General features: G+C 39.8%; 1 pseudogene; it reads right to left on the reverse strand.

The window, feature by feature from the left end:
- Window positions 1-26,905: 26,905 nt before the first annotated feature.
- On the reverse strand, window positions 26,906-27,051 carry LOC149122240 (U2 spliceosomal RNA; annotated as a pseudogene).
- Window positions 27,052-72,089: the final 45,038 nt, after the last annotated feature.

Raw genomic sequence — 72,089 nt, forward strand, 5'->3', positions numbered from 1 at the left:
GGCATGGTCAGGCTTGCTGAGAAGCACATATTGCTGCACCAGTGTACAGCCCTCTTCTATTGCTATCATGGACACACTCAAGTGCCCCTTGTGCAAACATTAGTGTGTCCTTCTAGCTTGCAAGAACACACCTTCAATGTGCAGTAACACAATCACAGGATCTGCCTCTACCACATCCAGGTCCATAGATTGATCCACACGTCCCTCCTTCAAACTTCCCTGGATCTGATTTTGTTCCCCTAGGGTCCATAAGCTAGCAATTTACTCTGATGCAGGAATCTGAGAAGTCTGCATTTTAATAAATAATTTAATAATATAATTAATATATTTTAATTAATTTAATAAACAAAAATATTTGTTTATTTGAAAGACAGAGTAAGAGAGAGAGGGCAAGGCAGAGAGAGAAATCATCTAGCCACTGGTTCATCCCCCAAAATGGCTGCCACAGCCAGGGCTGGACAAGGCTGAAGCCAAGAGTCTAAACTAAATGCAGGTTTCCCACATGAGTGGCATGGACTCAACTGTCTGAGTCATCATCTGCTGCTTCCCTGGTGCATCAACAGGAGCTGGATTACAGGTGGGGCAGCCAGGACTGGAATCAGGCACTTGGATATGCCATGTGGGTGTCCCAAGTGGCATATATATATATATATATATATATATCCCACTGTGCCACAATACTCCCATTCCCCCAGTTCCCTATTGCTCCATACAACATTAATAACCAAGTTTCTGCTCACAGCTACAGGCAGTGGATTTCTTTCTTTCTTTCTTGGTAATGTTAATTGAGGTCAAATGTTATAGCCATCCAGTTTGGGCTAGTACTTTGCACTTCAGTTTAATACCAATATACTGAAGAATTAATGAAGGAAAGTGTATAACCAATTAGTCTTAAAATCATCAGATAAAGAAAATGTGGCATATATTCACAAAGGAATATTATCTAGCTATAAAAAGAATGGAATTCTGACATTTGTAACAAAATGGAAGGAACTAGAGACTGTTATGTTGAGTGAAATGAGCTAAACACAGAAAGACAAGCATCTAATCTTATATTAGTGATTATTAGAGAGTAGAAAGCATGGAAGAGGAAGGAATAGGGGGAGGTTAGCTATACAGTACCAAAACACAGTCAAAGAGAAGTGAACATTCTAATATTCCACAGAACAGTGGGGGTGAGTATAGTTCATAATACTGCATTATAAACTGTGTAAAGAACTGAAAAAGTGGAGCTAGTAAGCTTCAAATACAAAGAAAAGATAAGGGAAAGGCTGGTTGTCTGGTCTGATTAGTTTATGCTGTGTATGCATGTTGCAGTATTGCGTAGGACCTTATAAAAATATACAAGAAAGAAAGAGAGAAAGAGAGAAAGAGAGAGAGAGAAAGAGAGAGAAGGAAGGAAGGAAGGAAGGAAGGAAGGAAGGAAGGAAGGAAGGAAGGAGGGAGGGAAGTATTATCATATTTTTAGAATTGTGTCTATGAACTATTCTCTTTGTATTACTATCAATATCACATTAACATGAGAATTATGTTGTATAAATTATCAGGCATTTGCTGTGACTCTGAGAATCTAATGTATAAATCAATTACTTAAAACTAATAAATATTAAAAATTTTTTAAAATTGAAAAAAATTTTAAAAATAAAATATTTAGTGAGATGAGAGAAGGGTAGCTAGTAGCTGGACACGTATATATAAAACAATTGAGTTGATAATTCTTAAAAGTGACAAGTAGCTATAAAAATGTGCTGTATACCATTCTGCTTTCATATGTATTTTTATTTCATAATTAAATATTTTTCAAAAATTACACTACTTTCTGTCGCTCCCCCTCTTGTGGAGGAACGACACAGGACCCTGCGCTGTTCTTTTGTCTGCTCGGCCCTCCCCAGGTTTGCTGCTGGTTCTTCCCGGGTTGGCTGCCGACCCCTCCACCTCCATGGATGGGCGGCCCCCCCTGCCACATTCCCCACTTCTGCGGGGGAGCAGCACACTGCCGGCCAGCTCTCTCGGGGGCTGCTCAGATGTTCCTCAGGTGTTCCCCTTAGATGTTCCTGGTGCATGTTGTCTCTCTCCTCCTTTATAGTCCTCTTCCACCAATCCCAACTCTGCTACCCACACGCCGAGTACGCTGCTCTCCTCCAATCAGGAGCAGGATCAGCTCCTGCAGGTTACTGGTCGAACTGGAGGCAGCTGTGTAAAAGTTGTTTACTCCTCTCCCAGTGCCATATTGTGGGAGAGCAGATGCATAGAATAAGTCTTAATTCCAGTAACTTAGTCTAGTCCGAGTTGCTCCCCACACTTTCGGCAAGCATGTGGTGAAATTGCTATATTCATATGAACTCATGGAAAATATCACTGTCTTAGCAATTGGTACAAAAAGTCCTTTGTAGGGGCCAGTGTTGTGGTGTATTAAGTTAAGCTTCTGCCTGTGACATTACATCTCATATGAGTATGATTTTGAGTCCCAGCTGCTCTGCTTCTGATCCAGCTCCCTGCTGATGTGCCTGGGAAAGTAGAAGATGACTCAAGTACTTGGGCCCTGGCCACCCATGTGTGAGATCCAGATAGAGTTTTTGGTACCTGGCTTCCATTCAGCCCAGTCCTAGACATTGTAGTCATTTGGGAAATGAACCAGTGGTTGGAAAACCTCTTTCTCTCTCTTTACTTCTCTCTGTAATTCTGCCTTTCAAATAAATAAATAAATCTCTTAAAAAGGAATTTCTTTATAGGGAAAGATTTATTCTGTAGAAAAATAGCAATCATTTAAATAAAATGGTATATACCTAGTGATAGGGTCACTTATTTTTTTCACTTTTGCTTGGAAGGCAGCGAAAGAGAGAGAGAGGAGGGGGAGAAAGAGAGGGAGGAGGATGAGGGAGAGGAGGATGAGGGGGAGGAGGAGGGGAATGAGGAGGTGGAGGAGAGGGAGAAAAGAAGAAGAGATTCTTCATCCATTTTTTCACTTCCTAAAAGTCCACAACAGCTAAGGTGGGGTCAGGTAGAAGCCAAGAGCCTGGATCTCAATCCAAGTATTCCATACGGGAGCAGAGACTCAAGTGTTTGAGCCATGATTTGCTGCCCCTCGGCGTGCAGATTAGCAGGAAGCTGGATCAGAAGCAGAGCAGGTGGGACAAAGCCTGGAACTCTGATATGCGATACAAGCTTCCCAAGCAGGCTCAGAACCACTGCACCAGGGTCACTTCTTTCTGTCACCACAAGCCTATAATAAAACTCTAAAAATGTTCCAAAACATGCACGGTATTTCCTGTTTTCTAAGATTTATGATGAATGGACTCAATTTTGAAATTAGGTTAGGGAGGTAGTAAAATATACTCAGGGCAGAAGAGGATGGTAGCTTCCAGAAGGATTGGAGTGTGTGTTGAGTGGTCTCAAAGATGGACGCCATGGATTCCTTCTCCCTCTGTGTGTGTACTTGCATCTGGAACACGGAGACAGGAAGTTCCTTTTCCTTCTCCTTGAATTTACCCTGGCCTATCATTTGCTTGGCTAACTGGATGTGGGAGAACTGGCCCTCTACCAAAGCTAGTTCTAGCCTCTGAGATGTGTGGCAACTTCTGCTGTCTTTGTGAGAGAAAGCCAGCCACATATTAGGAAATCTGAAACACTGAGAGTACCATGGTATAAGAAAACTCAAGCTAACTGGGTGGAGAGGCCACAGAGGGGACAGTCAGTCAAACACCTGGACCAGCTCTCCGCCATTTGAGTAATACCCCAGAAAGTCCTACATGCTATGAAGCAGAGAAAAGATGATCCTGCTGCATCCTATCTGAAGTCCTGATGCATAGAAATAGGATAAAATAAAATAATTGCATCCTAAGCTATTATTTTTAGGTATAAGCTTCTATTAAAAACAGGTAATTGAATGTCTGGAAACAAGAAATGTCAATAATGGTACATGTGTTAGAATTTTGTGACTCCTATTTGAGTGACGGTAGTGAAAACAACAAAGGCTTTTGAAGTAACACTACATGACAAATTGGTAAGCAAAATGATGTATACACTCTGATTAAAATCAGATAGGGACTTCTTTACAAAAATAATCGAAAGAGAAATAGGAACATTCTATCAGTGACCTAATAATTCTCAGTATGGTGACATCGACTCAGTGTAATAAATACATAATAATATGAAAAATATTTTTATTCTGTGAATGTGACATTTGAAACACTATGATCACTTCCTTTTTATACATTCAGAGTTTGGCAAATGCTTTGAGATTGTATGTTACTACAATAAGATATAAAAAAAAACCCTGAGTAGGAAAATCAGCAGAAAAAGGATTTGCATTTCCTTTCAGATTTGTGCCTGGAGTGTGTGACATCTATAACATTGAGTCTCGCCTAGGGTGGAATTTAACTAATTATTGATTGGAAAGAAGAGAGAAGAGCAAAAGTGTGTGTATGTGTTGGAGGAAGAGGTGGGAGGGAATCAGAAATTTTAGTCCTTTCAAGGAGAAGTATGTACCTCAAGTATATATATAAGACCATTTTTAAATTCATTCATAGTTTTCTAATAATATGGATTTCTATGAACTTTTTTAAGATCTCATATATGCACAGATATCAAAATTTTTTTGCACCAAAACAAGCACCCTTTAATCACATTTTCCTCAAGCCTTTGAGGTGCCCTTGTTCAACATGGCTAATGCAAATTTATTGAGTGTTAGTTGATATAAGATATTCTCCCTTTATGGTGGTATTATCACCAGTATTTGCTTCAAACTTAGTTGGTCAAACTGTAGAGCACTTTTTCCAGAGAAATGACCAAGAAATGGAACTATACCAGAATGAGGTTTAGCCATGAGATTTGCTATCAGTGACAAAATGTGCAGAGAGCCAAATAGTCAGAAAATCAAACTAACCACAGGGATTTGAGTTTAATTTTTGGTTTTATGATGAGATTAGATTTGGACATCTGTTGGAGGTATGGAAGTATGTAACTCCAGAAACAGTTTGACACTGCCAGGATCTCACAGATTTATAATTTTATTAGCTGACAAGTGATAATTGTACAAGGCAGTTTCATTATTGATAGATGTAGGAAGGGACTGTTCTTTGGAAAGTAACAGAGTGCATAACATTTAATTTTCATTTGATCATTCAAAAACTTTACAAACGACATTTCACCACCATGACTTTTTAATCAAGAATTTATTAGATATGAGTGGTCATCAGGGAGATCTATGTTTATAGCTCGGAAAAAAATATAGTAAAAGTAAAATAAACTCAAGATATGTAAATTAAATAGGTTAAAAACATCCCCAAAGTGACAAATGTACCACTGTATGAAACTCACATTCATTACACACCTCTTTTGTTTTGTTTATGAACACACGGCCAACATAACTTGGGATCACAGAGAGAACAGAGAATTTCAATGTAGGCTTTTCACTGGTCCTATCTTGGCTCTACTACTTACTTATACCAGCTGTACAAACTTTAGCAATTAGACTTCTCTGAGCCTGTTTTCTCATTTTGTTACATAGAAAGTATTAACTTTTTCCTATACTTGTCTACAGCATGAAAAAAAAAATCCCGTGTGAGATTATTAGAATGGGAGGGGACTTCAAAAAGTTCATGGAAAAAAAAACCAACAGAACTTAAAGATATGTTCATTTTAGCACCCCAGTTTTTGAAACCTATGAATACTTTTTTCATAATATGCTTTTTCCATAAACTTCTAGAATCCCCTTTGTAGTCACCAGGAGGAACTGTGTACTCCAAAGATATGAGACTTGAGAATGTTATTTCCCAAATAATTCCTGCTTATTCTCAGTGCTAAGGAAAAAACATTATAGATTCACTCTTGGGTCATTTATGTCCTCAGTGGTCTCAAATGTTTGCATGGTGCTTCAGGAACATTCATATAGACGTGAACACAAATCATGTACAAATATCTTTTCATAGAGAATCAACATTTGCCCATGCCATATGCGCCACATTGGGTTACTGTATATTAAAGAGATCATATCTGGGTTGTGTGGGCAAAATGACCTTCCTAATTCTTTTTTAACTTTTATTTAATGAATATAAATTTCCAAAGTACGGCTTATGGATTACAATGGCTTCCCCCCGCAACGTCCCTCCCACCCGCAACCCTCCCCTTTCCCACTCCCTCTCCCCTTCCATTCACATCAAGATTCATTTTTGATTCTCTTTATATACAGAAGATCAGTTTAGCATACATTAAGTAAAGATTTCAACAGTTTGCTCCCACACAGAAACATAAAGTGAAAAATACTGTTTGAGTACTAGTTATAGCATTAAATCACGATGTACAGCACATTAAGGACAGAGATCCTACATGAGGAGTAAGTGCACAGTGACTCCTGTTGTTGACTTAACAAATTGACACTCTTGTTTATGGCATCAGTAATCACCCTAGGCTCTTGTCATGAGCTGCCAAGGCTATGGAAGCCTTTTGAGTTCACTGACTCTGATCATATTTAGACAAGGCCATGGTCAAAGTGGAAGTGCTCTCCTCCCTTCAGAGAAAGGTACCTCCTTCTTTGATGGCCCGTTCTTTCCACTGGGATCTCACTCACGGAGATCTTTCATTTAGTTGGTTTTTTTTTTTTTTCCCCAGAGTGTCTTGGCTTTCCATGATTTAAATACTCTCATGGGCTTTTCAGCTGGATCCGCATGCCTTAAGGGGTGATTCTGAGGCCAGAGTGCTGTTTAGGACATCTGCCATTCTATGAGTCTGCTGTGTATCTCACTTCCCATGTTGGATCGTTCTCTCCCTTTTTTATTCTATCAGCTAGTATTTGCAGACACTATTCTTGTTTATGTGATCCCTTTGGTTCTTAGTCCTATCATTATGATCAATTGTGCACAGAAATTGATCACTGGGACTAGTGAGATGGCATTGGTACATGCCACCTCGATGGGAGTGAACTGGAATCCCCTGGTATGATTCTAACTCTACCGTTTGAGGTAAGTCAGCTTGAGCATGTCCCGAATTGCACATCTCTTCCCTCTCTTATTCCCACTGTTATATTTAACAGCGATCACTTTTCAGTTAAGTTTCAGCACTTAAGAATAATTGTGTAGACCTTCCTAATTCTTTAATAAAAATAACTCTTACTGATCCCATTGTTGGGCAGGGAGAAAAGAAAAACCACCTGGACTGCTACTTAAAATCTAGGCATTACCTATTATTCCTGCTTTTCTTTCTCCATCCCTTTATAACTCCTCCCTCTATGCAATTACAACCTTCATATATTTTAAACAATAATAAAGGATTATAACTTGTGATACATTCAATGAGTTGAATTGAATTAGTCTTTGGTTTTACAATGTAATCACTATTGTAAGACCCTCAAAGTCTCCTTCCTATCTCCTGTGCTGTCCCTTTTCCTAAAAATAGCTCATAGGATATTTGCATCAATTTTTTTTTATTTGACAGGCAGAGTGGACAGCGAGAGAGAGAGAGAGAGAGAGAAAAAAGGTCCTCTTTTACCGTTGGTTTACCCTCCAATGGCCGCTGCGGCCGGCACACAGTACTGATCCGAAGCCAGGAGCCAGGTGTCCCTTCTGGTCTCCCATGCAGGTGCAGGGCCCAAGGACCCAGGCCATCCTCCACTGCACTCCCGGGCCACAGCAGAGAGCTGGACTGGAAGAGGGGCAACCGGGACAGAATCCAGCGCCCCGCATCAAGTTTTTTAAACACAAAATAATCAGGAAATGACATCTCACCATGAAAATGTTCATATCCTGTCTGCAACCATACCCAGTGAAATATGTAAAAATTCTTTCTAAATTCCCTAGAGCAATTTATCCATTTACATGCTCAATCACTTACTAACTAATTCAGAAAACATTAACTCAGGAATATGAAAAATGCTTGTGATAAAAGGTTAAGAACAATCCCTGCCATGGAGAAGGTAGTTGTTTTAGTAATTTACCTTTAACACGTACTTTTTCTATTTCAGTGAACAGTCCGTATATATGTATGTCAGGGGTATTTTTAATGTGAGTCTCTAAACTCATATGGACTCTGGGTCCTAGATTTCGCATCTTATCTGGTTCCATGTTGAGCTGTCATTACTATCTGCATGACTATGAGGGAGTTGGATAATCCTCTATGGTCAATTTTCTCTTTTTAAATACAAGCCACTTTTTATGGCCTTCTCATTTATACATCACAAGCCATGACTCTGTTACAGTTGATATGTATAAGACATTTCTAAATGTGTTGGTTAACGTCTGGCTCCCTCTTAGGATGTAGAAAGCAGGAAAAGCCCATTGCTTCCTAACAACAAGACAGAAACATATACCTTTTAAAAAGATAACTTTGCTGAAGCCCAACAAGTTGGTGAGATTGGTTAGCAACCAACTAGCCTGAAATGTGAGGAGAGACATTGCTAATGTGTGGGCTCACCAGACAAGAGAACCCTGGGATTCTGAAGTACAAGGGAGCCTCCATCCTCTCACAGAGTCCTCTGATCCATTCATAGGTTCTTCTCCACAGATCTCCACTAAATGAGCATGTGGAAGCTTCCAGACAGAGAAGGAGAATGAAGTCAGGCTACTCAGGTTGAAGACCTGATATAGATAGGGCCCTCACTACGAAAATCCAGAGACCCTGTCCAGACACTTCTTCTTTATGGAACCAGATCCTAGAGCTGTGAGAAAGACAATGACCCTTGTAACTCCAGGATGTGGGCATAAACCACTGCAGTGGGGGGAGAAAGAAAATATCATCTTCCGCTCCCCCTGCCCAGACTACTGGAGCAGAGTCCACAATAGATGTGAGAGGGTCAGATCATCAGAGATATCTGAAGGAAAGGCAGAATTCCTGAACGACTTCATGCTAGGTTAGAGAGACGAATGGAATATTCCACACCCACACACACAAACCCAGCATCCTACCAGTAGGATATCAAGCACAGAGTGGCAAGAAACATCAGTGTACCTCTTTGGCAGACACCCTCTGAGGTATAGGCTTAGTGGGGAGGGCTACTGTGATGCTGAAGTGCAAATGAGCAGAGGCTCCATCAACCCAGCCCCACCCAGGAGCATGATTATCCCAGAGAAATCTGAAGTCAGGAATACGCTGAAGGAAATCAAAGCAATGATGAAAGATAATCCCATCTAACCTGGTCCGATGGACTCACACACTAACATGGATAGTCCAGGAGAAGAAAGTACCTGTTTTTTATTACAGGCATAAATGCTTTATATGAATAAAACGAAGTATGTTCTATAACAAAATTAAACTGGGAACCAGGAACAAACGTAAGCCTGCAATTTGAGAATTAAACAATATACTTCCACATACACTGAATGAACTAAAGAAGAATTTAGAATATATTGCAAATTGAATGGAAAGGGAAGTATAGCATATCAAAATTTGTTGGAAGGGAACTAACAGTATTTGGAAATATAGAGGATTAAATACTTACTTTAGAAAAGAGCAAAAGTCCAAAATCAAAGCTGCCATATTAATAAACCAGAAAAATGACAAAATAAGTGTAACAGAAGGAAGGAAATAATAATTTGAGGGGGGGAGAAACAAAACAATGATATTACAAAAAAAAAAGAGATCTGTGGAGAAAGAGGTACTTGAAGTCTTAAGGGTAGTAGAATCATTGGATTTTTAGTTAAAATCCCTCCACAAGGAAAATCCCAGTTAGGTTCACTATATGGCTTCACTAAAACATTCTATCAATCATTTAAGGAAGAATAATACCAATTCAATGAGAAATTGTCCAGAAAATATGAAAGGAGAGAATGCTTTCTTACATATTTTATGTGTGGCATTACCAAAAGCAGAATCAGTAAAAGAAAACAAACTTACAGACCAATATGTCTCATGAATATAAAGGTAAATGTGCTCAACAAAATTCAATCCAGCAATACATCCAAATGTTAATATGTCATGAGCAATCAATGCAATTCCACCATACCCACAGACTAAAGAGAAGGAAAAAAGGGATCATCCCAATCAATGCAGCAGAATCATTTCACAAAATACAATACCTGTTTATGGTAAGAAGTCTCAGCACATTAGGAGTAGAAGGAAACATTCTCAATGTATTAAAGGACAACCAACAAATAAAACAGCCAACATCACATTTAATATTGAAAGACCATTAAATATGAAAAAGAAGCATAAAGTTGGTCAGCTGATACTATCTGACTTTAAGAGATACTTTAAAACTAAACTGGTCAAGATAGTGTTATATTGGAGAAAGAATAGAAACATAAATCAATTGTGAAGAAAAGAGATTCCAGAAATAGACTCACACGTATATTGATTTTTGGCAAAGTTACAAAGACTATGGAGAATGGATGGTCTTTTCAACAAGTGATGCTGGAACTATTGGACACTAGGAACCAAAATAATTAACCTCAATTTACACTCTGCACTTTAAGCAAAATTAACTAAAAATAAACTATAGACCTAAATGCAAAATCTAAAACCAGAACACTTCTCAAGGAAGAAAATGAGACTCTCCTTATAAACCTGGGTTAGGCAAATATTTCTTAAATATAATATAACAAGCATGAACCAATATGATGAAATGGACTTCACTAAAATTAAAAACTTTGCCCTTTAAAAGATAATGTTAAGAAAATGAAAAGACAAGGCACAGATGGGAGAATATATTTATAAAACACATATCTGATAAAAAATTTGTGTCCATAATGAGTAAAGAACTCTCTAACTGAATAAGAGAACAGCTCCTTAAAAAGTGGGCAAAAAATTTTAACAGACACTTCACTGAAGAAGAAAGACAGTTGGCAAGCAAGATCATTAAAAGATGCTCGGTAGCATTAGTCATTAGGGAAATGCAAAGTGAAATAAAAAAGCGCTTTGTGGCAGGGTGTATTCTAACATGACCCCCAGTGACTCCTTCCCTTGCATATTCCCTTCATGAGCGTGGGGGCTGAGACTGTGACTATGGTGTTCTAGACACTCAAGATGATGTTATTTTATAAGTCAAAGGCAAAGGAATTTTGCCATAGATGTAAGATCCCTCTTTATTTATTTATTTTATTTATTTATTTTTTTTGACAGGCAGAGTGAACAGTGAGAGAGAGAGACAGAGAGAAAGGTCTTCCTTTTGCAGTTGGTTCACCCTCCAATGGCCGCCGCGGCCAGCGTGCTGCGGCCGGCGCACCGCGCTGATCTGATGGCAGGAGCCAGGTGCTTCTCCTGGTCTCCCATGGGGTGCAGGGCCCAAGCACTTGCACTCCCTGGCCACAGCAGAGAGTTGGCCTGGAAGAGGAGCAACCGGGACAGAATCCGGTGCCCCGACCGGGACTAGAGTGCCGGCGCCGCAAGGCGGAGGATTAGCCTAGTGAGCCGCTGCGCCGGCCAAGATCCCTCTTTAATTGACTGTGAGCTACTCCAAATGGAGATGACCTGGATGGGAATAATTGAAATTGGTGAGCTCTTAAAAGAGTGTTTATTGGTTGGATTGGGAGGGGAATAATGGAGATGCTATTATTGGCTTCACAGAAGTAAACTACTGTACTGTGAGAAGGCGTAGGAACCAGAGACTATCAGCTGAGAGTGACCTCAGGCCAATAGCAAGCAAGAAAAAGTACCCAGTCCTAAAATCTGAAGAGTGAATTTTGCCCACACCCTGAATGTATTAAATAGTCTTCTGTTACTAATTAAAATACATGAGAGAAAGTTCTTAGGTCATAAGAAGATTCACTTCAGCTTATAATTTGGAAAATCACAGTCCAAGAGCATGTGGCCCCCATTGGTTCAAGACATTTGGCGAGTCCAGAGGATGGTGGAGGAACCATCTACATAGTGAGATGGGAAACAGACAGAGGAGCATGGTCTTCATCCACCCTCTATGTGATCTCTCCCTATGAAGACAGCACGACTGAAGCACAGGACACCACCCTAGCAACCTAAGCCAATCCAGTCACTTCCCAAAGACTTCACCCCTTCATGTATCATAATTGGATCAGATCTCCACCCTTAATCCATCAACCATTCATGTAAGACTTCAGGGTTTAAATGACCGCAAGAGTTTGGGAAGCCAAATCCTGCTGAAATCACAACAGTAAATGAGCTTGGAAGAGGATCCTGAGCCTCAGATGAGACGGTAGCCCTTTGGACACCTCTGCTGCAGTCTAGTGAGACTGAGCGGAGGATCTAGTTAAACCATGCCAAGCCTTCTTACTCACAGGAAATTTGGAAGAAGTTTATGTTAACTTAAGATGATACATTTGTAATGATTTGTTCTGTAGTGATAGAAACTAATACAAAATACCACTACATACTTATGAGACTAGTCAGCCAAAAACTGACAATAGCAAGTACTGTTTGCAAAACTACGGGATGAATGGCACACACACATTACTGATGAAAATGCAAAATTATACAATAACTTCACAGGGTAATTTGTAATATTATTCTCAAAATATTTTAAAATTCATTTGAAAGGCAGAGAGACAGAGACAGAGACAGAGAGAGAAAGAGAGAGAATCCTCCATAAGTTGCTTCATTCTCCAATTGCCTGCAACATTCAGGATTAGGATAGGTCAAAGCCAGTAGCCAGGAACCATACCTAGGTCTTCCACAGGGGTGGCAGGGATCCGTCACTTGGTGAAGAACATTTGTAGGAAACCTGTCCCCTAACCTAGCGGATTCCTATAAATATGTGTATAAATCCACAATAGCATAAATTCTAAACTTGAGTATTTATTTAGGAGATATGGAAAAGCATGCTTACAGAAAAACTTGTACATGAATATTTAGTATTGTTTTATACATAAATTCAAGAACCTAGAAGGAACCCAAATATTCTACAGAGTATACAAAGTTAAATTGTGGTACAACCATTCAATGGAATACTATTCACTAATAAAAAGGGAATAAATGATTTATACATGCAATGACATTAATGGATATCACATACATATATGTGAGTGTGTATATATAGGTGAGTTTATGCTAAGCAACTCAAAAAATCTGAATTATATATTCGCATGGTAGAAGAAATAAAATCATAGAGAAATAAAACAGATTAGTCATGGCTGGCGATTATGATGATCAGACATATCCTCTGCAACAGGGCATTAAGAACTTCTTAGGATAACAGAACAGTTATATATATTGATAAGGTGGTAGTAACTACATTAATTTAACAAAACTATAAACTATACACAAAGTATTATCTTTGCTGAATATAATTTATACCTCATTGAAGAAAATCGGCTGGCAAACAAAATGTTGACGTGGGATTAAAATCTCTGTGAGCTAATACAGTTAGAACTTATCTCTTGTTCCAGAAAGCTCAAAATAGATGCTTATCATTCATGTTTAGCTGTCAACATTGGTAACGTTTGTTAACTGGTCAGGACCATGACTGCCACCCAAGAGACAAGAAAGAAACAAAGCAGATACCAGACATATTGAAACTAGGTGGAAGAATTGATTAATCAGTATGAGTCCCTATGTAAGCTCCCAACACCCAGACCTGGATGGAGCCCTCCTCTTGGCCCCCTCCTGGTAATCAGGAGTCTCTGTTTCTCAGTAAAATAGAGGTTCACTTGCTTTGCTCATCCCCTTTTTTTGTCTGCATCATAATTTGTCATTGTAGTGAGACCAAGAACCAACTCCGAATTCCTGTAACTCTATACTATAGTTTGGATAAACATTGAATATTCTCTAAGGCTTCTTATGTTGAAAATTTAATACCATTTGTGAGGTATACTAAGGGTGGAAACTTAATGCAGCTATGTTTAGTACTGGGGCCTTTGGCAAGGGATTTGGGTTAGAGATTTGGCTCCAACCCAATGGAATCCTGGTGAATCCTGGTGGCTTTGTAAGAAGAAGTTGAGAAACAAAATACAGACGTGCCCACCTGCTCTTTCTCAACATGTGATCCTCTATGCCAGCAATAAGGCCATCACCAGAGGAAGTCTTGTCCTTCCAGAACCATGAGCAACATAAACCTCTTTATAAAGCATCCTGCCTCAGGTGTTTTGTTTTAGTAATGAAACCGATTAATACATCTTGGCTCTTGAAACTCATGTTAGGCAGCAGACTCATAGAATGGCAGATGTCCTAAACAGCACTCTGGCCTCAGAATCAGCCATTAAGGCATTCGGATCTGGCTGAAGAGCCCATGAGAGTATTTTAGGTATGGAAAGCCAAGACACTCTGGCAAAAACAAACAAACAAAAACAACAACAACAACAACAAACACCTAAATGAAAGATCTCTGAGTGAGATCCCAGTAGAAAGCACGGGCCATCAAAGAAGGAGGTACCTTTCTCTGAAGGTGAACCTCCACTTCGACTATGACCTTCTCTAAATAAGATCGAACTTGGTGAACTCAAAAGGCTTCTATAGCCTTGGCAACTCATGACAAGAGCCTAGGGAGATTACTGATGCCATAAACAAGAGTGTCAAGTTTTTAAGTCAACAACAGGAGTCACTGTACACTTACTCCTCATGTAGGATCTCTGTCCTTAATGTGTTGTTCAATGTGAATTAATGCTATAACTAATACTCAAACAGAATTTTACACTTTATGTTCTGTGTGGGTGCAACTGTTGAAATCTTTACTTAATATATACTAAATTTATCTTCTGTATATAAAGATAATTGAAAATGAATCTTGATGTGAATGGAATGGGAGAGGGAACGGGAGTTGGGGGAGTTGCGAGCGGGAGGGAAGTTATGGGGGGGAAATGCCACTGAAATCCATAAGCTCTTCTTTGGATATTTATATTTGCTAACTGAAAGTTAAAAAAAAAGAAACTCAAGTTAGGAATGTATACATTGTAACAAAGACAATCTCCCAAAGAAAATCTTCACAAGTTACCTTTATTTAATATGGATAATCTTTAAATAAGACTTTACGCCATTTGTTCACATTAGTGTTAGATTCTGCTCTATGAAGATTTCCTTTCCTGGTACAAGATGCACAGGGATAACTAAAATTATTTTGTTCTAGGATTCAGCTTTTGGAAGACACTAAAAATGAAGGGACTCTTCAAAATAGTATTTAGTGATTTGGATTGGAAACTGGTAATGAAAAAATATAATTTGTCTTATGTTAATATTTTGATTGCTAGATAACAGGGCACATGACACCACTCACATGAAATGTTGACTGTTATCTATTTTTCTAAATGTGAACTCTTCCATTAGGGTTGGCTAGTGTGTAGCATTACCAGGTTTTATAATCCACAGTGATTTTTGTTTACAATTCATGAAATTTTTAACATTTTTTTCTAAATATTGGGTTCTTCAGTCAATCCCACAACACTCTGGTGGTGAATAAGAGACCTTTCATAGGGAATCAGAATCAAACAAAATAATTATCTCATCTCATGAATATCATGTAATTATTATTTCAATGAACTTCTAGAAAAAAAGTATTAAAAAGGATATTGTGGTTCCTGTTGAAGGACAGGGAAAGTAAATGGCATGATTTTCCATGGACGTCTATGTACATAACAAATCAGGGCATTATAGACTCTCATCATCTCTGTGTAAGTGCAGAAATGGTTCTGTACATCTAAATTTTATTACTCAAATGATTTTCTGATCTCTAAACTGATTTTGCTTTAAGATTGTAATCTTGTGAACTTCCATCAGTCATCAGTTGCGGTTATTAATGCAAGGGATGTGGCATGTTTGTGTTAAATTGGCACAGAATGAAGCGTGAATTTTATGATATATTTTAAACTCCATGTTCATGAATTGTTTTCTTCTGAGTGGGTGGATCGTAGCTATATAAAGACACGTTATGTTTCAAGGTCTGTCTCCATTTGAAGTATATATACTTATTTACAGAGTATAAATAAGAAACAAAATGAGGAAAATTAAATTTGAAGAACCCAATATTTCAAAGCTTTGAGCGTTATTTTTGAAATTAGTTTTGAGGAGAGAGTAATCAGTGGAACAAAGATTAAAGGAGAATATCAGCCTGATTCTAATGAAAATGAACAGTGTCAAAGCAAAATGTGATGAAGCAAAGCCAAATAAAACTACCACCAAGCCCTGGGAGGAGGATGCTCTTGAGTGAGCCTCCTGTGGTTTCCAGGGATATCAATGCTCCTTACATTTTGCAATACATGGATTTGTAAAGTATATTAGTCACTAATCAATCTGGACCAAATAAGTAATTTAATTTGCTTTTTCCAATGGATTAATGGACTTCATAAAAGTTGGTCAGAATAACCCAACCCAGAAATCTAACATGTCATATACTAATATTCTTCCTTTTTTGTTTTAAATATCATGCAACATATTATTGGGGCTGCATAGGTCCAGAAAAATACTTTTTATATGTAAGTATAAACATGGGACGCTTTCAAAATTTACTGTCTCAGTTTTGTTTTTCCCTCTTGTCTGTGTTACAGTTATATTGAATGAAAAATATGACTAAAATGCTACTGCGTTTATTTTTTAATAATAGTATAATTTACTACAAAGAATAGTTGAGTACTGTCTAGTTCATCATTTATTCACAAGCACTTATCATGTACCTGCTATTGCTAGGAATTATGAAACAATAGTGAGAAAAAATACATAAATTACATAAACCTCTTTGTAAAGCATCCTGCCTCAGGTGTTTTGTTTTAGTAATGAAACAGATTAATACATCTTGGCTCTTGAATCTCATGTTAGGAATGTATACATTGTAACAAAGATAATCTCCTGAAGAAAATCTTCACAAGTTATCTTTATTGAATATGGATAATCTTTAAATAAGACTTTATGCCATTTGTTGGGAGCTTGTAATCTACTACTAGAAATCTAAATTTCAATAATTTCATCAAAAGAGCTTGACATTGTGGTTGGGGATACATGTGGTGAAAGAGAGTGTTATGAGAATATGTGAACACAGAGAATGAGATCAACGTGTATTAGGATAGAAGTTAAGGTACCTGTGTTCCACATCAGACAGCCTAGACAGGCTCCTGACGCCAGCTTCCTCAAAATGCACACTCCGGGGGACTGCAGTTATGGCTCGAGTAATCATGTTCCTGCCACCATGTGGAAGACTTGGATTGAGTTCCTGGCTCCTGGCATTGGCCCTTGCTCAACCCTGTCATTTGGGTGTCTTTGGAAAGAAAACTGATAGATGAGATCTCTTTCTCTTTCTCATTCAATTGCTCTCTCCATCTATCTTCCTCTCTATATCTGTCTTTCAAATAAAAAAAAGTGATCATGGAGAAATTGATTGAAGAAGATCTGAGTGATATGTTGGGGTCTGAAAGATGAACATCCTCAATAAGAATATTCCTGGAAGAGGAAACCAGATGGAAGTAGGATATGTAAAAGGGAGTGCAGATGAGCAGCTGTCAGGGGCACGGCATAAATGCTAAGAACAGTATGGACCAGAGGGACCTTGCAGGGCTTGGTAGGTAAGAATAGGTCTTCTACAATTTGCCAGAGATCACCGAGAATGTCTTAACATGTTTAAAGTTTGTGTAGTGGAGAAGAGGAAGGGGTGATGGATTATAGGGTAGAAATGAGAATAAGAGCTGCATTTCAGAAAGATCTTCCTGTGTTGCCAGGGAAAAACAGGCTCACTTGGGAGACAAGTGAGGTGCTATTATGGGCATCAGGATAAGACAGTTTGGAGGATAACCTTTTACTCTGACTTCATTAACTAGACAAATTGTTTTCCAAGACTTTGAGTCTTGATGCTACAAGGAAGAATCTATTAGTATTTTTTGTAATATATTGTTGGTTTTTTTAATGTTTATTTTTTGGTGATTTTCATTTAACTTAGAATGCAGAGTGACCCGGGGCTGTGGTTGGGGCTAGAGGTTGGTAGGGCTTTAAGAAGAAGGAGATTTTGCATACACTGGTTTACTCCCCAAATGCCAGCAACAGCCAGGGCTAAGCCAGGCCAAAGCCGGGAGTTTTTTTGCCAGGTAAAGTTAGACAGTGAGAGAGAGAGAGAGAGACAAAGAGCCATAGACAGTGAGAGAGAGATAGAGAGAAAGGTCATCCTTCCATTTGTTCACTCCCCTAATGGCCACCACAGCCATTGCTGCACCAATCCGAAGTCAGAAGCCGGGTACTTCCTCCTGGTCTCCCATGCAGGTGCAGGGACCCAAGCACTTGGGCCATCCTCCGCTGCCCTCCAGGACCACAGCAGAGAAATGGACTGGAAGAGGAGCAACCAGCACCAGTACGCAGCGCCCCAATGGGGACTAGAACCCTAGGTGCCACTGCCATAGGCGGAAGATTAGCCAAGTGAGCCACGGCGCTGGCCCCAAAACTGGGAGTCTTGAGCTTCCACATGGGTAGCAGGAGCTCAAGAACTTTAGTAATCATCCACTGCTTCCCAGGATCCATTAGCAGGAAGCTGGCTTGGAAGTGGAGTAGCTGAAGTTGAACCAGCACTCTCATACATAATTGTGTGTGTGTGTGTGTGTGTGTGTGTGTGTGTAGGTGAGAAAATGTCTGCAAAGAAATTAAGCTCAAAAGAGCAGATATTAAATCTAGCTTATGGCAAATCCAACCTGTGCCAGGCTATGTATAACCAAAGTCCTCAGAATACAGTGTTTATTAGCTCACCATTTCTGTGGGTCAGGAACCTGGGTACCTAATAGCTGGATCCTCCTTTCCAGGGTCTTTCACAAGCCTTGGTCATGGTTGGTGTTCATGTCCGAGGCAACCTCATCAGGAAGCCCTATTGGGAAATGGTTCACATCCAGGCTCACTTAACGTGGTTGCTGGCAGGATTCCATTACTTTCTTGCTATCAAATAGAGTTTCTCAGTTTCTTGCTGACTGTTGTCCCAAAGTCATCCTCAGTGCCCTGTCACATGTACCACGCCATGGAGCAGCTCTCAAGGCATTTCTGTTCATCAAAGCAAGTACGTGAGCTAAAGCAGCTGATGTGTATGGCAGAAGTCAGTCTCTTATAACCAAATCTGGGAAATGGCATTCTATTCCTTTGCCATGTTCAGTTTGTTATAAGAAATTTAGCAGCTCCAGTGTACACAGGTGCAGGAGCTTATCCAGAAGAATGAATCTCAAGGAGATGTTGCATCATGGGAAGCCAGGTTAGAAGCAACCTACCACAGAGAGGAAGCTTTAAAATGTACAGGAAGCATGAGCAGGGGACAAAATGGTCATGATTTTGAAGTCGCCAGTTATAAGTATAACCTAAATGTATTCTGGAACATTCCAGAAAGAATATGAAAGATAGACAAAGGGAGCAAATAGATTCACACTCCTAGGAAATAATGCTGTAAAGCAGACAACGGGTTCCTGGCAAACTAGGATATGTTGCACACTGTGAGATAATTGCCTGTTTATTTTTCTGCATCTCATACTAGACTACAAGCTCCAAGTGGACCCTGTGCTATGTAGCACAGTGCAGGGACATTTTAGGTACTCTATAAATATTACAGAAAGAACAAAGGACTTTGACCTCTGCACCATATTTTAAAGGTTTTATCCAATTAAAAGTGAGCTGTTATTCCCAAGAGAAGTTGAACCTTTCAAGGCCAGTGACTTTTAATTTCTCAACATTTATTTGTTTTTTTTTTTTTTTTTTTTGACAGGCAGAGTGGACAGTGAGAGAGAGAGACAGAGAGAGAAAGGTCTTCCTTTGCCGTTGGTTCACCCTCCAATGGCCGCCGCTGCAGCCGGCGCACCGCGCTGATCCTGGCAGGAGCCAGGAGCCAGGTGCTTTTCCTGGTCTCCCATGGGGTGCAGGGCCCAAGCACCTGGGCCATCCTCCACTGCACTCCCTGGCCATAGCAGAGAGCTGGCCTGGAAGAGGGGCAACCGGGACAGAATCCGGCGCCCCAACCGGGACTAGAACCCGGTGTGCCGGCGCCGCAAGGTGGAGGATTAGCCTATTGAGCCACGGCGCCGGCTTTCTCAACATTTATTTGTAACACATGATAGCAGAGGAGAAATGGGTTGTATTTTAAAAGTCATTTGCATATCACTGTTACTAAGATCATAGTCCCCATTTTTTATATGACACAGAGATGTTGGAATTTGGGCAAAGAGATGTGGAAGTAGGAATAAAATAACTATATGGACCAATCCTCTCTGCTTTTTGGAAGTTTGAAATTTAAGTGGAAAGTCCTGGTACATAGTGGAAACTATGAAAATTCAAGGAAATCTGTAATAAGCATCAAGTAAATTATTATAATCTAAAACCTATGGTCACTTAAAGAAAATTTACTAGGAAAGGGATGTCCAGGAACATTTTATAGAATATGCAGGAATTCAAAGTATTAGACTCTGAAGAGAGGAAGAGACTAAATAAGCAAAGAGGTGTGAGGATATTCAGGGAACAGCAGAGTGGATGCACAGCCCCAGTGTAAGGAGTACTTGCTTTCTTCTGATCAGCTCCATGATTCACATATGCTTTTTGGTAGTGTACGAAACTTAAAATAAGAAGCAAATTGAGTTGAAGAAAGTTTTGTCTCCTTGCTTTTAGGTTTACTTAGCCTACCTGAATCTCACTTTTTAAATTTACAAAACTGGGAATAGTAACAACCTGACCTCGGCTAACCTGAAGTCATGTCCTGAGCAGATTTCCTGCTCATGGTGTTGTGACATCATAAGTTGACCTCCATGGTGTCACAAAGGTCACCTTTCTAAAATGCAAAGCTGCTGATCACTTCTCAGATGAAAAGCCTCTTCAAAACACATACAAGAAGTAAATGCTTCCTAGCACGGGGAGTGGGGCATAGTCCTATTGTGCCTTACTTATAGGTTCCAGCCATACCATAGGACTTGCCCACCTGCAAATACTGGGTAAACTCATGCTTTTTTGTTAGGCTTTTAGCCATCTGATCTGCCTCCTCCTTCTAATTGATGATTTCTGTGAATTGCTTGTAATTCTTCATAAGTAGTAGAATACACAATTGTGTTTAAATTGATATTAATACACTAAGGGTGAAACTAATGGACGTTCAACTACGTGGGTATTCTTGGTAATTTTTCCTGCTCCAATTAGAAAGCCCCTTTGGTTTCCTCTATGCACTCTGTAGCTGTCTCCTGCACACTCATTGTAACTCAAGTCTTTAAAATCCATGACCAGTCTGTATTGGCACTAATGTGCTCATCCTTTGAGCCCTCACCTCCTTGTTGTTTCAGTGTCCAAGAGGGTCAAAGCTTGCAGTGAATGGTGGTTGAATTCTTTTACACACAGAGCTGGTTTGTGTCCTCACTGGACAAGTCCCTGTTGCAGGGCATAGAGCACATTTAGCTTACAAGGTCCCCTAAGAGTGACTGTGGTTATACCATTTGTTTACTTTTTCCCTTCCCTTTTTTTTAATGGATTCATTGCATCATATGCCTAAAAATATTAAGACCCTTTTTAATAATTTAGCACCTAATACTTACAAGTCATTCTGTTTGCAAATGTATTTTAATAGCTGTGGCAAAATTTAAGTGACTGTTGTGCACCACCAACCCATGACCTAAAATCTTCATTTGTATCAAAGCATTTACTCCACATAGCAAGTCTATTCAGTGCATAATATTGATGTCTCCATTGGACAGATGTAGACTTTCAGGACAGAGAGATTGGGTAACATGACCAAGAACAGAAGACTAGCACATTGCAAAACTGTAGCTTGAACTTGTCAGTTTGAGCTGGACTCCAAAGCCTGGGCTCTTTTCTGAGTAAACATATCCAAACTAGCTTTGCTTTTCAGGGCAGTGCCCTAGGGAGGCCTACACTCATTCAGATGATGCTCTGTCTTCCTGTAATGGTAAATGAATGTGTCCTCCGGAATCAGCTGCAAAAGTGGTTTGCTGGTCCCCTCAACATAACAGGTAGACTGCCGTGTGTTCCAACACTCACTCTCTGCTTTTCCAGTCTATCTTTGCTGCTTTTCTCAGTTGGACCCTGCTCCCTTCCTTAACTTCTTTGTTTGGGGGGTGGGGGGGCAAGGGAGATAAAAATGTGGCTGTGCTGTAACTTGGGATGAGTAGCCTCCCTCCCTCCTAATCCCTCTTACCCCAGAGTTGGTGATGAAGGGCCTCGCTGGGAGCTGTGAATTGCATTGAATGTACCTGACTCTCCAAAATTCACACTTTGGAACTTACGCCTTAAGGGGTTGGTATAAAGAGCCAAGTCCTTTTCAGAAGTGATTAAACCATGAGGGCTCCATACGCATGAATGGATTTGTACTCTTTCAGAAGAGATAAGGGATACCCTAGTGTTTTTTACCTTTTTGCTTCTTTTACCATGTGAAGATTAAACAGAAAGGCCCTCACCTAACACCAGATGTTGGCACCTTTATCTTGGGTTTCTCAGGTACTATAAGAAGTTAATTTCTGGGGCCAGTGTCATGGCACAGTGAGCTAAACTGCCACCTGCAATACTGACATCCCATATCAGACTGCTGGTTCAAGTCCTGGCTGCTCCACTTCTGATCCAGCTCCATGCGATATGGGATTCATCACTCTCTCTTTCAAATAAATAACTAAATCATTTTTTTTAAAAAAATGGAAGGTCATTTTAAAATGGGAGAAATTAATTTCTGGGATAAATTTTTATCTTAGTGATTGAGACACTAGTTAAGATGCTTACATTCCATGTCAGTATGCCTGGGTTCAATTCTTGGTTCTGCTGTTGACGCCAGCTTTCTGCTAATACACACCCTGGGAGGCAGCAGTGATGGTTCAGATAATTGGGCTCCTGCCACCCATGTGGGAGGCTTGGATTGAATTTCTGGCTCCAAGTTTTGGCACCAGCCCAGGCCCAGTCATTGTAGGCATTTGGGGAGTGAATCATTGGATAAGAACACTTTCTTCACTGTCTTTTCTCTCTGTCTCCCTCCCTCCCTGCCTCAAATTAGTTAATTATTAATTAATTTAAAAAGAAAGTTTCTGTTCTTTATAAATAACTCAGTCTAAACTTTCATTATAGCAGTAGGAACAGAGTGAGGTAGGATGGTTGAGCCAATTCCTTCAGAAAAGTGAGCGGAGTCCAGGTTGCATACTGCTCCTTCTCTAAGTATCGTAAATTCACTGCAAGTCATCGAGTCAAGCACTTCATATTGGGGAGATTCTATTGATAGCTTCAGTGGATGGGTAACTGTGGCATTACCTGCTCACCTTCTTACTATAGTAATAACATAGTGATTTCCTTTTTGAAAGCACATTTCATTCACTTTTCAATCCTGGGTAGTGATGGTCTGACTTTCATAGGTCAGGGGTGCACATGTGCTCCTGTCTATAACAGCTATTTCTGGGACTTGTGCTGCAACTACTGGGAAAGAGACTACCTGAAAACAAAGCCAATGCAGTGTCCAGAGATGGAAACAGGCAGATTACTGACATCATCATTTGTACTCAGAAATTCATACATGCACAAGGCCAGCTCATTCCCATGGACTTTTCAAAACAAAATTTCAAATAAATAAATGCCCTGATGCATCAATAAGGCTCAACAGACTACTTCTTACACACCAAAATAGTTTGGAATAATAAATAATAGAATGCACACAGATGTGAATCAGACATGTTCGCTAAAATTGATCATCAACTTGGCTGACCAACCCCGGGTTAACACAATTTTTCAACATATCGGCCAAGCATGCAGCATGCCTCAAGCATTAAAGGACCATTCTCATTTTCAGAATATTGTTATCAAGTGAGAAAGTTTTCATTCATCCATGCATTCATTCATTGTTTTTATTTATTTATTTATTTATTTTTTTATTTTTTGACAGGCAGAGTGGACAGTGAGAGAGAGAGACAGAGAGAAAGGTCTTCCTTTGCCGCTGGTTCACCCTCCAATGGCCACCGCGGCCGGCGCGCTGCGGCTGGCGCACCGCACTGATCTGATGGCAGGAGCCAAGTACTTATCCTGGTCTCCCATGGGGTGCAGGGCCCAAGTACTTGGGCCATCCTCCACTGCACTCTCTTGGCCATAGCAGAGAGCTGGCTTGGAAGAGGGGCAACCGGGACAGAATCCGGCGCCCCGACCAGGACTAGAACCTGGTGTGCCGGCGCCGCAAGGCGGAGGATTAGCCTAGTGAGCCGCGGCGCCGACCTGCATTCATTCATTGCAATCATGTCGTAGCTGCTATAGTGAGCCAGCCAATATATTCCTCAGGAGAATATAATAATGGAGATAATGAAACTGGTTTTCTGAATTCATTGAGGTCATAGACTTGTAGCAAGATGGGCATCAATTACATAATCCCACAAAGACGTGTAAAATCACAACTGTTCAAAGATTGCTATCTGAGGGCCTTTAATAAAAAGGAGGCATTTGGACTTATCAGGGAGCTAGGGAAAGACTCAAGGCCACTGCTTTTAGGCACCAGGCAAGAGTTCCATAGAGGCCACTGGGAAACAACACATTGCTCCTCTTTGGCTTCCCAGATCATCTTCATCGCTCCGTTGACACAACCTCTGCCTCCTCTGCTCCTGGGAAAAGCACACCGATCGCCACTGGAGGAGAAGTACTACTGGAGCAAAACCTTCTGGGTCCAAAGGAGCTAGGATGTGGGATAGGGGTTTCAACAAGACCTGAGCAGGCCCTAAGGACCCTGCCAGCCAGTGGAAGGACAGTCGCTGCAGGGGTCATCACACTTAGGGACTCAGTCAGGAGCCAAGTCTGACCAAGTCTGGGGGCAGAAGGCAGTGACATTGAGATGAGTTCTGAAAGGCAAAGCCTGTCTGTGGTACGGAAGCACAAAGGCTGTGGCTAGGATCAGAGGGCAAAGATCAGCATGGACCAGAGTTTTAGTGCAAAACTTCATTAGAAAGCAAGCCTGCACTTCATTACTGGTTATTTTCTTAATGTATGAAACATGAATAACACAAAAAATTATAACAAATGCCATGGAATATGAATGGACTAAAATTGCTATGTGGTGCAATGTTCACATCAATCTATTGTCTCAGAAAACCCAGCCACACAATTACATACTGAGAAAGAGAAAGGGAGAGAGACAAACAATAAATACAAAGCCTCTTCTCTGTCCCCCTCCCAAAAATCTTATATTGTTTTTGGAAAAAAAAAAGATATATTCTTATAGCCTGCAGCTATCCACTCACTGGGGGACTGTTCAGCTGAATGACAGTCACTAAATATGTCCACAGCCTGTATAGGGACAGGAGCAATTTACCTGCACTTAACTTATTTAGTTAAATAGTAATCAAGTGGTTGTAATGCAGACCCCCCCATGCAGATATATGAGAAAGTATGACAGCATTATTTGCCAGACTCTGTGTTAATCATATTCAATGTACTAGCTACATTACTAGGTTTCAAGGTGCTCACTTTAGGCCACTCTTGAGCTTGAAGGAAATTATAGCTCTAAGGCAAGCATAGATTCATCAAAGGGTACATGTTAAACCCACAGACGTGGTGGTCATTCTGTAGAGAAAGGGCACTTTTTTGTGGAAACTGTAATACTATTTCTCTGTATTCTGCTTTGACGATGGATACTACAATGATGCCATTTGGCTGTGAAATGATCTGCCCCTGTAACCAGTTTCACGAGCTGATGTTATGAAGAATAAGTATCTTTCATTAAAAAAGGGTTGAGACTAGGCCGGCGCCGTGGCTCAATAGGCTAATCCTCCACCTGGAGGCGGCGGCACACCGGGTTCTAGTCCCGGTCGGGGCGCCGGATTCTGTCCCGGTTGCCCCTCTTCCAGGCCAGCCCTCTGCTGTGGCCAGGAAGTGCAGTGGAGGATGGCCCAGGTGCTTGGGCCCTGCACCCCATGGGAGACCAGGAAAAGCACCTGGCTCCTGGCTCCTGCCATCGGATCAGCGCGGTGCGCCGGCCGCGGTGCGCCGGCCGCAGCGAGCCGGCCGCGGCGGCCATTGGAGGGTGAACCAACGGCAAAGGAAGACCTTTCTCTCTGTCTCTCTCTCTCACTGTCCACTCTGCCTGTCAAAAAAAAATAAAAAAATAAAAAAAAAAAAAAAAGGGTTGAGACTTCACAGCCTAAAAGACACTTCTGAAATAATACCTTCAGATAAGTCTGTTTTCACTGTAAGCTAGATAAGAGTTTTTACTGGACGATATTTTATCTGATTTTCTTTAGAAACATGTATGTTCATCAGACAGCATCAAAACATGCAATTTAATATATGTTGCTATTTAAATAATTTCAATTATAAATTTCAATTTCTCCCTTTTACATAAATAGGCTCAAAATTGCTTTGGCGCATCTCAGCCTAGGGGTGATTTCTTTTTCTTTAGGGAATTTTTTTTCCTTAGTAATATTAACTCCCAATGTAAAAACCCACAAAACATAGAAAGGAGAATCGGAGGAATTCTTTCAATTTGATAAATTCAAAATGTTGGAACTTTCAAGTTTAAAAATTTTCCCCCAGGGCACTGCAAGAAAACTGTCAGGAGATAAGTTGGAAAAGAATGTTATAACATTTAGAAGTTATAAATAAATTAAACAACATAGGTCACTGCATAAATGAGTATTAACTATTTCTATCAGGCTTGAAATTTTCATGACCTACATTTCTTTGTATCATGAGGTCTTAATTCATTCCCAGGCCTTGCTATTAATTTTTTTTATTTTTATTTGTCGTTTTTACTTTAGCTGTGTGAAATAGAAGTGGGATGGCTATGAAGAGGAGAGCGGAGGGCATCACTCGAGCCACCTCTCAGCCCCTGCCCAGTTCAAAATAGGGACCTCCTCTTCCCAGGACTGACATCACTCACAAATGAAGTCATGTGTGATTAAAGCAAGAAGCAGACACTTTACAGATGGCCAAGGGGTCCAAACTGTTTGAGGTATTTCTCCATCCTAAGTGAGAGTAGGAGGCTGTTTCCAGCCATCAACTCACCACAAACTGCACTATTGCCATTTATTGTTATAAAGGCCATCTAAAGTATGCTTTTCATCAGCAAAATTGTTCCATGGGACTCTCCTTCAATTGTATTTTGTAAATATTTCAAGTTAATCCATGTGTGCTATGCTTAACTAGGACATTCCAAGGTAAGGGTATCTTTACACTAGGAAAGCTACAAAAGTAATGATTATTTATAAATATAAAATTATATATTTTATAAATATAAAATAACACTTGATCTTAGCCAAAAGGCTGAGAAGCGATAATAAATATAAAATAAATAAAATAAAAAACTCTTTCCTTGGAGTGAGCTGGGGCTGAAACATTGTGGGTGCTTATTAGCTGAACGGACAATGTATTATTCTGGGGGGATTCTCAAGGACTGCAAGTAACAAACTCTATGGAAGAAGAGCTAAGCAGAAGCCATAGGATGCAGAGCGTAAATGTCCAGTGAGTTCCAAACTTACTGAAACTTCCCAGAGCCTGTGGTTCCCTCTGTTCTCGACAACTCCCTAGTCCATATCGTTTGCAGATTCAGTTAGCCTGCTCTTACTCTTGTCACACAACCCATTTGACCTCCTTGGTCTTTCTGCTCCATTTCACCCTTCTCTCCCACAGGCTCTCACAGGAAGAGAGGAATCCGTTCTGTCATCACATCCACCTTTGCTTCCTGTTTCTCAGCTGAGCTTTAAGGAGGAGTATTATGAGCGGAGCCAAGATGGCGGAATAGTGAGGGCGCGCACCGATAGTCCGGGAAAATTTAGTTTAATAAAAGGGGAGTTACGGTAGCCGCAGAAAAAAGAACCAGGAAAAAATTGCACGGGAATCGTGAATCGGAGGACCTACTGGGAGAACAAGGTCGCCCACCGCGCGGAAGCCAAGTCGCGGGACGGAGCCGCAGAAGCCCCAGTGCTCCAAGGGGAGTGCATGCCACACAGACAACAGTGGGGAGACTTGGGACGCTCCACACATCGGCGCTGGAAGGGGAGGTGAGCTCAATAACCCGAGACATTGGTGGGGAAACGGGGGTCAGAATCTAGAGGGGGGCCGGAAAGTGCAGCAAACTCACTACCGGAAAGAAGGAAAAAAAAAAGCTTCGGGGTTTCTCTTCCCCCTAACCTTGCAAAGGTTACAAGGCTGCAAGGCTAGAATTCCCAAGAGACAAAGAGCAGGCCTGCGCTCTGGATTTACATATCAATGGGGGAGAGCTAAGCAACTGAGTCACTACAATTCAGTAGCCTAGGCAACCCAGTGGGAGTCCAGAGGAGCCAAAGACTGGAAGCTAAATACCATCAATTCTGCACAGCCTTGCCCTGCGGTGTTACTTACCCCCTGAATAAATAAAATAAATAAATAAATAAAAAGAGAGAGATTTACCACGCATAACCTGAGGGTGTCACCTTTGCACACCCTTAACCTGGAAGAACCAGGCAGAGCTCTCAGGCCGCACCCATCTCAAGCCTCCAAGGCTCCTCCAACAGCAGGCAGTCCACTTAACACGGACACAGTATAAATAAAAAAAAAAAAAAAGAAAGAAAAAAAAAAAACGCACAGTGACGCAAGAAGAATTAACTATGCCGAGTAACAAACACAGAAATAGAGGGAGCAAGATCAACGATGACACTATGATGCCTCCAAATAAGCAAAACACCCCAAGCCAAGAGTATGAAGATGATGAGATAGAAGAAATGCAAGATACGGATTTCAAAAAATTTATGATAAGAACATTTAGAAGTTTTCAAAAGCAAATCCTTGAACTACAGAAATCCTTAATGGACAAGATTGAAAATCTCTCTCGTGAAAACGAAATTTTAAGGAAGAGTCAAAATGAAACTCAGAAACTAGTAGAACAGGAAAGTGTTATAGTGAAGAGAAATCAAAATGAAATGAAGAGCTCAATAGATCAAATGACAAACACATTAGAAAGCCTTAAAAACAGAATGGGTGAAGCAGAAGAGAGAATATCGGACTTAGAAGATAGAGCACAGGAAAACATACAGTCAAACCAAAGAAAAGAAGAGGAAATTAGAAACCTAAAAAATATTGTTGGGAATCTACAGGATACTATCAAAAAAACCAACATTCGAGTTCTAGGAGTTCCTGAAGGCATGGAGAGAGAGAAAGGATTGGAAGGCCTTTTTAGTGAGATACTAGCAGAGAACTTTCCAGGTTTGGAGAAGGACAGAGATATCCTAGTACAGGAAGCTCATAGAACCCCCAATAAACATGACCAAAAGAGATCCTCACCACGACACGTGGTAATTAAACTTACCACAGTGAAACATAAAGAAAAGATCCTAAAATGTGCAAGAGAGAAACGTCAGATTACTCTCAGAGGATCTCCAATCAGACTCACAGCTGACTTCTCATCAGAAACCCTACAAGCTAGGAGGGAATGGCGAGACATAGCACAGGTGCTAAGAGAGAAAAATTGCCAGCCCAGAATATTATATCCTGCCAAGCTCTCATTTGTGAATGAAGGTGAAATAAAGACCTTTCATAGCAAACAGAAATTGAAAGACTTTGTGGCCACTCGTCCGGCCCTGCAAAAGATACTTAAAGATGTGCTACACTCAGAAACACAGAAACACGGCCATCAATATGAAAGAAGGGAAAGGAAGAACACCTACCAGTAAAAGAGCATGGGAAGCTCAAAGCATATACTAGAAAATATTTCCGGGAAAATGGCAGGGCAAAGTCACTACGTATCAATAGTCACATTGAACATTAATGGTCTGAATTCTTCAGTTAAAAGACACCGTTTAGCTGACTGGCTCACAGAACACAACCCAACTATTTGTTGCCTACAAGAAACACATCTCTCTAACAAAGAGGCATGCAGACTGAAAGTGAAAGGTTGGAAAAAGATATTCCATGCCAACAGAAACCAAAAAAAAGCAGGTGTAGCCATATTAATATCAGACAAAATAAACTTTAATACAAAAACTATTAAGAGAGACAAAGAGGGACACTATATAATGATTAAGGGTTCAATTCAACAGGAAGATGTAACTATTATAAATGTATATGCACCTAATTACAGGGCACCGGTCTATTTAAAAGATATGTTAAGGGACTTAAAGGGAGACTTAGACCCCAATACAATAGTACTGGGGGACTTCAATACTCCACTCTCAGAAATAGACAGATCATCCGGACAGAAGATCAACAAGGAAACAGCAGATTTAAATGACACTATAGCCCAAATGGATCTAACAGATATATACAGAACTTTCAACCCTACATCTACAGACTTCACATTCTTCTCAGCAGCGCATGGAACCTTCTCTAGGATTGACCACATACTAGGTCATAAAGCAAGTCTCAGCAAATTTAAAAGAATTAGAATCATACCATGCAGCTTCTCAGACCACAGCGGGATGAAGCTGGAAATTAGCAACTCAGGAAACCCCAGAAAGTATGCAAACACATGGAGACTGAACAACATGCTCCTGAATGAACACTGGGTCATTCAAGAAATCAAAAGAGAAATCAAAAACTTTCTGGAAGTAAATGAAGACAACAACACAACATATCAAAACTTATGGGATACAGCAAAAGCAGTATTGAGAGGCAAATTTATAGCAATAGGTGCCTATACCAAGAAATTGGAAAGGTACCAAATAAATGAGCTTTCAGCGCACCTCAAGGACCTAGAAAAACTGCAGCAAACCAAACCCAAATCTAGTAGGAGAAGAGAAATAATTAAAACCAGAGAAGAAATTAATAGGATTGAATCCAAAAAAACATTACAAAAAATCAGCCAAGCGAGAAGCTGGTTTTTTGAAAAAATAAACAAAATTGACACCCCATTGGCCCAACTAACTAAAAAAAAGAAGAGAAAAGACCCAAATCAATAAAATCAGAGATGAAAAAGGAAACGTAACAACAGACACTACAGAAATAAAAAGAATCATCAGAAATTACTACAAGGACCTGTACGCCAGCAAACAGGAAAACCTATCAGAAATGGATAGATTCCTGGACACATGCAACCTACCTGAATTGAACCATGAAGACATCGAAAACCTAAATAGACCCATAACTGAAACAGAAATTGAAACAGTAATAAAGGCCCTCCCAACAAAGAAAAGCCCAGGACCAGATGGATTCACCGCTGAATTCTACCAGACATTTAAAGAAGAACTAATCCCATTTCTTCTCAAACTATTCAGAACAATCGAAAAAGAGGGAATCCTCCCAAATTCTTTCTATGAAGCCAGCATCACCTTAATCCCTAAGCCAGAGAAAGATGCAGCACTGAAAGAAAATTACAGACCAATATCCCTGATGAACATAGACGCAAAAATCCTCAATAAAATTCTGGCCAATAGAATACAACAACACATCAGGAAAATCATCCACCCAGACCAAGTGGGATTCATCCCTGGTATGCAGGGATGGTTCAACATTCGCAAATCAATCAATGTGATTCACCACATTAACAGACTGCAGAAGAAAAACCATATGATTATCTCAATTGATGAAGAGAAAGCATTTGATAAAATTCAACACCCTTTCATGATGAAAACTCTAAGCAAATTGGGTATAGAAGGAACATTCCTCAATATAATCAAAGCAATTTATAAAAAACCCACAGCCAGCATCCTATTGAATGGGGAAAAGTTGGAAGCATTTCCACTGAAATCTGGCACCAGGCAGGGATGCCCACTCTCACCACTGCTATTTAACATAGTTCTGGAAGTTTTAGCCAGAGCCATCAGACAAGAAAAAGAAATCAAAGGAATACAAATCAAGAAGGAAGAAGTCAAACTATCCCTCTTTGCAGACGATATGATTCTGTACTTAGAGGATCCAAAGAACTCTACTAAGAGACTATTGGAACTCATAGAGGAGTTTGGCAAAGTGGCAGGATATAAAATCAATGCACAAAAATCAACAGCCTTTGTATACACAAGCAATGCCATGACTGAGAAAGAGCTGCTAAGGTCAATCCCATTCACAATAGCTACAAAAACAATCAAATACCTTGGAATAAACTTAACCAAGGACGTTAAAGATCTCTACGATGAAAATTACAAAACCTTAAAGAAAGAAATAGAAGAGGATACCAAAAAATGGAAAAATCTTCCATGCTCATGGATTGGAAGAATCAACATCATCAAAATGTCCATTCTCCCAAAAGCAATTTATAGATTCAATGCAATCCCAATCAAGATACCAAAGACATTCTTCGCAGATCTAGAAAAAATGATGCTGAAATTCATATGGAGGCACAAGAGACCTCGAATAGCTAAAGCAATCTTGTACAACAAAAACAAAGCCGGAGGCATCACAATACCAGACTTCAGGACATACTACAGGGCAGTTGTAATCAAAACAGCATGGTACTGGTACAGAAACAGATGGATAGACCAATGGAACAGAATTGAAACACCAGAAATCAACCCAAACATCTACAGCCAACTTATATTTGATCAAGGATCTAAAACTAATTCCTGGAGCAAGGACAGTCTATTCAACAAATGGTGCTGGGAAAACTGGATTTCCACATGCAGAATCATGAAGCAAGACCCCTACCTTACACCTTACACAAAAATCCACTCAACGTGGATTAAAGACCTAAATCTTCGTCCTGACACCATTAAGTTATTAGAGAACATTGGAGAAACCCTTCAAGATATTGGCACAGGCAAAGAATTTCTGGAAAAGACCCGGGAGGCACAGACAGTCAAAGCCAAAATCAACTATTGGGATTGCATCAAATTGAGAAGTTTCTGTACTGCAAAAGAAACAGTCAGGAGAGTGAAGAGACAACCGACAGAATGGGAAAAAATATTTGCAAACTATGCAACAGATAAAGGGTTAATAACCAGAATCTACAAAGAGATCAAGAAACTCCACAAAAACAAAACCAACAACCCACTTAAGAGATGGGCCAAGGACTTCAATAGACATTTTTCAAAAGAGGAAATCCAAATGGCCAACAGGCACATGAAAAAATGTTCAAGGTCACTAGCAATCAGGGAAATGCAAATCAAAACCACAATGAGGTTTCACCTCACCCCGGTTAGAATGGCTCACATACAGAAATCTACCAACAACAGATGCTGGCGAGGATGTGGGGAAAAAGGGACACTAACCCACTGTTGGTGGGAATGCAAACTGGTCAAGCCACTATGGAAATCAGTCTGGAGATTCCTCAGAAACCTGAAGATAACCCTACCATTCGACCCAGCCATCCCACTCCTTGGAATTTACCCAAAGGAGTTTAAATTGATAAACAAAAAAGCGGTCTGCACCCTAATGTTTATTGCAGCACAATTCACAATAGCCAAGACCTGGAACCAACCTAAATGCCCATCAACGGTAGACTGGATAAAGAAATTATGGGATATGTATTCTTTAGAGTACTATACCGCAGTAAGAAACAACGAAATCCAGTCATTTGCAACAAAATGGAGGAATCTGGAACACATCATGCTGAGTGAAGTAAGCCAGTCCCAAAGGGACAAATACCATATGTTCTCCCTGATCGGTGACAACTGACTCAACACCAAAAAGGAAACCTCCTGAAGTGAAATGGACACTATGAGAAATGGTGACTTGATCAGCATAGCTCTGACTGCTAATGGACAACTTAATACATTATCCCTCATAGTATTTTTTTTTGTCTGTTCTACTTAATATGACTGGTTTAATTCTGTAATTATCACACAGTTATTCTTAAGTGTTGAAAATTAACTGAAATGTGGTCCCTGTTAAACATAAGAGTGGGAATAAGAGAGGGAAGAGATGTATAATTTGGGACATGCTCGGGCTGACTTGCCCCAATTGGTAGAGTTGGAAACATACCAGGGGATTCCAATTCAATCCCATCAAGGTGGCATGTGCCAATGCCATCTCACTACTCCAAGTGATCAATTTCAGTTCACAATTGATCATAATGAAAGGACTAAGAGTCAAAGGGAGCACATAAACAAGTCTAGTATCTGCTAACACCAACCGATAGAATAAATAAAGGGGAGAGTGATCCAACATGGGAAGTGAGATACTCAGCAGACTCATAGAATGGCGGATGTCCTAAATAGCACTCTGGCCTCAGAATCAGCCCTAAAGGCACTCGGATCTGGCTGAAAAGCCCATGAGAGTATTTCAGGCATGGAAAGCCAAGATACTCTGGCAAAAAGATCTCTGTGAGTGAGATCCCAGTGGAAAGAACAGGTCTTCAAAGAGGGAGGTGCCTTTCTCTGAAGGGAGGAGAGAACCTCCACTTTGACTATGACCTTGTCTAAACAAGATAAGAGTCGGAGAACTCAGAGGGCTTCCATAGCCTTGGAAACTCATAACTGGTGCATAGGGAGATTACTGATGCCATAAACAGGAGTGTCAATTGGTAAAGTCAACAACAGGAGTCACTGTGCACTTACTCCTCATGTAGGATCTCGGTCCTTAACGTGCTGTACACTGAGGCTTAATGCTATAACGAGTACTCAAACAGTATATTTCACTTTGTGTTTCTATGGGGGTGCAAACGACTGAAATCTTTACTTAATGTATACTAAACTGATCTTCTGTAAAAAAAAAAAAAAAAAAAAAAAAAGAAAGAAATTTTCAATTCCCAACTTGACTCTCACTGGGATTAAACATGACAATAGGTCTGCTCTGATTTCATCATCATTTAAAAAAAATCATCTATTATTTTTCACTTTATGTTTCTGTGTGGGAGCAAACTGTTGAAATCCATACTTAATGTATACTAAGCTGATCTTCTGTATATTAAGATAATCGAAAATGAATCTTGATGTGAATGGAAGGGGAGAGGGAGTGGGAAAGGGGAGGGTTGTTGGTGGGAGGGACGGTATGGGGGGGGAAGCCATTGTAACCCATGAGTCGTACTTTGGAAATTTATATTCATTAAATAAAAGATAAAAAAAAAATAAAAAAAAAAAATAAAAAAAAAAAAAGGAGGAGTATTATGAAAACAAACAGTACATACACTTTAGGGCCTGGATATACAATATCTGTGATCATTTTGTCTCGCTTGTGATTACCTGATCTGTGCATACATTTGATACATTTATACACGATTGATAATCTTTACTGGCAATATTTCTGTCTGCATTTATACATATTATTATCCACAAACGCCACATGAGGAGTGGGTGTTTCATCCCATTGACATCCAGTTCATATTCAGCATCTCAGTGTGCATAGCAAAATTAAAATTTGTCTTGCATACTGAGCTACCTGTGTGGTTGAGGGACAAATATTATCATTAAATAAAAAGTATTTATGTGTTGGTGTTGACCTTTTAATTAAATGGAAATGGCCGGAGTCAATCATCTATTGACAGGTATTTACAGAGTGAGTAATTACAGGGTACAGAGAGTATTTCAGTTATAAAATCAAAAGGCAAGCCATACAAACTTTAGAAATAAGTCACCAAGTGATCTGTAAGAACGTGTAATTGCTATGTTTTTAGCTGGCATTTTCCAGGAAGCATGAAATTCTTACAGTAAGTAATAGTGTGAAGTGACGTATAATTGAAGGCATTCGTGTGATTTTTATTTTCTTAGTGATTGGGAGTCTGAAATCTCCAGTACTATTTACATCTCTGCTAATCGTGTGGAGGAATTCCACAGCATCTCTGCAGAGAACTCTTCGTACAAGTGTGAGGCTCTGTTGTCAGGAGGCTGGAGCAATTGGAGGATGTCTGAGAGATGTCTCAGCTCATCAATTTTAGCCCCAAAGGCAGTACTTCATTCTGTTCAGCACCTTAGAAACAGTACTTCCTGAAAATGCAGTGTCCAGTACTCAGAAATGCAATGGTGAAACCATGGCAAATCATTGCAGTAGAATTTCTAGCAGCTTGACAATCTGGTGAATATATCTTTAAACATATTGCACCTTCATATAAAAGTTTTAACCCCAGATATTCCTTCACATCTCAAAAGACAACACCCTTCATCTCCCTCCCCCGTAACTAAACTCACCAGAATAGTTACAAATGTCTGTTCAGCCTTTCTATTCTTTATATGTTCAAACTTTTATGCCAAAAAGAATATCAATTAGGACTGACTGCTAGGGGTGTGATGATTTAAAAAAAAATTCAAGTAACACATTTGCTCTGGCCCTGTACACAAGTTTGCCTCTCAGATGGCTATTTTTGTTGTTCCACCATTAATTCAAGAGTCTCAGTGGGCTGTGTAGGACTGGTGTAGGAATAGAACACTGAAGGTTTATGGCTCTCAATTAGAAACCAATGCTTCAGATTAACTCACTGTGCCAGATTGGTAGTCAGTGTGGTTTTGGCTTAGATGTTACTGAAATTTGAGGGGAGGTATCAGTAGACTGGGTACAAAATAAAGTTCAACCCAGCTGGATGGGATGAATAGTCCAGGAGATACGGAAGATATGAACAGGACAAGAGGAAATTAAAGGGAATCCTTAAACTCAAGACACATTTCTAGATGATTACCGAAGCACCTATGTACACAGTTGTTCAGATAATGCCAACTCTTGCCTGACATTTGGAGAGGAAGAAGACTTTTTAGCTATCATGAGTAAGAGAAATTCAAATAATTTGGATTAAGACAAAAACATGGTCAATGCGAATTTTATGGGGAAAACATACTAGCATTGATTTTTGATTACTGGTAATTCCAAGATCTAAACAATGACAGTCACAGGAGATAGAGCAAATAATTTTAGGCACTTGCCATGTGCTCAATGTCATTTAACTCATTAACCCCGATATAAACACATAGGAAGACTAAAGCCTAGAGAGAGAGTTCTTAAGCATCAGCACTGTCATAGGAGTGCCAAACTTCAGTCTGTTTCTCTGCCTAGTGTCGCTAGTTTCAAGAGGACCCATGGTTTTAGCTCCTGCTAAGTCTTTTTCTTTCCTTTCACTGTTTTTACCGTAAGGACCTAATTTCAGAAAATAAAGCTTGGTATGAATCTGGCTCCATACACTGAAGAAAGGCTGAGAAAAAATATTCATTTGGCTATAAACATACACACATACAATATGTTGTTAAAAGTAAGTGACCTCCCTTTTTTTCCATCTTCTTTGCTTAAATACTCCTCATAAAAATGGTATTTCTTGGCAAGAGAAACCGTTTTTCCTTTATGTCACAGTCGCTGCTGAGTTCACATTTATGTTTGCAAGTTTTGCCTCCAACTTTCCACTCCAGTTCTAGCTCCCACAGCAAGGAGAAAATCGTGGGATTTGCATATTGTGCTGATGAAATAGAGGTGCTGTCTTACCAGAGAAGTACCAAGGGGTTAGAAATCATGAACACACACTCGTGGCGGAACCCTAATCCAATATATGTGTACTCTACTTTTATGTATTTTTCCACTTTCAATTAAGATGCCTTATTAAATAGCGTTCAAACATGTGAAAGCAAAGACAGAGCCTGACAGAATTTCAACAGGTTCTGTGCATTCATACTGTATGTCACCTCTTAATTAGCAACCAAAATGCAATGAACAGATTGTACCGTTTACCGTCCTAGCCTAGCTCCTACACTTGCTATTTGTGCGCAGACAGCATATTTAAAGGGACCCCCATCAGCGGGATTTTCATGCTTCTCCAGCACTGGAACAGTACCACCATCAACTAAATGCCACTTCGTGGATGCCTTAGCCTGCAGCAGCAGCTGGCATTACCAAGCAGTTGAAAGGACATTTTAATCTCCTGTTTAATGCATTTTTCTCCACCTGGGATAAGAAGCCAAAATTGCTGTTAGCAAAAAATGCCTTAGTCATTAACTGAAAGTGCCTTTTTTAAAAGTGTTCCATTACTCCCCTACTGGGAAATTTCAGACTTTATTAGCATTTTTTGAATTTGTATTAGTAGTACCTGAGTGGTAAAACTAACGGATGAACACTTAGCTCTTTTCCACAGATTTTCCTTTTCGGCTCTTCTTGTGTAGAAGCAAAAAAAAAAAAAAATGAGCAAGATAGAGATTACACTTCTCCAGCTCTGAAGTCCATAGACAGAGGAATCCTCTTAATTTTCTATTATTTTAGCCCTGCAGAAGCACAACAGAATAGATTTAAGAACTCTTTTACTGAAGTCCAACTAAGAGGATATTGAATGTTCTCTCAATGAAAGTCTTGGGTATTTAAATCACATGCCTGCTGAGCTGGTCTGGTGGTCAGACTGCATTGAATTCAAACTGTAAGAAAATAGGAAATCTCTCACTGAAACACATGCTGTTAGTGAATGGGCTGCTCTGTCATTCCTCCAGAAGAGACCTCACCTTGGACAAGGAGAACCGTCCAGTGATTGGAATTATGTGTAATTTAGATTGGATTTGCTCACATTTTTGTTTGGTTGTTTGTTCTGTGTCTGCTTAACACCCACCTAAAATTTGGAGGTCTTCTGAAGTAATTGCATAAGGAGGAAAGAGCTGTGGTTTGCTTGGATGTAGCCTATAACAACCGCACTCATTAGTCATAGGCTAACTACGTGAATATATTAATGTAATATAGTTTCTTGGTTCTAAATTGAAAGTGTGTCGAAATCATCTACCAAAATACTTGTCTAGTGAAAACTGAGGAGAAAAAGAAGTTCAAAACACCTTTTGATAGCAGTGAAGGTAGAATTTATTCCTTGCTTTATTGCCACATTTAACCATTATCATTCTAACTGCCCAGAGACCCTCTTCTTGCTGGTTTTCTTCTGCTGTTTGAAGCAAACTCCCTTTGATGTGCACAAACTATGGTTTCTAGAAGATATAAATAAGAGCACAGCTTTTCCCTAATAAACAGTGGAGGAAGCAGAGATAAAGGATATCGGAGTTCTCAGGAACAATGTCTAAGAGCTGGTTGCAAGTTCCCGAGGAACTTTCTGTAGCAAAACAAGGCAGTGGGACCACAGGACTGAGTTAGAGAGCATGCAGTATATACAATACAGAGATAAGTGATGAGGCATTTTCTAAAATTGCTCATTATTATTTGAATGCTGAAAAATCATAATCAAAAAAGCATTGAAACCAGTCTTCCAGTTAGCTAGACCCTTGTTACAACCTTGTCTCTGAGCCTAACTAAAGATTTAAGCAGTTCTGAAGTGGTGGGCGACAGTAAGCGGACAGTTTTGTTGGCCTAATCGAATGCATAGGTATGTGGATACAGGATAGATTGATAGACAAATGACTGATAGAATAGATAAAATCAGGTTCTATAGCGGTATTAATCTTCCCAAATAGTCCTCTGAAGGAGTCATCAGCAACTTTGACTGCATCTGTTATGCAATATGGCTTCATTGTGCATTATTCAAAAGTGCAATAGAGATTTTTAGAATATCTATTGATGACTTTTCATTTGTTATGTAATTGAAAAGTTTCCATAGTTAGAAGACCACAAACACATTGGGGCCTTTGAGGTGGAAGTCACCAGGGTACTTTTGGTAGAATATAAGTGTACTTTCAAATTCTATACTCAACTACATGGATGTTTTCCAAGTTTTTAGCTGATGAATTGCTTTTACAGAAAGATGTAATTTTGAGGATCCCTCTTATTTTTTGAAACTTCCTTTATTTATTTAGTGTGTATATCAAATATGACAAAATTATTTTTAGGAAGACTTTCTAAATATTTACATGCACATTAAAATGATTGTAGGGGCTGGCACAGTGGCACAGCGACACAGAGGGTGAAAAACCCTGGCCTGCTCCGCCAGCATCTCATATGGGCGCTGGTTCAAATCCCGGCTGTTCCACTTCCAGTCCAGCTCTCTGCTATAGCCTGGGAAAGCAGTGGAAGATGGCCCAAGTCCTTGGGCCCCTGCATACACGTGGGAGACCTGGAGGAAGCTCCTGGCTCCTGGCTTTGGATCAGCTCAGCTCTGACCATTGCAACCACTCTGGGAGTGAACTAGCAGATAGAAGACTCTCTCTCTCTCTCTCTCTCTCTCGCTGGCTCCACCTCTCTCTGTAACTCCTTCAAATAAATAAAATAAATCTTTAAAAACAAAAAACAAATTATTGTATTATAAAATCAATTTTCATTTTCTAATACATTGTATAACATGTAAAGATAATTTTCAACTTTTCCTACATAACAAATGATCCATGATAATTAATGTACTTTGTTACTTATGTTATTTGTAAAAATCTTGGTTCTGAACAAATTTGTAGAATAGAATAGCACACTTGTATTGTGAGACTGAAAGTCTGGCAAGCATGTAGAATAAAAACTTACTTTGTAAATCAAACATAGACAAAAATGCATAGTGAAATGAACACATTAGATTTTCTTTAAATATAATTTTTGTGTGTTTGTTCTTCTCTCTGCAAGTGATGATTTAGAGTTAAGCTTGTTTGTAAGTATGTGCCCACAAATGCCAAATGGCAGGTATTGAAAACCTATGTCCCAATAGTTAGAATACAGATCAGACTCACTCGTCACCATATTGTTCCCTATTTCCACTGATTTTTCAGTGCTGAAGACAAATGCTGATGTACTACTTGGGATTCTGAGATGAGATGAGAGCAACTGAAGATCACCTGTAGACAACTTTATTTTTGTCTCATTCTGTTTGTTATGTTTCTGTCTTATCAATATTATATTATAGGTTTAAAAGAAGAAAGAAATAGTATATGACTAAGAATTGTTCAAGAACATACAAAAATTTGTGGAAAATGGAATTAAAAGGTAAATTTATTTAATATACAAAATATTTGAAATCCATGTAGTTTTTTTCATAATACACACATTCCATGTACTTTTTGAACATTCCTCATATAATTGCCAACCATCAGTTCTTAAGGGTTTTTGATTGATTGACAAACTGAATGGATCAGAACACCACTCACTGCTTAATTGTTATCTACTAGGAACTTCTTGGACTACTTCTTTTCAGAGGGAGAAAGCATTTTAACAAGAGTATTTAGCAACTTAAAACTTGGAATGGAAACAGACATCATTATCATGATTAAAAATATGACCCCAGACTTGCATTATGTTAAAATTCATGAAAAGCTTTGGGATCTTCTGTTTAAGAAACTTGAATTCCCTAAGACATGGTAATGACTGCTATGCTCTGTCACCTCCAGGGTCATATCCAGGAAAAACACGAGACTAGGTGAACCATGGAATTGTCTTTCATTTGTTTATTCAGCATGCATATTGAGTCGCACAGTCTATTAAACCAGGCAGTGTGCTAGAATTCAAGAAGAAGAAGGTGAAATCAGGATCCTCCTTTTTAAGCAACTCACTGGCTAATTGGGGTATCAGAAATTTAAAGAAACAAGAGTGATACTGTGTTTGCTCTGTGCTTGAAGGAAGTGCAAACTACTGGGTAAAGAGGATGGAGATAAAAGATAGAAAGAAAGAAATTGTAAAGTATGTAGGGAACAGTTAAGGAAATCCTCAGAAAAGATTTAACCCTTGACCAATGTCTGCAAATATAGCAAATATGGACAACACCAGATGGAAACAGGCATTTCAGCCCTGAGAACGGCATGTGCACAGCAATGCAGATACACTTGAGGAGTTATTTGAGTAAATCTGCAGTTAAAGCTTGCTTCTTTTTCTTTTTCTTTAAAAAAATCAAGAATTTAAGTTCACTTGTAAGAGTGAGAGTAAACAAGGTGGAAGAGGCCAGGAAGCACATGATCCGTCAGGCACAGAGTTTGGATATTTATAGACAAGCTACTGGGAAATATGGAAGGGATTTGAGCACTGGAATAAAGTGCCCACGTGTGCTTTGTAATGGTCACTTCTGACTATTGAGACTTTCCCTCCCCTTTTCACTGTCTTTGCCTCTGACCCTCCCATTATCAACACTTGAGAGAAGAGAAGAATTAGAGTATTGAGAGCATTCAATCTCATTTTGTTTTTAGTTATTTGGACAGATAACAAGAAGTGAAAATGAATTTGACTCCACTAGAGTTTAAAAAATATATTTATATGGCTGTTTAATGACTAGCAGGAGTGTTATTGCTAACATTTTTTTAAAATTACCAGTCAATATACTTTTAAATCATTTTATATGCTTTTAATCTAAACACATTTCATATCTATTAGCCAAGTCCCAAAGAGAGTTATTATGTTCAACAATATAATGTTAACTAATATTCACTATTTGTGGTTTCCTAAAAACCTATTTACTTGAAATTATAGCTTAAAAATGAATTTTCTGGTGAATCTATTACATTGAAGATTTAATTTTTGTTTATTATTTAAGTAATAGGATTTAAGTTTCTAAAAAACTTATTTTAATTATTTCAGAAGAAGAAAAACACAGGAAGAGAGCTCCCATCCACTAGTTCACTTTTCAAATGTCCACAACGACCTGGGCTGGGCCGGGCCGGGCCAAAGACAGGGCCAGACACTCAATCCATGTCTTACAAGTGGGTGACAGGAGCCCCGATTACTTGAGCCAGCACCTAGAGCCTCCTAGGGTCTGATTGGCAGGAAGCTGGAATCAGGAGCCAGAGCCCAGACTTGAACCCATGCATTCTAATATAGGATGTAGGGTATCCCAACTGGCACCTAGATTTAATTTAATAACTACACAGAAGAAACATAAAAAAGCATATACTCATTATGTATGTATATATACATCCCATTTAAAATTTTTCAAATTTTTTATTTATTCATGGAAACGTTGGCATTTGGGGTCTGGATGCCCATGGGATTGTGGAGGACACAGCACCTGGACAGGCAGGTTGGCCTGTGCTGACTGGAATGCTTGATGTTTGAGATACAGTGTTTTACAGAAAATCTTAAGCTGTGCAGTAAAGATCATAACCAAGTATTCGAATCTTTCCGGGGTTCTTTCCTGGAAGTGCTACTTCCTGAGTTGTTACCATGTGTTAGTAACTGTGTTGGATGCACTCCATGCAGTGGGTCTACTCTTCACAACTGTGGCCGTGAAAGTCACTATTTGAAGATCAGAAAACTGAAGGCTGGAAAGTTCTGTTCTTTTCCAAGAGCATTCGCTCTGCAGCTGTGCCTTCAAACAAGAACTGGATCTACAATATTTTCCCTTGTCTTGATTGAAATCACTGCTTTTTCTGATGTAGACAGACCTACTTCTGTCCTTTAGGTTTCTTCATTTCAACAGAACATCTCATTTCCACAACCTGATTCTAATCTTCGGGATTCTGATCTCAGTGGTGTCTTTGGTTCTAGGCAAGGTCTTACTCTCTGTGCTCCCCTTAAGTGGGATAATTTGACTCCAATTTGAATGTGCTTAATCAACAGAAATCTCTTTCTCCTAAAGCTTATTAGTTAGAATCAAGACATGCATCTTAACAAGCAATTCACAACATGGACTTTTTAAAAGAAAGCCCAACATTCAATTTTCTTCAATTGAAATAAGTATAGAAAGAAAAGAGAATATTTATGATGCAGATTACATCATAGAGAGCCTGGGTCTGGAATGCAGCAGGACCGGGTTTGGGTCTGATTCTCCCCAGTCACTGTGTGGCCTTGGGAGAGTTACTGAAACTTTCAAAGATACATTGCCTGTAACACAGGAGTAATAACCTTCACTCATGTGACTGTTGTAAGATTAAATGAGTTAATCTGTGAAAACTCCTAACCAAAGTAAGAATGAAGAGTAGACATAAAGACAGGAGAGGTTGTGAAGTATAAAGTAAACAACTCTTGGGTTCACCGTTTTTCTTTTTGGAGTAACACTCATTTTCATCATTACAAATTCCAAGTAATCTGGCTGAAGACTTTTCTCAGCTCTTTATCTTCTGTTTACTCTTAAATTTAAAACTCTTTAATAAACATAGACATCAAAGACCACTGAGAAAAAAATTTCTCTATAATCAAACATAATGCCCAAATAGAAGGAACTTATTTAGTCTTTAAACATATGTGTTCATTTACGAGAGAGAGAGGAAACAAGAGCACTTATCTACCAATCTGTTCCCCAAATGCTTACAAGGGCTGGGCTCAGCTAAGCCAAAGCTGGGAAATGGGTGCTCAAACATGGCCTCCCTCATGGGTGGTAGGGACTCAATTTCTTGAGCTATCTGCAGTAGCAGAAAGCTGGAGTCAGGGACTGAACCTGGGACTCAAACCCAAGTAACTGACGTGGAATATGTGTTTTTGTTGTTGTTTTGTTTTTGTTTTTGTTTTTAACCACTAGGTTAAATACCTGCCCCTTGTTTAGTCTTTGAAATAGTTTCCTACCAAGCACTATATGGTAAACTAGTTTCCTACCAAGCACTATATGGTAAACTATGAGTCACTGTTGAAGACAGAATATGATACTTATCTGAAATGCCTAAACAATATTATAGGAATACCAGACAGGGGCCGGCACTGTGGCATAGCTGGTTGACGCCCTGGCCTTCAGTGCTTGCATCACATATGGGCGCTGATTTGAGTCCTGGCTGCTCCACTTCTGATGCAGCTCTCTGCTATGGCCTGGGAAAGCAGCAGAAGATGGCCCAAGTCCTTGGGCCCCTGTACCCATGTGGGAGACCTGGAGGAGGCTCCTGGCTCCTGGCTTCAGATTGGCGCAGATCTGGCCATTGCAGCCAATTGAGGAGTGAACCATCAGATGAAGACCTCTCTCTCTCTCTCTCTCTCTCTCTCTCTCTCTCTCTGCCTCTCCTTTCACTGTGTAACTCTGACTCTCAAATAAATAAATTTTTTTTTTTTTAAAAAAGGAGTATCAGACAGACCCCCACACAATGTCACTGTAGAACTGAGGGACTAGCATCTGAACTCGTAGAAAGCAGAGCATTTGAGTGACCAAGGTGAAAAGACATGGAATTGTTGTCTATCAGAATTGAAAAGTGACAGACAAGCTTATTGAATGTAGCACATCTGTATTACATACTCACTTGGTGCCAGTTTCTGTACCTAAACTTCTACAAAAGTAATTCATTTAATTTTGGATTACATTAATCAAGAGATTGTCAGATTCCTGTTTGACACTCAAATGAACAACTTATCTACTGACACGCAGCTAGTAATTAGTGATGCCCCTGACCCGAATGAATCTGAACCCAATCATAAGGCAAGCCAAGATCTTGACTAACTATGACATTATGCTTCCTCAAAGGATGTGGCCACATTTACTATCATGGTTCTCTAAAATATACATATTATGGAAAAGTCTCCTAAGTAAAATTTTCATCATAAATATTTATTTTGGACATTAAGGTAACTCCTCTACTCCCCTGAAAAATTAATTTCTTTCCATCATATTAACCTTTCTGCACTGATAAGATTTTCATGTATTACAAATAAGGAATTATTTGTTAATAATACTATAAAAAGAAATGTCCTTTGAAATCTTAGAGGTACAGAAAATAAGATGTATTTTCTAAAACCAAACAAGAATGGCTTTGTAAATAACAAATTCTGTAAGGAATCACCTAAAGTGCTTATAAAACATTTGATTTCAAAAATTGGGGTGATGTAAATAACTATCACCTTTGCTAGTAGATTTCCTATTTGATTTGACCCTCCTGTGTTTCCAATCTTCTGAAAGGTAGAAAATGGTCTAGTATTGAGTGACTGACTACTACTAGAATGTCGCTCCCCCTCTTCATGGAGGAACGACACAGGACCCTTCACTGTTCTTTCGTCTGCTCGGCCCTCCCCGGGTTTGCTGCTGGTTCTTCCCGGGTTGGCTACCGTCCCTTCCACCTCCGTGGAAGGGCGGTTCCCCCTGCCACATTCCCCACTTCCGCGGGGGAGCGGCACACCGCAGGCCGGCTCTCTTGGGGGCTGCACAGGTGTTCCCTCAGATGTTTCCCCTAGATGTTCCTAGTGCATGCCGTCTCTCTCCTCCTTTATAGTCCTCTTCCACCAATCCCAACTCTGCTACCCACACGCCGAGTACGCTGCTCTCCTCCAATCAGGAGCAGGTCCCACAGTCTATTGGTTGAACTGGAGGCAGCTGTGTAGAAGCTGTTTCCCTTCTCAGCGCCATATTGTGGGAAAGCAGATGCATAGAATAAGTCTTAATTCCAGTAACTTAGTCTAGTCCGAGTTGCTCCCAGTTGCTCCCCACACTAGAATAATTAGAAATGATACAGTTAAAACTAAAGAATTATTCTTTAAAAATTTTTTTAGTTTATTTCAATATATTTCTAATTAAAAATAACTAAATGAAATTTTAGCTTGGAAGAAAATAACTATTTTTGATAAAATAAATATATTCAAAAATATGAGAGGCTGAGAAGGGTGGGGACAGGGTTCTAGCAGGAGACTGCATAGTGGCTGGATAATGGTTCCCATCAGGTGGAAGTGATAGAGGCCCAAGTGTCCCACAGCACAATGGGGCAACTGTAGGTCACCGTAATGTATTATATACTGGATAATGTGCTGGAAGAGGGAGCTGGTAGGCTTCAAACATAAAGAAAGATAAAGAAATGGAAAGCCTAATTACCTAATTTAATCCATCAAATCTATAGTGTATACTGTAGATTGTACAGCATCCCCATAAAATGTGTAAGTTTTTAAAAATACAAAATCTAAAGATGAAATGGAAATTAAAATTCAAGATGAAAACGAACAAAAATGGCCAAGAGAAACTGTATAATTAATAGCTACATGTTAGCACTAGAAATAATGGCTGGTATAAATGCAGCAGACTTCAATAATTTGAAGAAGCTTACAAGATTGTTTTCTTCTCACCCCGACTACAGAGAAAGTTGTTAAGTTCTATACGAAGCTGTTCTGTTCCTTTTCATTTTCTATGGACTTTTCCCACAGCAAAAGTGTTTTAATTCATCATTTTAAATATCACTTTCAAGGCGCAAGTACAATATGGTAGTCCTACCCACCAGAGATTGCTTTGTTTTTGAAGAAATCCCTTTAAAGTCTCGGTCACAGAATTAAAAGGGATGGGAAATAGCCCAGCTAAATGCTAAATGAAGGGTTCCAAACAATGCCCGTGTGTGGCTCTTGCAGAACCCATTACGACTTTCCAAGATGACAGAGTATTTTCTCAGGGAGAGGAGGGGAGGACAAGTCCTGGCTGTCCTGCCTCTTGACAGAGGAAATAAATCACCCTACACACTGGAGGATACCTTTCCAGACCACACGCTGGGAACTTCATTACACAAGCTGTGCCACACATTACTATGCATATCGCTGCTGATTGGACATAGACACATATCCCAGCCTATTTCTGTCATTGTCTTATGGGGGAGAGATCCATTTTTCTCCATAGACAGATACAGGCTTGCAAAGGACATGAAGAAAATGATGCCGTGTGCCCAAAAGATCTCCATCTTTCGTGAAATGTGCTCTTGACTAATGATTTGTCTAACTCGCCCTAACCCTACCTCCTGGTGCATAAAACATGGTCACATTATTATGGCTTGATATTCACACCATCTCATTTGATCTGAGTGTGATTGTTATCAAACACAAGTCTTATTGCCCCTAGTCTCTGCCTCATTAACAAGAGGGCAAAGTATTTCCCTAAAGAAGAATTTTCAGTATCATGTTTTTTTTTTAATTAGTAATCTTTTTTGGTTCATTCATAAAAGACAAACTTTATTTGCTCAGTTTTGCTTGCATACCCTGACTGTAGTATAATCTAATTTGGACTAGTTGTAATAATGAAAAAAATTGCAAAGGAAGACATAATCTTCAGTCTGGAAGTACAGCGTCATCTTTGAAGTCAACAACATAAAATTAATGAACCAAAGGAGATAAAATTAATGAACATAACTATTAGCCAGCTTCCTGTAGTTCAAGAACACTAATATGATTTTAGACACAGTCTTCATAATTTAGCCTCTTCTTGGGAAATATTCTGTGGTAAGATGCTTCAGCCTTTTCCACTTTGGTTGAATGACGTTGTCCACCAAAAAGAGATGCAATGTTCTTAGTCCCTTGAGTGCTACCTACAGCTTGTGAAAGTAGAGGGAACCAGATATTTCCTTGAAGTTTAAGCTACATACATCTTGCAAGTAAAATAAAACTTCAGTAGTCTCAATGATCAAAATCTACTGATATAGATAAGGAAAATAAAAATAGCAAGCGTTTGGTCTATCAATTGCTAGTTCTTAAACATCACTCTTGGGCAAAAGATGTGAATAATTGAGACCCTGCATTCCTTTGCAATTAGACTGGCATAGCGTGCCATTTTAGATTGTGTTTACAATTTCCCGAGAGATGTTGCCTTTACACAGATTTTCCATTTGGATTAACATCACTTTATTGCTCATTAAAGAAATGCTTCCAAAACTCTTGCAAACTCCAAAGATTATCTTCAGAGTGACAGCTGTCACATGATGCATTTATTCACTCAAGCTACTTCTTAATTTTTTGAGATAGAAATTGGTCTGTGATTTGGTAAACACCAATATGACTGTCTGTGAACTGGCATTCAGAATCTGAGTTTAATAGTTTTGGTGATGACTTTAATCTGCCTGTATGTAGGTATGCATTATTTTAAGTTTACATAAATAAGAAAAATAATAAACATAATTTAATTTTGCTTTCTTATTTCAGTCCCTTGTGTCGTATTTATGATCTCAAAATTTTAGGGGAAAATTTTCTAACAAATTTCTTAGTGGTAATAAAAGTTAAAGAGATTGGAGACTTCAAAGCGTCCCACCTAGAAAGGGGTCTCCTGACCCTTTCTCTGATCTATACCTCAAAAAGTCATTCCCATCTTTTTTATACTTTCATAAGCAGGTTTGTGTCTTGGATTGTGAGGTAAATGAATGTTCTTAATTACAATTATCATCAAGCCAATATTTGTAATACACACATGTAAAATGTTGTATGATGTCTAGGATTTACACATGAATTTGGACTTTTTCCTTCCTAAATATAATCTAAAATTATAGCTGAAAACCATATTGTGGCTGAAAATTGTTGTGGCTCAAAAAATTATTTTATCCTGATTAAATACATATAATTTTTTTTTTCAATTTCTTTTTCTTTTACTTTATTAAAATACTGAGTTTATTTCACAAGTATGTTTGTCTCCTCACAATTTCCACATATAATTTTTAAAAAAGACTTTCTTCAATGGTAATACTTACATGGAAAAAGTAATGTATATATACATTAAGTTCTATATTTTTCTTCTCCTTTATTTGAATAAGATTAAAATTAGACTTTTTAACAGTTTTACACTTGACATTTAATTGTATTTATCTTAAAGGGAAAGAGAGATTTTTTTATCCATGGGTTCACTCCCTGAATGCCCACATCAGTTGAAGCTGGGTCTGGCCAAAACCAGGAGCCAGGAACTCCACTTGTATCTCCCACTTTGGGGGCAGGGACCCAAGAACTTGAGCCATCACCTGCTGTTTCCCAGGGTACCTATTAGGAGGAAGTTGGGTTGGAAGTGGACCTGAGGGTCTAAAATCCAGGGATTCTAATATGGGATGAAGATACCTAGGCAGTGATTTAACTGCTGCAGCAAACACTTGTCCTGAAAGCAAGATTTTTTGAAGATTTGAAATTAATTAAGGAATAGAATCATTTGATTAAATATTCTTAATCCCTGTACTAACACCAATGTTGTTGATTTTTTTTTTTTTTTTTTTTTGGACAGGCAGAGTGGACAGTGAGAGAGAGACAGAGAGAAAGGTCTTCCTTTGCTGTTGGTTCACCCTCCAGTGGCTGCCGCGGCAGGCACCGATCCGAAGGCAGGAGCCAGGTTGCCAGGTACTTATCCTGGTCTCCCATGGGGTGCAGGCCCCAAGCACTTGGACCATCCTCCACTGCACTCCAGTGTTGTTGATTTCTAAATGAAACAGTGGCAGTAGTAAAGCTAACAATGAAGCTAAGGTTATGGGGACATAAGGGACACAGTGACACTTTATAAACTTCTGGAACTTGCCTGATCAGCAAGGGGTCTGGTCTTTCCTCCAACATCCTCTGTTAGAGATCAGGATATATTGGGTGGAAGTGTGATTCATGGTGTCTTTTGGTGAATGATGACTGACTCATTCCTGTGCCAGCATTAACGAAGAGAAACTCAGGGAGAATCCTCAGGTGCTCTGTGACCATCCCTCATCATATATAAGGAAGCTTTTGATAAATAAAGTTTATTTGATTCCTTTACCCATTTATATTTATTAACATATGTCTTTTTTTTTTTTTTTTTGACAAGCAGAGTGGAGAGTGAGAAAGAGAGACATAAAGAAAGGTCTTCCTTTGCCTTTGCCGTTGGTTCACCCTCCAATGGCCGCCGTGGCCTGCACACTGCGCTGATCCGATGGCAGGAGCCAGGTACTTATCCTGGTCTCCCATGGGGTGCAGGGCCCAAGCACTTGGGCCATCCTCCACTGCGCTCCCTGGCCACAGCAGAGAGCTGGCCTGGAAGAGGGGCAACCGGGACAGAATCTGGCGCCACGACCGGGACTAGGACCGGGTGTGCCGGCGCTGCAAGGTGGAGGTTAGCCTAGTGAGCCGCAGCGCCGGCCAATATTTATTAACATATGTCTTGAAATAGAAGATGGATCTGCATTGATCTCTTTGTATTCAGGTCTTCCACAATCCTGTTAATATTGAGGTGTATGTGGCTCACTTAGCTAATCCTCCACCTGTGGCGCTGGCATCCCATATGGGCACCATGTTCTAGTCCCAGTTGCTCCTCTTCCATTCCAGCTCTCTGTTGTGGCCCGGGAGGGCAGTGGAGGATGGCCCAAGTGCTTGGGCCCCTGCACCCCCATGGGAGACCAGGAGGAAGCACCTGGCTCTTGGCTTCAGATTGGCGCAGCGCCGGCCATAGCGGCCATCTGGGGGGGGGGGCGGTGAACCAACGGAAGGAAGACCTTGCTCTCTGTCTCTCTCTCACTGTCTATAACTCTACCTGTCAAATTATATACACACACACACACACACACACACATATATATATTGAAGTGTAGAAATGTTCTTCTTTTTTTAAAGGTTTTATTTATTTTATTTGAGAGGTAGAGTTACAGACAGTGAGAGAGGTAGAGACAGAGAGAAAGGTCTTCCATCTGCCAGTTCACCCCCGAGATGGCCGCTATGGCTGGCGCTGCGCCAATCTGAAGCCAGGAGCCAGGTGCTTCCTCCAGGTGCTTCCTCCAGGTGCAGGGGCCCAAGCACTTGGGCCATCCTCCACTGCCCTCCAGGGCCACAACAGAGAGCTGGATTGGAAGGCAGAGGATTAACCGACTACGCCACGGCGCCGGCCCTGAAATGTTCTCCTAATTCAAGTAATATTTACACTTTTAGAAGCTTGCACAGACAGGTCCATCAGAGACCAACTCATCTTTCAGGGAACAGGAAAATAGTTTTCTTAGCCTGCTGTCCCTGTGCCATTGATGGACTTCCCCTCTGCATGCTCCCCTGGGTGCCAGTCCCACTCCTCAGAGGTACACAGCCTCTGGATGTGGTGGTAGAGGAGCTACAACGGTGGCGTGCTATCCAGTGGAGTTTTGAAGTAGCACCAGCTCTTTGACACGTCCATGAATGTCGTCAGGTCCCATTTGATAGAGTTGTGGCAAGTTATAAAAGGGATCTTCAAAAAGTTCATGCAGAATGCATATCATGGAAAAACTATGCAGTGATTTAAACTTATCTGCACCAAAATAAATTGTTATCTTTTAATTCCATTTTCCACAAACCTGTTGAGGTTCCCTTTTACAACTGCATTGGTCTGCTGGGTCTACTATAGCAACAACCCGTATACTGGGTTTGCTTCAGCACCAGATATTTGTTTGCCTTAAGTTTGGAGGATGAAATTTCAAGGTAGAAGTGCCAGCAGGGTTGGGTTCTGGCAAGATCTACCTACCCAGAACAGACATCCATCATGGAGAGCAAGCTCTCTGGTATCTTTTCTTATAGAGGCAAGGTCCTATCGTGAAGATCCTTACTGAAGAACTCATCTAACCCCAATTACTTTCTGAAAGTCCAGTATCCAAAAACCATCACAAAGGAGGCAACGGGAGTTTTACCACCTGAATCTAAGAGGGCGACAGAATTCAACCTATAGCCATACTAACTTTCTGTTTGGTGCTAAATGACCTTATGAAATCAACTCCTTCCAAAGGAAAATTATTCATTCAGTCTTGTCAGGACTGGTGCAAATCATCTAAAAAGCCCAAGCACTTTGATGTGAATGTGTAACTACATGTTTCCCACAACAGTGCAGTAACAGAGTGGTGTAGAAGAGGCTAGGGTGGTGGGGGAGCAACCTGGTTGTAACACATGGCTTGAAGACTACTCTGGAAATTTCCTCTGGTGAAAAAGAAGATAGTAGGGACAACTGGGTCATTTTGGCTGAAATGAAAGAATTAGTGACACTCTTTTGTGCCAACTCTTCTGAAGTATATGAAAGGTACAAATCTCCCAATACCTGCTCAATGCCTACTATTGACAGAGCCCTCTGAAAAAGACAGGAGACAACTTGTCCAGTCTCAGAGAACTACCAGTTACTTTTGCCAAATCTCCATACCACTTGTAATATTAATTAGTCAGAATCGCTTCTTTACTGGAAAAATATAAACAGTGAAAATAAAACCAGAGAAAGTGATGGTGACAAATATTTAATTTCTGAAGGTTTTGTACCTAAAAATGGTACAGATTTATTCCAAAAACTAGTAGTTATTAAGGAAGCTTTAGATATTGCACCTAATTGTGAGTTCTCTCTTAAGATAATCATAAGGATTTTTAAAAAATAACACATTTATTATTTCACTCAATGTTGTTTAAGGCCCTAACAACACCATCTTTTATGTTATTGCACTCTGCATCCTAGGAAACACTGATCTAAGTGACCAAAAATATTTGGAACATGAAATCTACCCATTTTAAGTTTACAGTGGAATCATGGAGAGAAAACCAGCATAAACACAATTAATGTTTAAGATATAATGAGAAGAAATCAGCAAAGAGATAAGAGAAGTGTGGATGTGGAAGAGAAATTACTGGAGGAAGGCAATGAAAAATCACTTCTGATTAGACACTCCAAAATGATTTAATGAAAGATGTGTAATGTGATTCTAGCACTTAAATCATTAACAAATGTTGGGGCAGGCATTTGGTCCAGCGGTTAAGATGCCATTAAGATGCTCACATCCCATGTGTGAGTCCCTGGGTTCAATGCCTGGCTCTAGCTCCCGACTCAAGCTTCTGAGTAATTTAGACCCTGAAGGGTAGCCATGATGGCTCTAGAATTTGGTCCTGCCACCCATGTCGGAGACCTGAACTGGCTCCTGATTTTGTCCCAACACAGCACTGGCTATTGTTGTTGGCTATTACTTCAGAAAGAATTTGGGAAGCCAATAAATGGAAGCTTACTCTGTCTACCTGTCTCTCTCTTTCTCTCTTCCTTTCAAATAAATAAATAATGATAAAAAGAATTAACCAGTATTATCAAATGGCAATGGCTAAAATGAATACGAGCAGAAAATATAATATAAACAGTGTTCAAAAGCAGGAGGGCACCTGGCATGTTTAGAACACTGTGCACACAAGTAGAACATCAGGTCAGTGTACAGAGGTCAAATAAGACACTAGAGATGTTAAGACCAAATGGAAGATGTATTGTATCAAAGCAGTCTGAGGCCAGCTAATCTAACACATTGCATGGAGTCAGAAGATCCATGTGACAACAGAATACAGGATAACTGATGATGGGAGAGACTGACGGAGGGAAGACTATTGCCTGACCAGAAATGGACCTGCAGAGACCAGATTGAGCATTGACAGTGGAAGCAACAACACTAACCACAAGAAAACAATAGCCTTTGTGTGTCAGTCATGGGGTCATGCTCCTTGCACGTGCCAGAACAGTAACATCTACAACAAATCTCTGAGATCTGTAGAATTTTTATCTTTATGTTCTAAGTAAGAAACTGACCTGAGATTACATAGCAGAATTGAGGCTTACACAGAGGTCACTTAATTTTAAAGGCTGAGTTTTTAACTCTAGTCCTCTTTTATATGGGGATGTACAGAAATAGCTCATTTAGACTCATTACAGTGTCAGAGTGAGATGACTGGTAACTCACTGGGTCTGAGAATTAAGGAAGAAATCAAGGATAAAACTGAAGATGTGAGAATGGGCAAATAAACTGGTATTGAAAAAATGGACTAATTAGGGAAAGGGGCAATGCTAATGGAAAGCCCAGGAAGTGATGTAAAAACGATAATGGGGTGCCTTGCAATTCTGGAAGAAACCAAGGGATCACATTTCATGCACCTGACTGCCATGCTACGGTCAAGAGTTGTGCTAAAGTTTTCTCTGTTCTATGCATTGAATATCCACAAAGGGAGAATAGAGTTTCACTACTTTTTTTCTACCACACTTTTTAGTGCCTTCCTTCAACAAGAGATGTTCTATTTTATCTTTTTGGGAAGATGAATTGTATTTTGTTCTTTCTGTATTATAAGCTCATTGCTATTTGTAACATTCTTTCTACACTGCAATAGCAATTACACATTCTAGTCCCCTGCTTCCCTTAATTAATGTCTAGTTTGTTAAAGAAAGAAGTGCCTTCAGCTTTACTCTGGGATAAGAGAACAAACTGGCAGCCAACTACTGATGATGGATCAGCCCGAGGAACTAATCATTAGGTGTATCTCAGCAGTGTGTGAGATTAATTTGTCCTTATATTATTTAAATGAAAATCGTGTTTGTTCCTCTGTCTGTCTTATAGTTTAAGCCCTAATATTCCTCAGATGCAGTCCAGAAATCATCCAGTCAAGAATAGGGGTGGTAGTCACAGTCACAAAAATCAAGTTCAGCCCTGGGCTACTGGGGTACTCAGTGTTCCAGGCAATGTTCAAAGTGCTTTGCATATTTTAATGCCCTTAATCCCTCCATATTTTGCAGCAAATATTGCTATTGTTTATTGTTTCTATATCATGGAAAATTTGAAGCATTTAAATATTGTCAAACTAGGAAGTAACAGAGTTTCAAATCAACCACCAGCAATACAAAACCCATATTTTCATACTGCCTTAATATCTAGTTCTATATAAAACCAGCACCTAAGAGGCAAATGTTGTGACACAGCTGATTAAGCCACCTCTTGGAACACCAACATCCCATGTTGGAGTGCCTGGTTCCAAGTCCTAGCTTCTCCTATTGATGCAATACCAGAAGGCAGCAGATGATGGCCCAAGTGATTGAGTCCCTGCCACCTGTTAGGGGACCCAGCTAGAGTTACAGGCTTTGGCCTGGCCCAGCTCTGCCTACTTTGGGCATTTAGGGAATGAACCAGTGAATGGAAGATTTTTCTCTTTCCCTCAAATAAAAAACTTTAAATGAATATAAAAAATTGAGTTCTGATAATCCAATTGTTTTCCTCTGAGGCTTAACTTTCTCTGTTAGTTCAAGAAGGATTACAAACCTGGAGTTACCATGCATTCAAGTGCCTGCCTCCTGAAAGCTAAGAATCTACTTGTTCAACACCAAGATGGCTTCCCCTCCAATGGATATGTGGAGAATGGTAGTTGGAGGAAGTAAGTGATGGACTTTGTTCTTGTCTGATTCTAGAGGAAGCGTTGTCCATGTCCTTTTGGTTCCAGGGAAATAAATTTCTTCTTTCTCCTATGATTTTCTCAGACTTTCATCTATTTCATATCTTAAATTTGAATATCTAAACATCAAAGAATCTCCCCTAAGATCAAAGGAAACAAAGCTGATGCAAACAAATACACATTCCCAATGAGCCTCAAAACAGCCTATCCTGATGAAAGTTAGACTGTGATTCCAAAGCCATTAGCCTTTAAACCCTACTCAGCCCCACTGTAGTACAATAGTCATATCAAACATGCATTCTGGTGGATTGAAAAGACAGGCAACTCCCACAAAGGGCTGGGTAAGATTTAGTTATGAGTGGTATCATCTCTTCTTAATTAGGGGGACAAAATGTCTCTTTTGTGGAATAGCTACTATTGAACAAAAATTCTGTTCTACCTAAGATAGAAACATAGGAAGTCTTCTTAAAAGGTCATAAAATAATTTCTATAGAGTATAATCTCTGCACTTTGGCTTGTCTAACAACTTTTACTGGTCTACAGCATATCCCTTATGTTTCTGACATGCAGTCTGATTTGAGCAGTATTTTAATTTCAGCTACAAGCCACTATATGCTTTGGATGGAATTTTAAATGGCCTAAAATATATGTTTGTATTTATATCAGTTTCATGTCCTGACAGCAATATGCATGTTAAATTGCTATGTGTGCCAGATTTTACCCTTGACTTGATGTGTTTCAGTAACAGACAAAGGTTTGGGAAGGTAGAGAAGCCTGTGGCAATTGCTAAAGATGTGCACAATAGAATTAATGGACATACCATGATTTCACAGTCACTTGTACTTTTGTGGAAGTCTCACAAATAACATTGATAAGTATATTTAAACTCTAAGTTTTCCAGGTATGTCATTCTATTAATGATACTTCCAAAATGCATTTTTGTTTTCAAAAATAGAAGAAATTCCAATAAATTCAGAAAAAACTTAAGAATTGAACAGCCATTTGCTAAATAAATATTCTCTTACATCTTCTATTTGTTTTGCTTTTTTATTAAAATGTTAAATTTCATAAATATGTGTGACAGTGAAGTCTATATTACTAATACCAGGAAAGAGTCAAGAGTTATGCAATACCTTGATGTGGGACTACTATACAAATTATCAAGCGCTGAGTGGCTTCAACAGAAAACATTTTGGGGGCTAGAAGTCTGTGACCAGCTTGGTCAGCTGTTGGTGAAGGTTGTGTACTTGGTCTATAGATGGCCATCTTCTTATGTATCCTCCCATGGTGGAGAACTGAGAAGCCGCAAGCTCTCTCCTTTCTCTTCTTGGTACAAATTCTGTGCATGTAGAGTAGTCAAGCCTCATGACCTAATTATCTTCAACCTCTCCTCCTTCTAATATTAATCACGTTATAGTTAGGATTTCAGCCTATGAATTTGAGGTTCACAAACAGTGTCTGTAACAGCTAGCAAAAAAGAACTAATCATAGACCATTGTTATTGGCTGAACTAGATCCCTCCAGAATTCACATGTTGGAGCCCTAACTTTCAGTATTTCAGGATGTGACTATATTTGGGAGTCTCTAAAAAGAGATGTACAGAGAGCTGCCATCTGCTGGTTCTCTTCTTAAAAGCCTGCCACTGGCAAGTCTGGGTCCAGCCAAAGTTGGGGTCCAGGAACTTAATCCAGGTCCCCATATAGATGACAAGATTCCAGCTACTTAAGTCACCACCTCTGATGCCCAGAGTCGGCAACTTGTAAGTAGCTGGACCCCAGAGCAGAGCTGGGACTTTCACCCAAGCATTTTCCAATGTGCAACACAGGCATGTGAACTGCCAGTCCGAGCACCTCCTCCCAACTTGCTGTTTTATGACACTGAAACAATTTATCATCTGGTTAGTCATTCAACTACTTGAGGACAAGGATATTATGTGATTCCTCACCAAAGTCCAGTAAAAATGTCGTTGTACTGCAACAGTTTTAAACATACATCCTTGTCAATAGCTCACCGCTTAAGCTGAAACAAGTAACTTGTGAGGATAGGGCAAAGATAAACCATAGTCCATGGAAATGCTTGCTTTTACCCCGGTTTTGATAGTAAATATCTTCTTTGTTCCAAATTTTGCTTTCTGAGATTATTCATATGAGGAGAGAAGTTATTGGGGAAAAAATCTGTTCTGCCACTGTTTGCAGGGCAGACAGAAGTGTGGGCAGTATCAATGCCAGCATAGCTCACATTTGTTACATCAACCAACCTGAAAAGTCGCAGTGAGGTGCTTATGAAGGCACACATCACACTGTTTGCATCATGGATGTATCATGATCTCCTTCCCATTGAAATGCTCTTGCATCAGCATCCTGCACCTGTGGAAGCTGTGTATCAGCCCTTCCTAGGACTCTTAATGACTTGATTTTTCTGTGGGTCCTTGTCAAAAGAATTGTATGTTAGATTTGGTGCTTTTTACCTGGAGGTGGGTTTAATGTGTGTGTTTACTACATTGCTATTATTTATTATCCCTAGCATAATTAATTTTGTGGACATTTGCTACCGTGGCTTCTGTTACTTTACAGAGTTGCTGAGGTTGGGGTGACTCACATTGCATTCCAGGGGGAGGTGGCTCAACCTTTTGTGGGAGATAATAATTAGAAGCTGTTTTTAAGACAACTTAAGCGCACAAATAGATAAGCCAAATTTCTAACTTTTAAAAGGTAGAAAACTCCCTTTATTTTTCCAGAGGCAGAATTATGGGCTAATATTATTTAAGTTGTTATATTTAATTTTGGTTTTTGCAACAGACTCTGCACCATGAAATATCCATTTAGTTTGTCAGAGATATATTGTTATTTACATCATCCATCATTTGAAAAGTTTATGCCTTTGATTTTGCTTTCTTTTATCGTATTAAAATAGCAGCTAGAGGGGCTCTTGCTACAGTGCCAGCATCACATATGGGCACCAGTTTGAGTCTGGGCTTCTGCACTTCCTATCCGGCTCCCTGCTAATGGGCCTGGAAAGGCAATAGAGGATGGCCCAAGTGCTTGGGCCCTGATACCTATGTGGGAAACCCAGAAGAAGCTCCTGACTTTTGATGCTGGCTTGGCCCAGCCCTGGTTGTTGTAGTCACCATCTGGGGAGTGAAATAGCAGATGGAGGATCTCTGTCTCTCTATCTCCTTCTCTCTCAGTTACTCTTCCTTCATTCATTCCTTCCTTCCTCTCTCTCTTAAATTTATTTATTTATTTGAAAGGCAGAGTTAAAGAGAGGCAGAGGCAGAGAGAGAGAGAGGTCTTCCACCTGCTGGTTCACTGCCCAAATGGCCCATATAACTGGAGCTCCACCGATCTGAAGCCAGGAGCCAGGGACTTCCTCCAGGTCTCCCATGCGGGTGCAGGGGCCCAAGGACTTGGGCCATCTTCCACTGCTTTCCCAGGCCATAGCAGAGAGCTGGATTAGAAGTGGAGCAGCTAGGTCTCCAACCAGCACCCATATGGGATGCCAGCGCTGTAAGTGCTTGATTTACCTGCTACACCATAGTGCTGGCCCCAGAAACTCTGTCTTTCAAAAAGATAAATAAAATCTTTAAAAATAACAGCTAGGTTACAAAAAAAATCACCTTGTTTTTCCTGCTTACATTAGTGTCAAGCTGAAATATTTGAGTTATAAGCTATCTATGAAAATGGGCCAGTAGATTCACCTTTTAGTGAATACTAAGGTGCTATGACAACCAGTCCAAACTGATCAGTGCACTTCATGGGCCCACTTTGACCGTTAAACATTTCCAATATAATTTTCTGCATTTATCAGCACATCACTACCTTTCCAAAAAAAGGAACTCTGAAGATAATTATAGTAATAGATACTGTCATTTGTTCCAAATGGACAATAAGCCACATCATGTCATCTATCACAAACTGACTTACAGATACTTATGATGCCTTTATGAAAGATGTTGCACATACTGACAAGGAAAACAAATGGCCATGTTCACAGAAAAAATTAAACTAGATAACTAGAACCCATTCAGATAAAGCAAAACTTTGTTCTTCAAATCATAGGTAGTACACAAGCTTGACTACCCTCCAACATATCAGGGAGAAACCCTTCCCCAGGGCCCAAGGGTGTTCTGCTTTGGATCTGCTTCTATTTTGCTTCTTAGTCTGGGTCCATCCTACTACCATGTTTTCATATGAATCTTCATTTTTAAAAACATTTATTTGTGGCCGGCGCCGTGGCTCACTAGGCTAATCCTCCGCCTTGCGGCGCCGGCACACCAGGTTCTAGTCCCGGTTGGGGCACCGGATTCTGTCCCGGTTGCCCCTCTTCCAGGCCAGCTCTCTGCTGTGGCCAGGGAGTGCAGTGGAGGATGGCCCAAGTACTTGGGCCCTGCACCCCATGGGAGACCAGGAGAAGTACCTGGCTCCTGCCATCGGATCAGCGCGGTGCGCCGGCCGCAGCGCGCCAGCCGCGGCGGCCATTGGAGAGTGAACCAACGGCACAGGAAGACCTTTCTATCTGTCTCTCTCTCTCACTGTCCACTCTGCCTGTCAAAAAAAAAAAAAAAAAAAAAACAAAAACAAAAACAAAAACAAAAAAAAACATTTATTTGTGACAGAGAAAGAGATGCCAAAAGAAGTCCTATCTGCTGATAACTCCCAAAATACCCACAACGATCAGGGCTGGGCCAGGCTGAAAGGGGAGTTGGGGCCTCACTCCATCTGGGTCTCCCACTTGCATGGCAGGACCCCAGTTACTTGAGCCATCAAGGCATCAAGGCTGCCACTGAGGGTCTTCCTTAATAAGAAACTGGAGTCAGAAGCTGGACCTGGGAATCAAACCCAGGTACTTTGGTGTGGGATGCAGTTGTCTTAACCAGCAGGTTAACCATCCATTTCCTTCAAGTGGATTTTGAAGCATTAAGTGGCAGCTCTAACGAAAACCAAATGATCAAGATGACACCTTGTAGAAAGCTGGGAAGTGTGCTCCCAGCCATGGTTGACCCCATCTGAAAGCTTCATCATCTGCCTTCCTAGGCCACATTAGCCCTGTGGTGTGTGTGCATGGTTCTGTGTGTGTGTGAGTGTATGTGCTTATGTACCCATGTGTGTATGGAAGTCTACACACTGTAGCACATAGCAAGGATGAGTGAGAGGGATAACTTTACTCCTAGTGTATACAACATCTGGCTTTGGGTTTGTGGAGCTAAAGTCGTATTACTGAGATCTTTGAAAATGGAATTTTCCACACGTAAGAACCCTTTCACTGCATCAAAAATAGGCGCATTAGAGGAAGCGTGCAGCTTTGGCTTTTGATGTAAGGAAAATCAAGTGTTGAGAAGTCTCCTTCACTTTTTTCTCACTGATACTCTTTACAGTCTCCTTTTATGGCTGAAGATTTGTTCGATATTTTACAATTAGTGATTTGGCTGTGCTGGTTTGGGTGTAGCAGGAGTCATTTGTTAGCCAAAAATAAAGCTGAAATACAGAGTTTAGAGACTTAAAGTTTTCAGGAAAATAGATCCTTCACCTGAGTTTCTTGGTTTTTCCCTTGCATGGCTTAGACAGGTATATGAAGCCAACATCATACCTAGGCAAGTTCAATGAAAGCATTCTGATTTTTAATCTGAGGAGTGCTCTGATCTGGGAAAAGTCTAAATTCTTTCCAGAAGAGAATAGGGATTGAAGGCCAGATTCCTTGGTTAGAACAGATTCAGATCAAAAGACTGCCAAAAAGGATTGTGATCCAATACAGTTAATAGGATATGGCTATCACATCTACTTGTTTTCTTAGTGTAGTTCTAGATTGTTGATCAGTCTGTGGGACAGAGAAAATTGGGATTGATGACAGCTTGGCAGGAATATGTGGACAGTAAGACTGTTGTCATTTAGGGAGTGTTGAGTGGCTCCACAGCTACTTAGACAGGAGTCAGGAGCTTGGGAAACTTGCTTTTGGCTCGTGTGCATCACCTTTAACCAACATAACCTCTCTTTTACCCTTATAGATGAGGTATCATTTCTGACCTCTCCCTTCATGCTTGTTGTTTCCAAGACTCAAGGAGCTGGAAAGAGGGACACCCACATGTGTTTTTGCCCTTGAGTGGTGTCAGATGAATAGCCATGGGGGTGCATTTCTCTGGTCAACACCATGCTTCCTTTTTTAGCTCAAGAGGGGAAGTTGAGAGCTCATCCCAAATGTAGGGGAGGGGAACCACTGCGTGCCAAATGGTGAACAGGCAGTGGTTCTCCTTGCTCTTATTACCATGAAACCAGAAGAAACAGTTGTGGCTGTTATACAGGAAATGTCTGCAGTGCCAGTCCTAGGAAATTAATTGGCTTGGTAAGAGGGAATATTTACTAGTGTCACCACTGAGACAGGGCGAGTCTACCTCTGACTTTCTTCCCTACTCTCGTTCTCTCAGGCTTTCCACCACTTTAATGCCCAAAGAGTTTGTGCTGTGGGTCCCTGTGGGTTGCTTCCAATGTTATAACAAAAGCCTCTCTTTTTCCCATTCCACTGAAATACTGAGGAACACTGCACCAAACTAAGGGCTAACTATTTCTGTCTTTCTAATAGCTCCCCTGGTGAAATTTGACCATGTTCCCTGTGGGGATGGAGAGAGGCCATCAACCAAATACTGGTTCATGAAATAGCATCCCAGGTTGGAACCAGCAGACTTGAAGCTGAATCTTGCCTTCGAGCTCCCAGAGATTGTTCAGAACACTCTTTCTCCTTAAAGAACTATACTACCCGGTGGAGAGGAGCTGTGCCCCAGGAAAATCCCAGACCAGTTAATTTCCCACTGCCTATGAGTTTACCACTTCATGCATTTTTCCATCACTGCCAGTGCAGCCTTGGAGTACAACTGCACTCTATCTATTATTTTCTTTCAAGCACTTTGAAAACTGATACAGAGCTGTGCTTTTTATGCCCTTGTATCTGTAGGCACATAATAAATATCCATTAATGGGAAACATGAGTGGACAGGGGACATTGGCCCCAGGGCATAATTCTATCTGTGATCCGAAATGATGATACCTCCCACCTATGACTTATATCATCCTAATTTAGCTTTTATTGATTATTTCTAGGCCTAGAAAATAGTCAATAATCATTGGAATGGATACCTAAATCTTGATGTCATTCATTTTTCTCTTCTCACATAATAAAAATAAAAAATTCATAATGAGTAAACTTTATTCAGCACAGATTATATCTCAGGCAATGTTTTAAGTGTTTTCTGTGTGGAAATTTCTTGAAATCGTGCAACGATTCTGAGGAGCACTTTCTTATAATTCCATTTTATATAAGGAAAATCAGGTCTAGGGAGTTGCCCTACATTCACAGTTGTGGTATTTTTGGACCAAGACAGTGGCATATAATTTCCCTCACCTTGACTAGATCTTACCTTCTTGACTATAAGCCCCCGTCCTCTTTTCATAGAAAATTTGCCTTTATAAACCCTTACTCTTGCCCTTTGATGTATAAATCTTCTCTCAGCCTCTTGCCAGTTTTATAACCCAAAAATTACTTTCCCAAGGCCTGTTTATGGGATCCACCCCTCTGACACACGATTGTCAAGAAGGATGGTGCTTTTCCGTGAGGAAGGGTAGGAGCCTTACTTCCTAAGTGACAGTTCGCAGTCACATTGACCACCAGCCACCCTCTCAACATGCTCCAGGACTTTTCCCACCAGCTCATTCCAGCATCTGCAAACTTGCATGACTATTGTTTCAGCTGAGTCCAAGCACTAGCCTTGCAATAAACCTATTGCAATAACCCTGTCCTCTGTTGCAATAATGTTGAATAAAGTCTTCCTTCCTGTTTGATTCTGGTGCAATTTTTGTTTGATATTTTCCCAGACTTTTATCTTCAGCTCCCCACAACATTTTACACAATCTGTCTTTCCTCTTTGATTTTGATATTTGCCTCCCTAACAGTCACATCTTTTTAGAAACTGTATCTTGGTTTCTCTCCTTTTTCCTTGCTGTCCATTCCAAGAGGGCCATTCCAGCATCCTTTTATTTATTCCTACGATTCCAGAACTGTTCTCATTTTCTTTTCAAAATCACTTTGATCAACCTCATAAAATACAGTTTTGCCCAATATACTATTCTGCGGTCTTTGTGTCCATTTTTTTTTTCCTCCTACCCTGGCCACTTAAATTTTCCTTATGCTCCATAAATATAGTCTTCATATTCTCAGCCACTTGAGTTTGTTTTTGTACTGATACTATCAAAGAGAACTAGATAAAATGAACAGAAAAGTCATTATTAAAAATCAAAAGATTCCTAAGAGTTTAGATTGCATAAAAACCAAAGCTACAAGCTGCATTTATTTTACTATTCCAGAATAAAGTTTAAGGAAAAAATAATCTTCAGAAATGTCCCTGGCAAATAGGATAAAGAGGAGTCACCAATGCCTGACATGTGGAAAGCAGAGGGCAGACTCCTGTTGGTGCCATGGCTGAGGCAGGAGCCTTTACCCCAGCCACAGGAACCACATGTGCTGTTTACCCTCCGCACCTTGACGGACACATCCTGTGAGCATCTTGCACTCCTGAGAGAATTCCTGGTATTCACGACATTGCTAATAATCATAGTAGAGTTAAGAAGCTGATGAGTCCCCTGCCTCTCCCACAAGGGAACAAAGCAGCACTAATTATCTAGCACTAGGAAGTCCGTGCCAGTGTGGATTTATGTTCCCTTCCAAACTAGAATATAGCATCACAATTGATTTTCTTCTTCCAATTCTAATTTTCCAGACCTATTAAAATGACTCTAAACCAAACTGCTTTGAAAGAAATAATATTGGCTTTCTCCCATTATTCCTTTCTTTTCTCCCTGGTCTCCCTTCTACTAAATCAAATTAATCTGCTTTAAAAATAGAAAAGATAAGTGATTATATAATCTTCTAAGGGAGGAAGGAAGCTGTGGGACACAAGGCACAGATGAAACGCTCACACTTCCAGCCTATTTCGAAAAACGCATGTCAATCCAAGTCTTTGGCGGCCCAGGACTGTGGGGATGCAGAAAAGGAAGTGGGGGAGGTTTGCCCCTCATCTGGTGCCCCCAGTGATAGAAAGCGACTCCTGAGGGGAGAGAAATGCCTGCAGGAGCCCAGGGACCATGTCATGAGCCACTCTGAGCTCATGACACTCAGAGTTACTGCCTGGAGGTGACTTAATCCTGACACAGGAGAGGAATAGGAAATTTGTATCAGCCTGGTTGTCTCCAACATTATCATTATGGCTTTAAAAACCTTAGTTAAGTTGTGCTTTTAATTTATATATATAAACTAATTTATATCAAACAACATAAATCATATCTTAAGTTATGTTCACAAATTGATTTCTATATTAAAAAATTAAACAAATCAATGAGAAAACATTTAATTATCTCAGCTTAACAGTGGAGTTTTATTAGAATAGAAGCAGGGTCTCTCCAGCCCCTAAACTCTATTTCTTACACCCATGCTTCCATCTTACCTGCTTCCTTTGTCCAGAGAAGTAGTTGAGGGGAAAGATGAGGGTCTATGTAGACAGATTTTTTTTTTAAGAAGTCACCAGCATTTGCAGTTTTCAACTATTAGGAGACAAAATGAAAGTGAGATTTTAAAATGCATGTACATATACATGTACATGTTTTAAATCTAATTTGGGGTCACAGCTGTAATTGCAAAAGCTTTGGATTGTGTGTCATGCTGGAATAATGTCGTGTTAGGGAATGTAAAGCATTCAGGATTACTTTATGCCTCATTGCACCCTAAGTGTGATGCTATTTCAATACAACACCTACCACTTTCAGGCCTTTATGCCTAAGTATTTCTTGCTGGATGAAATCAAGCTAGAAATTGGATGAAATTGGGTCCTCCCAGTTGATTCTACTGCTAGAAGCTCCCAAACCCAATTGTTTTGTAAGTCCAATTCTATGAATTCAGAATTTAAATTATCATGATTTCTTGCACTGAAAAATAAATACAAAAGCTGAACTTGCTGCAGAGATGAAAAGCAGTTTTTTGGCCACAAAAATGAAGTGAACTTTTTTTTCACGCAGGCATTAAATGTGGCTCAGAAATGGAGCCGGCAATGCTACAGAAAATACAACCTGAAGGAATCTGAGACACAGTGTACCCATTGTTTAGGGAGGAAACAAGTCCTTTAGCTCTGCAATGCCATCATCGATAATTCACAGAGAACCTGTTCCATGTTCAGTTCCTTTCATCCTTGTATGGTAGCCCAAGTCATTCCTCTGCCAATCAAGTTTTTCATTGCAATAAATTTACCTATTTTTCAAAACATTCAGATCACAATGTCCTTCATTTAGCAGTTAGAGATGCATTTGAGAAAATGGCCATATTTATGGAGTCCAGTCACCTCACCCAGCTTCAGAGAATTTACATTTTACTAAGTTGTATAGTAGATGGTGGGTTGGGATACAGGTTCTTGATGCTGTAGACAGTGCTAAAATTTAACCTAATCAGATTGAACCTAGGTTTCAAACAGCGACTATTACTGCTGTTTTGGAGACCTTTAAATTCATTCTCCAAACTTCTTTCCATTGTGGAAAAGGAAGATCTTCAAAACAGTAAAATGTTGGCTTTTTGGCTTTTTTTTTTTTTTAGGCTGTAGCAGGTAAACAGTTCTAATAAAACAAATTGCCAAAACAGAAGTTGCTGTTTTGTATACATAGTTGAATGATCTAAGTGAAGACTGTATTTTAAAGAGGAAATAATAGCTCACTAAAGAAAAATATTGTATTATCCATCAGTATGTTCTGTAATAAATTATACAAATCTGTGCTCAATCCACATCATCAAAAATAAATGCATTTGCCAACAGCTACCTTGAGGGACAAATAGCCTAAGAAAATCGTTACAAGTGGATGCATTTATATTTGTTTCCAATAAAAGAGATGCTATATAAATAGCATTGCATTGTAAACATTCTAGTAAATGAAAGATGTGCTGGGTGAGGAGTAGCCCAAACAGTTCATACAGTAGAATTCACTGCTACAGGTCCCAGTCCCTTAGGGAGAATTTAATGCTTCAGGCCATGTGATCCAGGTAGGATTGAACTAGCAGAAAAAGGAATGTCATCAATATCAAATAAAAAGAATTAAGTAATCAATAACCCTCACCGCCATCATTTTGTTTCATGGGCAGATTAAAATGTTAAGTAAAGTTAATGGCACAAGTATTTCACAGGGTTGGATGTAAACGCTGGCAAAATTTGGCTCGCCTCCACCCCCACACCCTTCTGATCACGGAAGAGTTGAGGACCCCTTCCTGCATGCCGCTCTGATTCCTGCTCACAGAAGAGATCCAGCTGCCTGGCTCTTCTCCTTCCTGTTCCTCCCTGCCTTTAGCCTTTAGTGTGCTTGCTAATAGGATGCTCTTTTGTCAGTAATCTGGTGGCTAGATGTAGTTTATACTTCCCACACACATAGTGTCACACACACATATAAGAACCACAGCATAGATAACTTAGAAAAACAGGCCATATAGACCATAAAGTACATGTTAATAAATTTCAAAAGGTCTTTTTTTTTTTAAATCAACTATGGTTTCCAACTTTTAGGAAGTAACTTAAAAATAAAATTGGAGTTTTAAAATAACACTTCTTCGGAAATAAATAATTTTATAGTTATGTGTTTATGTGATTATTTGGGATGTAAAGTATATCATAAAGGAAAAATGTTTATAATTAAAGAAATGCACATGCCAAAATTGATGAAACACAACCCAAAAAAGGAACAGACTTAAAATTATAGCTTTTAATATATATACATAGAAATTAGATTTAAAATGCATTTAATAAGTAAATGAAGAGAATTTTAAAACTAAGGACATAAATATAGTCTGAATAAATAGGAAAGAATTTCATTTTCTCAAATAGAACAGCTCAATATTATAAAAAAGTCAACTCTCCCTAATTAATATGTAAATTCAATGCAACCCCACTCTTATTTCCAGCAGGATGTTTTGATAAATATATTTAAAATTTATATAGAAAATAAAAGCCCACAAATGCTTTAGGATAAGTATTAAAAAAGAATAATGAGAGGCGACTTTTCCAACAGGATAGGAAGATAAACTACTGGGCCATAGTAATAAAAGTCAGACGTTAGCACAAGAGCAGACAAATGGACCAATGGATCAAAAGGGGGCACTCAGAGGTAAATGGATGTGTATCTGAGCGCTTAACACACGAGTTAGCACAACACAGAAAGGATGAGTTGTTCTAAAATGGTGTAGGGAAAGAGGCTCATTTTATGGAGCAAAAAAGTTAAACACTGATCAGATTTAAAATCTATTATGTCCATTTTTAAAACGTAGGGTATCATTTTCATGGAGATGTGTAAGGAAAAGCATTTTAAACAAAATTTAAAAGCACAAATCATAAACCAAAATGTTGTGAATAGACAAATACATGATACATTGAGGACCGATATTTGTAATGCATAAAAACAGTAACTATTAATAAACACTTTAAGAATTCCTAGAAGCTAATATTAAAAAGGTAAGAAAATCAATGTATGCTTAAGGGGGGTCTTTGAAAAGTTCATGGAAAACGTAATTAAAAGGTAAATTTATTGTGGTGGCTGTTTGACTTAGTAGTAAGACAGTCTGAGAGGTCTGCATCCCATCTGAGTGCCTGGGTTGGAATCTCAGCTCTGCTACTCATTTGCACTTTGTTATATGCACCCTGGAGACAGCAGGTGATGGCTCAGGTAGTCTGACCCTGCTACCCACTTGGAAGACCTGGACTGACTTCTCAGCTCCAATTTCTGACTTTGGCATAGCCCAGTCCCAGCTGTTGTATGTATTTGGGGAGTGAACCATGGAATGGGAGCTCTCCCTTTCTTTCAAATAAAATCAATCAATATTTTAAAAGATGTTTATTTTTTAGTAAACATTTTTGGAAATCCATGTATCTTTTACTATGAATTTTCTATGAATTTTTTAAAAGCACCACATATCAAAATAATAAGTTAAATACCTTAAGTATGTACCATTTTTATTTGTCAATTATACTTCACTTGAACTGGGAAAAAAAAATGGTAGGAAATGATGATGTCATTATAGACATCCAAGCCCTGAAGAAATAGCATATGGGTGAGATAGTTTTTTATAAAAAGAATGTCTTGTCAGCAAAAAAACTCTTTATTCTCACAGTCATGCTCCAACTCTATTGGACATATTTAGTGCAAATTTGGGGCTCCCACGTGACACTGCACATTGTTGAGGGGGAGGAATAGCTTGTGCAGAAAGCTTAGTCAGGAGAATGGTGCATCACTCAGTATGAAGTGGGTCAATGGAGCCATTTCGTCTACCGCCTACTTCATACACTGCTCTCTCTCCAATTAACTTATGAGTTCTCATGTAGCTAAGAGGTAAGACATCGCACATTGATTCTGAACAAGAGGGAGGCCCTATAGAAAAGCACATTTAGGTGAGAACAAAAGGGAAACTGTGTTCTAGCAGTGAGAAAAGTCCCAAATGGACATTATTACAGAATGTGTTCCTTGTCTGGCACTTGTGAATCAGAAAGAGATGTCTCATGTCAGCAATCCAGAATGATCTTTGTCTCAGAAGGGAGTGTAAAGAGAGTTGTCTATAATATCCTTCATGCCTTTCACAGTTTTGTAAGACAAAAGACTTTAAAAGTAAAGAAAAATCCTTTTATTTCCTTTCCATAAATGTGGGTTAAACAAAGACTCTATTGGTTAAATTAGCTATTGAGTTAGATAAACAATCAGAAGAAAAAAACCACAAACAAGAACAAGAACAGAAAACAGGGGCCAGTGTTGCAAGGCAGCAGGTTAGGCTGTGACCTGCAGTGCCAGCAGCCTGTATGGGTGCCAGGTTGAGCACCAGCTGCTCCATTGCAGATCCAGCTCCCTACTAATGTGCCTGGAAAAACAGGAGAAGATGGTCCAAGCCCTAGGGCCCCACTACCCACTTGAGAAACCTGGATGGAATTCCAGGCACCTGGCTTTGGCCTGGCCCAGCCCAGCCCAGCATCTGCGGCCATTTGGGGAGTAAATGGAAGAATGGAAGCTCTCTGTCCTTGCCTCTCTCTGTAACTGTGTTTCAAATTAAATAGATAACCACCCCTGCCCCAACAAAAGAAAAAGAAAAGAAAAAATAAGAACAACCTGAGAATAATTCAAGAATTTTCTCTCTCTCTGAACTAGTCGTTATGTGCTCCTCACTCCTCAGTCCCCACTGACAATAATAAGGTGACACTCAGGAATTTACCCTTACATCAATGTATACGCAGGATTGGAGGATCTTCACAGCCATGATCATGTACCCCAGGCATCCGTTTTCCTCCATTGCACTGGGAAAAACAACCTCAGAGTGTGAAATACTCAGATGTGGAAGCTTCCAATAGCAATCTGACGATTCAATTCTCCACATACAAGATAACTATCACCCTTGGAGCACGAATCCTCTTGGAAGCTCGATCACCACCAGCATCGATGGGAATTGAACTGTGATGTTATTATTATGGAGTTCCTAAAAGACTGTTTCAAAATGCTACTATTTACCTTTCTCTTAATCGAGCGCAAAGTGAACAATAAAGTCTGAGAGAGCTCTCAGAAGCAGCTATAATAAGCCTGGTATATAAAAAAAATTAAAGCTTGATTTTCTAACTAAAGTGAGTCACAGCGAACTTCATGTTTTTATCCTGAAGGCTACCTAGAATGCAGGTCAGTCAAGTCTCAATACTGATGCGATCATTTAGTGGAAACATCAGCTCTAAACTAGAGATCCTCTTCTTCAGTTACCATCTTTCATAAATAAATGCTTAGTTCTTTTTCACTCCTGGTGGACCATTCTATCTAGCAGCACTGCTCACTGTACTAAACTAAAGGTCAGGAACCTCTCTAAGATGATAAGAAGAAAATAATGACATCTCAAAAAGAGATTTATGATGTCAGATGCCTGCGTGTGCAAACACTGCTGGAATCAATGTTGTTCTAAGGGGAAACCAGCATAACTCCTGGTTGATGGTCAGAAATCAGCAAATGAAAGACCTCAGACCAAATCCAACTGACCACCTAATATGATAAATATTATCGGAACACAGTCATGCCCATTCACTTACGTATTGTATGTGCCTGCATTGTACCACCAGTTTGTTGAGTAGATACACCTGAGACAAAGCCCACACTGCTTACTATCTGAAACTAACAAAAACTTTGTGGAGACCTGCTGTACTTCCTCTGAAGACCCACGAAGTAGATTTGAGACCTTTCTCTGATCTTCAAGTAAATATGAATCAATGGAGGTAAGCAAAGTTACCATAAAACTTAATGGAAAAGACAGGAAACTCGTCAAGAGGGAAAGTGTCCATAAAAGTTGTATTGATTTTATTGTAGATTATTTTTAAAAAAATTATACTGAAGATACTTGCTTGTGAGAGATGTTACCTTTTGCTTTTGAAAATTATATTTCCTAGGGTTCCAAGATGGCAGAGTAGGAAGGCAGCTTACTGTTCTAGTCTAGGAGAATATAGCTTAAAGAAACTGTAGAGAGTGCACTCTCAGGGAAGAGTTAGGGCAGAGCACACTCTACGCAAATTAGAGAGATACAGAGGACTTATGTGGAGGGCATGGACGCTCACAGCTCAGGACTCCAAAAGCTGAAAGCTTCCATACCGACGCAGCAGAGTGAAGTGAGACCAGACTGCAACAGCCCAAGCCACTGGCGATAAGCTGCAGGAGGAGCCTACAGGGAACTCGGCTGGGAGCCCCGTGGGCGAGAGTGTACCTGCTTAACTAGAAGAGAAAAAAAAAAGTAAAGAAAAGGAAAGACATGTTTCTCTCTCCCTGGTCACTTTACACCGGCGTCCTGTAAGAAGCTGATAGAGCGGGCGCCATTTTGAACATCTGTAACAGCTGCAACAGCTTGTGTCGGCGCCCAGCAATCAGCGGAGTGGAAACTCCTGACTCTGGTAGGGAGCACTAACAGGTGGCTAAATGCTTGTGACTGTGGGAGGCCTGTGTGCAGAAACTGTTAAAAAAAAAAAAAAACTGAGGCTGTGTGGGAGGACTCACAGTGTGGCTGGGACTTGGGGCAGTCACTGTGGGGGACCCCACACACTTGCGGCTTTCTGGTTGCCTGTTGAAGGACATTGCAGGGGAATCTGAGCTTACACAGATCCTTTGTGTGATACTTGGGACAGAGTGGATGAAAATTATACCCACTGAGGCTAATGTTCAGGCAATGCTCTCCTTTGAGGAGAGGAGCTCAGCTGAGCAGAACAAATCTACCTTCTGATTAAAAAACAAAATCCACTGTTGGTGGGATTGTAGACTGGTAAAGCCACTATGGAGGACAGTATTGAGATACCTCAAAAATCTGAACATAGACCTACCATATGATCCAGCCATTCCACTCCTAGGAATTGACCCAAGAAATCAGTAAATAAGAGTTATCTGCACCCCCATGTTTATTGCAGCTCAATTCACAATAGCTAAGACATGAAACCAAACTTAAGCCTGTCAACCAAAGACTGGATAAAGAAATTATGGGATATGTATACTATGGAATAGTACACAGCAGTTAAAAAAAAAAAAAAACAACATGAAATCTGGTCATTTGCAACAAGATGGATGAATCTGGAAAACATACTTAGTGAAAAAAGCCAGTCCCAAAGGGACAAATACAATATGTTCTCTCTGATCTGCGAGAATGAATAGAGCATATAAAACGAAATCTGCAGAAGTGAAATTGACATTTCAAGAAAGGAAGACTGGAGCTGCCCTTGTCTTGACTGTCAAACAGTTTTGTTCTTTTTGTTTTTTTCATTTTTTTCTTCTTACTATCTGTTGAATTCCTTCCTTCACATAGAGTTAATCATATGTGTATAAAGTCAATTGAGGGTTCTCAGGCTCTGCCCTCTCATG

This window comes from Oryctolagus cuniculus, chromosome 14, assembly GCF_051225735.1.
Source record: "Oryctolagus cuniculus isolate XC-2025 breed Fujian yellow rabbit chromosome 14, ASM5122573v1, whole genome shotgun sequence".
NCBI lineage: Eukaryota > Metazoa > Chordata > Mammalia > Lagomorpha > Leporidae > Oryctolagus > Oryctolagus cuniculus.